General features: G+C 33.5%; 2 protein-coding genes and 2 long non-coding RNA genes across 5 annotated transcripts in view; all 4 read left to right on the top strand.

Moving 5' to 3' along the window:
- The window catches only part of LOC143084101 (uncharacterized), a 22,663-nt gene extending 10,418 nt beyond the window's left edge, over window positions 1–12,245 (top strand). The window contains exons 5-10 of the mRNA XM_076260508.1: window positions 8,363–8,533; window positions 8,958–9,141; window positions 9,804–9,935; window positions 10,774–10,933; window positions 11,658–11,948; window positions 12,223–12,245. Coding sequence (XP_076116623.1) covers window positions 8,363–8,533; window positions 8,958–9,141; window positions 9,804–9,935; window positions 10,774–10,933; window positions 11,658–11,948; window positions 12,223–12,245 — 961 coding nt within the window. The remainder of the gene's footprint in view (window positions 1–8,362; window positions 8,534–8,957; window positions 9,142–9,803; window positions 9,936–10,773; window positions 10,934–11,657; window positions 11,949–12,222) is intronic.
- Window positions 12,246–38,076: 25,831 nt separating this feature from the next.
- On the top strand, window positions 38,077–47,595 carry LOC143084371 (uncharacterized). Its single transcript, XR_012981034.1, has 3 exons — window positions 38,077–38,470; window positions 38,835–39,016; window positions 47,459–47,595. It is a non-coding gene; the product is annotated as an uncharacterized LOC143084371 (long non-coding RNA).
- LOC143082169 (uncharacterized) lies at window positions 39,673–44,103 on the top strand. The gene is made up of 3 exons (XM_076257731.1): window positions 39,673–39,942; window positions 41,183–41,420; window positions 43,243–44,103. Exons 1-3 carry the CDS (start codon window positions 39,729–39,731, stop codon window positions 43,424–43,426), a joined length of 636 nt encoding a protein of 211 aa, XP_076113846.1. The 5' UTR covers window positions 39,673–39,728; the 3' UTR covers window positions 43,427–44,103.
- Window positions 47,596–64,990: 17,395 nt separating the features above from the next.
- The window catches only part of LOC143084370 (uncharacterized), an 11,569-nt gene continuing 4,470 nt past the window's right edge, over window positions 64,991–72,089 (top strand). The window contains exons 1-3 of one of the 2 annotated variants that reach the window (XR_012981032.1): window positions 64,991–65,056; window positions 70,447–70,776; window positions 71,663–71,731. This is a non-coding gene — a long non-coding RNA (uncharacterized LOC143084370). Of the gene's footprint in view, window positions 65,057–70,446; window positions 70,819–71,662; window positions 71,732–72,089 lie in introns of both variants that reach the window. The other variant, XR_012981033.1, reaches the window with a different exon arrangement.

Below are 72,089 nucleotides of genomic sequence, written 5' to 3'. Positions count from 1 at the left end.
TATGACAGACTCGTTAAATGATATATTTGAAGATAATTTATCAGAAAAAATAACAGAATCAATGGAAGTTGATGTTTCTGATCCGATAGATACGTCTGCTACATCTACAGAGCTGAACGACAGTCCTATGAGTTTTCTAACAGCTTCTGACTTTGAAAGAATGTTGTCAGCTATAGTCTTAGATAAAAAAGTGAGTGCTATAAAGTGGCAAAGTTTGAAGGTTGAAGACTTTGCAAACTATTTTGAATTGCACGATGGAATAGGCAAGAAATTCACGAGGCATGAGTTACAAATTTGTGTGAGAACCATATCACAAAAACTGAAGACTGAAAGTATCCAATTTACCTTGTCATGGCCGAAAGCTAAATTGATAGAATTGCTTTTTCAATGTGTTTCTTCTCCATTGTCTCTCAAAAAAAAGTTGTTAGGAAAGAAAAAAGAAAAAAAGATGCTTTCACTAAAGAAGATGTGTATAATAGAAATCGACAAATTTCCAAAGCATATTCTAAACATTATTTATGCCGAACATATTTTTCCTGGTAGATTTACTGACTGGCAACAACACTCTCTATTTGCCAAGAAAACTCTTATTTCAGGAATTGAACAAGCCGTGACATGGTATTCAATGCCTGAATACATTCCAGAACGATACATGTATCAGTTCAATCTTCTTGACGGTCATCACTTGTTTGTGAATGCGAGAGTGAAGTGCTGTAGTACTGGAATAGACGCGTGTGGGATAAAAAAAGAAGCTTGGATCAAAGTTGCGAAAAATAGCAATGTCAATGGTTGTGGCCTTAGCCTAGCATTAGTCGAGGATTTAGTTGACAAACAGAGCAATGGATTCGCACAAAAAACTTTTTCTGAAGACGTAGAAAAAGCTTTGCATTCAAATGGGGATTTTAATGAAGCCCTTTTCTGTCGGCTGATAAGAGAGTGGTATGCGGCTGAAGATGACCCAGGAATTGATGTTATAGATAGAATTAAACGCAGACTCCGCTTTAGAGATTGGCTTTTGAAGGACATTAACTTCATGCAGTTTCCACCCCCTGGATTGCATGTGAAAGGAATACCACATATAATGTTTGAGGGTTTATTAACAAATATAGAACGCCGAATTCAGATCATTCCATTTGTTAAGTCGGGAAGTTATAACTCACGAGCATTGGGTAGTTTAGAAGCTGAGAACTTTTTTGGGGCGTTCCAAGACTTAGACCCTAAAGGTAGTGGTATTATTAGACCAGATGATGTACCAGCAGCAATAAGAACAGCATGTGACCTGATTGGTACAAGACTTGATCCCAATAGGTAAGTGTGTTTAGACACAAATAAAAACATATTTTCAACCTTTCAAAAATGGAAGGGATATATTTATAGGTTTATTTATTTTCAAATTTTAACTTCATATAAATAGGAAGATGTGGTATGAGTGCCAATCAGACAACTCTCCATACAAGTCACAATGTATTTAAAGTTAAAAATATAGGTCATAGTACTTCCTTCAACACGGAGTCTTACCTCACATCGAACATCAAGCTATAAAGGCCCCCAAAATGACCAGTTAAACACAATTGAAACAGGAAAAACTAACAGTCTCACATTTTTACAAAACAAAAAACGATTTGAAACGTGTAAAAGGGATGTGAACTTGAGTCAAACTGATTATTTTGTTTTTTTGATATAGGAAGATGTGGTGTGAGTGCCAATGAGACGAACTCTCCATCCAAATAACAATTTATAAAAGTAAACCATTATAGGTCATTGTACGGCCTTCAACACGGAGCCTTGGCTCACACCGAACAAAAAGCTAAAAGGGCACCAAAATTACTAGTGTAAAACCATTCAAACGAGAATACTAACGGTCATATATTTGCACAAATAACATTAAAACAAAGTACTTGCTTTTGTCTAATATATGTTATTTAAAAATCAATTTTAGGAAATTTGCCATGCACACCAGTCGAGCCAAGGTTTACCCTGTACATGAGTTAGAAAAGCAGCAAATCACAAGTTTGAATATACCTTACATAACACCAACATACGTAGAATCAATCGTTCCAAGGCAAGTTATTTAAACCTTTATACAGAAACGTATTGTTGCAACCACTTTCTTTTAATAACATGACTATCTCACAATAATGAGTTATCTCCTCTGCTTATTGTGAGATAACAAGTCACAGTTTTGAAAGAGTTCATAATAACGAATTGAAACCTCATAGTTTTATCTCATTACTATGTGATGATATCTCATATCTATTAAGTATTAGATGATATACATGTACCATAACTTTAATATGGTATCTCATATAAATACTAGATGTATTTGCATGGTTGTAAATTATCATGATTTTTTTTTCATGATTAAAAGAGTGCATTATATAATTAAGAGTTGTGACTATCTCACTATATGAGATAATATTTAACTTTATGAGATATCATCTCAGTAATATGACTTTTTTTTATCTCATTATTAATAAACTATGAGTTTTTGTTATGATGTCATAACTATGGATTTGTACTTTACAGACTATGTGGAAAGATAGAGATTTAACGATATATACAAGCCCTTACTCATCTTGAATACAGAAAGGTAACCAATCTATGCAACAAGCCTAATAAATAGCCACGACAAAATAATCCAGTTGATCAAAAATAAAACACATTTAAAACTTTATCTAAATATTCAACATGGTTGTGTGAGTACAGATTTTGATGTCAGCAAATGCCGTTTTGAAGGCCGTATAGAAGCCTATAATTGTTAACTTTATTTCCATTATGTCTTGGATGGAGAGAAGTCTGATTGGCACTCATTCCACATCTTCTTATTCATATTCAAAAAGAGACAACCACATGCCTGAACCAATTTTCTAACCTGACTGGGACAAACTAAAATAGGAAGGAATTAGACAAGTTTGGTTAAGTTCAAAATTTCCCACTAAGTATCGACGTATAAATAGCTGGTACGAACACGCAGTCACTTTGATATAAAAATAGATCATAAAAGATCTGTAATGAACAGCTAAGATATTCACCAATCATCTGTTTTATAATTTTGTTTTGTTTTATCAATTACAGAAATCACACATTTGATTCACCGGAAAGGGCAAAAAGATCCTATGGAAAGCGGAAAAGGGGAGAAATAAGTGACCCGTCCATGTCAAGTAGAGGTGCAAGACCAATAAGACAGCATCATCGTTGTGATGAGTCCAAAATATTACCTCATGTAAGAATGGGATTGGACATAACTGAAAATGAAATCACAACTTGAAGCACTATCAAATGCTTATATGACTATTTAGACGATTGAATGTAAAGCTAAGCGCCTAATAATTATGTGAATTACAATGCATACCTTTGTGTTTTTTTTTTATTGTTTTTGATGGTGTTGTTTATGGTGGCATATATCTGCCGCTACTTGTCACTTAGTTGCGTCGTCTTAATAAGCTAAATAAGTCGACTTGCCAGTTAATTAAGTTATTTGTCAAATAATAAAATGAAACTATTTTGTCGAAAATCAAAATTTCTTTAGTGTTTTTGCCCAATTATGACGACTTTTATATATCTGACAAGTGCACTTAATAAAGTGGCAAGTAGACTTAATTAAGCGTCAAGTAGACTTAATTAAGTTACAAGAAGACAAGTATTACCTGACAAGTCGATTTGTGTATCTACAAGTTTATTTGTCAATTAACAAATTCTGCTTGTAACTTTATATGGTCTACTTATCACTTAGTTAAGTATACTTGTCACTGAATTAGGTCTACTTGTCACTTACTTTAGTGTACTTGTTAGATATATAAGTATGTTTTACATGTCATTAGGACGACTAAACTAAGTGAAAAGTAGGGGCAAATATATGCCACCATCATGATCACATAGTGTTAAAGCAATATTTACAGAATATATCTATTTCATAGAATTTTGAAGTATGCCACTGAAAATAATTTGTATTACTAGAATATATGTTGTCCCCACTTTCAACCAGGTGTGATAATCATAATCTTGAATGAACTCTTAATAACACATCATTTTCCCAGTTGAACAGAAGCTCTAAACTTCTAATAAAAAAAATAAGTTTATCATGCGATGGTATGTTATCAGTTTCGTGAGTGTAAAGAAACACTAGCGTTGTTATTCCAAAAGTTTATTCCAAAACATCAAACACAACAAATGTAGACAAATTTAAATGCTGCCATATAATGTTTACAATTGTAATGTAAATAAAAAATAACAAATAGCCATGGTCAGTAAAGGACCTCAATGTGATAAATAAACAAGAACAAAGTATAAAAAATGATTTTAACAAAGCACATGTTCTTTGTGGTAAATTATTTAGGTGAGTGTAAAGAAACACTAGCGTTCTTATTCCAAAAGTTTATTCCAAAACATCAAATACAACAAATGTAGACAAATTTAAATGCTGCCATATAATGTTTACAATTGTAAATAAAAAATAACAAATAGCCATGGTCAGTAAAGGACCTCAATGTGATAAATAAACAAGAACAAAGTATAAAAAATGATTTTAACAAAGCACATGTTCTTTGTGGTAAATTATTTAGGTGAGTGTAAAGAAACACTAGCGTTCTTATTCCAAAAGTTTATTCCAAAACATCAAACACAACAAATGTAAACAAATTTAAATGCTGCCATATAATGTGTACAATTGTAAATAAAAAATAACAAATAGCCATGGTCAGTAAAGGACCTCAATGTGATAAATAAACAAGAACGAAGTGTAAAAAATCAATCTAACAATGCACATGTTCTTTGTGGTATCTTAAACTTGATCTCCACTTATACGATTTTCCACATAAATCACACTTGAGTTCTCTTCCACCATGTACTGCAAGGAAATGTTCCTTTAAAGATTTCTGTGAATTGCATGAAGCTCCGCATCCTTCTTTGCTACATATGATGATACTTGTCTCATTAGTGTGAACGGATGTGATATGTTGTTTCAATGTTTCTTTGTACGCAAAAGTCTTGTCACACACATCACATCGGTGTCTAAGCACTGGCTCATGTGTTGTTATATGCCCTCTATAGTTCCAGAGCGTGTTAAAGCCTCTGTCACACACTTTACACTTAAACCTAAACTCTTGAGTATGTTTACCCTTATAATGAAAATTTAGTCCACTAGCTGTCTTAAAAACCATGCCACATTGATCACACAAGTACATTGTAAAATGTTTAGTTTCTGCATTATTTGGAGCATGGGCATTTTGCGTGTGTCTTTTCACATTTTGTTTGTATTTACTGGAATAGCTACAAAAAGTGCAACAATGCATGAAAGATGGTTCTGTTTCCACTTCTTCTTCTTCTACTTCCAAGCTTTCATCTAACGCGTTTACAATAAAAGAGTCAACCATTTTCCTACAAGAAAGACAGTTTTGATTAAAAAAGAGAACACAAGTCATCGATTTAATTGGTTCGCATACACTAAAAACATTTTCTCTAATCAATTTTTTCTATACTTTGGATATACGTATGAACCGGCATGTACATGCGGACTTTGTAGCGTTATTACGTCGACTGCGCAAGCAGATGCGACATTTAGGGATCACTTTCCGTCGTATGTCTCGTCGTGTTAAAAAAAATCGTCCTAAAAACGTTGGACATAATTTGGATATTTGGTTTAATGGTTCAAAGCTTTACAACATTGTGTAGCAATTTTATAGTCGGGCTCATTAATGTATTGTTGAAAATTGTATTTTCGTGGATAGCTATTTCTCGACGAATTCAATGGAAGACCCACATCTAAGTTTACGGTTTTTCATTTCACATATTTCTTATTATTTATAAATCAAAAATGCATGTCTCTCATCTAGAGGTTTATCTCCCGTTATGTATTTTGCTATAAGGGAGCTACCATTTGATTTTTATGGGGGAGCTAAGAAGAAATTTGCAAAAAAGGCAGAACAGGATTTTGAGTTAAAAAAAAAGGCAGGATGAGTAACTTGGCCAAAAAAATAGGCAGGATGACATTTGTTGTAAAAAAGTCAGGATTAGCTAAGAAAAAAAGGCAGGACCGAATAGACTGAAAAATAAAAAGGCAGGATAGAGATTACAAATAAAAAAAAAAGCAGGACTCAATTTTTCATCCTAGCCCCCCCTCCCCTAGTTTTATTAATATACGGTAAGTTTAGGAAAGTTGCGTATAGTGAATGGGTACCACCCAATAAGGTAGTGGAAAAGCCCTTATCACGGAAGGAGAAAACAGTGAGTTTTCTAAAAAATGAAAATAAGAGGTGCACAATTGAATTAAATGATAAAGAATCTAAAAAAGATTCATAAAGTTAAGTGTCTGAAAGAATTTGTGGATATAAAATAGATACGCCCAATATAAAGCTATGGCAAAGTCCGTATTTGAGATATAAAAACATGAAAAATATTTTCACAAAAAAATAGAAATAGAAGGTGCATATTTGCATTAATTAATTAAAAATGGAGCAATTTCAGAACTTTAATAATTGGTTTAGGAGGTGGTGTTGGAAATACCTGATAGGTGCCCCATATAATGCATAGTCCGTATCTTATACAAAGAACCCCCATAAAAGATGTTTACTTAAATTCGAAATAGGGTGCACAATACAGTCATTGTAATTTATGATAAGGAATCCGGAGAGATTAATTAAGTCATATAAGTGACGGATAAAAAAAGGAGATCCGGAGGATTGAAACCCTTTTTAACTATCAATGCATTTGTATGGGAACATATATTTGGAATCCCCTTTTCTCCTGGATTGGACCCTCTCTCAATTTAAAAATGGCTGGAAACCCCATTGTATATTAAGTGGTAAATGAGGAGATGCACTTACAAAACCGGCCAAACATAGTATAACTGTCCAACGAACGAACGGAAAGACGGCCTTCATTATCATTATAAACCCCCGCAAAGTGTTGTACAATTGGGTGTCACCAGTGGCGGATTAAGGGGGGGGGGGGCAGGGGGCCCGGCCCCTTTTCGGGAAAAAATTTGTTTGCTTATATACGGAATCACTGAAGCGTGACTGGAGCGGGCCCCCTCTTAGGTCAGTCAGTGGGCCCCCACTTATGAAAAATCCTGGATCCGCCACTGGTCACAGAAATAGGTCTACTCCCAAAACAAAGTGAAGTACTTGTGATCAATTATAGGCTATAGTACAGCCTCGAATGTGTGTAAATACATGCATTTTTGTATTACAATTAAATCTGTGCGTTTGTACAATTTTAAGTACAACGGAGGACAATTGAAATATATTTGTGTTATTTCGAAAAATGACACCTTCTAAATGTATCGTAAATAACTTTGAAATCACTACTAGAATACAGTGAAATAAAGATTTTAACAACATTTAACATCCTTATACTGAATGTAGTAAGTCGAGTACACCCTATTAAGCTAAACATGTTTCATATAAGTTTTCAGGATGTGAATTTATTGAAATATATTTGTGTTATTTAGAAAAATGACACCTTCTAAATGTATCGTAAATAACTTTGAAATCACTACTAGAATACAGTGAAATAACGACTGATCATACAGTTTCAAAATATACAAGCGAGACTGATCGTACAGTGAGAAATTCAAACAAGTGTTATTTTCTTATTTCTGGCTTCAAAGATCTGGTTGAAACTTTTACCACCACTTGAAATATATTTCATTTAGTTAATTAAGTCTGGTATTTACGTTAATTTGTACACTAAGAGGGTAAAAAGATTATTTTTAGGTTCACAGACTGATTGTCCTTAGTGATGCACTTGAAAATCTATTGATTAAGACAGAGATACGAATAATGAATGTGCTAAATTTAATTCTAAACCATTTGAGAATATCTTTGTCAGCTGAATTAATCATTCAGCAATGTACAGATGATCCACTTACCGTTTAATTCAGTTTATCCATCAAATTTCACATGCTATCCAAAAAGTTCTCGCTTCGAAAATCGCGACTTCCGGATAGCGTACAGAATAGTATCTACACTGTGTAATTTATACCATGACATTGATCCCTGGCCTGATGAAGTGATCATTTAATGTTTCAATGCTGCAATAATTTTTTTACAAGTTCTTATTTCCTAGAGTTCAGTAAAGTATATGTATAATTAAAACAATTGTAGGGCTGTGTGAACTATTGTCATCATTATGTATTAATCATGTATCCATCTTTGTCTTGGCCCATCTGATAACTTTCAAAACTTCTTTCTTCTAAAAGTACAGTGTGGATTGAAAATAAACTTTAATGATAAGGATTTAATTTTTCACATCAGAACAAAAAAGATCATTAGACTGAATAACATTTTTAGAATTCTGCTATTAGTGTAGAAAAAAACCCAGTGGCAGTGCAATCTCATTTTCTGTTTGTTTATAAATATTACAGATTCAAACATTTACCAAATGGGAAAGCCCTGTCTGGAGACAAGCTGAGGGAAGAGCTGGACAAGTTGGCACAAAGTTATATTGAAAGAGCAGATAGGCTGTTAAATCTAGGGTCAACACAGTCAAACGAAAGTTTCAACAACAGTGTTGCTAGTTTTGCCCACAAAAACAGGTATGCCTTACATTACTTAAGAATTTCTTTTGATTATGGTCAAAATCTCTGCAACTGTTTAAAAAATGAAATAGAAGTCTTTGTTTGCACAAATTTTCCTTATCTTCAATGTTGTAATTTAAAATTTCAAAGTAAAACAATTCCCGTTTTAAACAGAACTTTTTGTAAGACACATACAAATTGTCAGTGACACACTCTCTGGTATTCCAATAATGTGTGGTAACTGTGATTTCAATGCAATCTGGGGTGTTTAATGTTTAACTTTGTCATTAAAAATGGAAAACATGAATATTTTTTTTGTAAAATCATGTCAATGTCATTGATGTTGAAGACTGTCATAGCTCTGAATTCAAGCTCATCTTAGTTCCTTTACCATTATATTCATATGCCCCACAGTCACGATCCACTAACTGTCATTTTCCAGGACTAGCTGCAACAGAGAGACATATTTATGTGTTTTACTTTTGTGGAGCATAAACTATTTTGTTTGTATGTTGAACATTTATTTATGGGATTTTTTCAGGTTTTATGGAGGGACTAAATCATTAAAAGCTAGGGTGTCTTCAGCTGTGATACAAAAGAATGAAGGCTATGGTTGGTTAAGCAAGGTAAATGTATTTAGGGGCTTTATTATGTATGCTTAGTTTAAAATTATTTTATTTGCTTAATTAAAGCAAAATGGATTAGACACAAGTAAATCATACTTATGAAGTCATCTCCATAATACAATATAAAAACACAATAATAGTATAAGATAATGGACATGCATATAAAGCAAACAGTTTAAAGAATATAATACTAGCTTTCATAATGGTAAAATGAGGAGAGAAAGTAAAAAGAGAAAAAGAAAGTTTGAAAAGTCGTATAATTCTGTGTATAAATGTTGTTATTTCACTCCCCTGACACCATACAACTGTAGGTTTTGTCATGATGTTGGATCAAAACAAATTGTGAAAGATATAGTTCCTTACATTTTCTACCTTATTTTCAGAAGAAAATGCCATTTGCCATTGTTATAAAAAGAGTAACTAATACAAAAATTCAATAGAGAAAAATATTTAATTCATGACCAAACAACACTGATAATTAACTCACACACTACATGTATACATTGGTGAATTGATGTGTAGTTATTCTATAATTATATTTTTTTTGAGATATTTTTTTTTCTTCAGATCTGTGCTTTTTTTTCTACATTCTAAATTTTATATCTTTAAAGTAAATGAATCATTCAAAATACATTACATGCAAATGTCTTCATTCTTTTCAGGTGAATAAGAAGTCTCTACTCTCTCCTGGACATTTGACCATACTTCATGGAATTCGAAAGGATCGAAGGCGTAAACTGATAAGGAAAACACAGTCAACTACTTATTTCAAAAGAAAAAGACTCACAATAAAGGTAGGCCTTTTTTAGCTTGACTGGTCTGAAGGGCCTAGTGAGCCTTTCTTTTCACTTTGCGTCATTCGTCTGTTGTCGTCTGTTAACTTTTACAAAAATCTTCTCCTCTGAAACTACTGGGTCAAATTTAACCAAACTTTGCCACAATCATCATTGGGGTATCTTGTTAAAAAATGTGTCTGGTGACCCTGCCAACCAACCAAGATGGCCGCCATTACTAATAATAGAACATAGGGGTAAAATGTAGATTTTGGCTTATATCTCTGAAACCAAAGCATCTAGAGCAAATCTGGTGTGGGCACATTGTTTATCAGGTCAACATCTATCTGCCCTGAATTTTTCAGATGAATTGGAGAACCTGTTGTTGGGTTGCTGCCACTAAATTGGTAATTTTAAGAAAATTTTGCAGTTTTTGGTTATTATTTTGAATATTATTATAGATAGAGATAAACTGTAAACATCATAATATTCAGCAAAGTATGATCTACAAAAAAGTTAGCATGACCAAAATGGTCAGTTGACCCCTTAAGGAGTTATTGACCTTTATAGTCGTTTTTTACCAATTTTTTGTAAATTTTTGTAACCTTCTACAAAAATCTTCTCCTCTGAAACTACTGGGCCAAATTTGATCAAACTTAGCCACAAGTCTTAAAGTTTATTCACATTTTAGTTGAAAACCCACCGATGGAGAATTCTCTGGCTCTTAATTTTGATTGGAAGGAGACATTAAATGTTTCAACATAAAATAGCAACTATTCTAAAGATCCCACTGTGCATTTGCATAGATCTGAATCACTTCTTCCATAATTGTTCTTAAATTTTTTTATATTGTTTCTAGTCCAAGAAATTGAAAGATAATCAGCGAGAATCAGTAAAAGAGGGAGACACCTATGGAGGAGAAATAGAAGTGCAAGAACATATTGACACAGAAACTATTCCATCGAAGATGAAGTTTGGAGGAGAAGAATCAGTAGTAGTTTTTGATTTAGAAACAACAGGTAAATGTAAACAAACAAATTGAATCACAGATATCAGGCTAAAATAATGGCACACAAGATACATGATTTGCCTACTTTCATGACTTTATTAGTGATTCTTTAATCAAATATTGATGCTTGGAATAAAGTTAAAACTTACATTGCTATTGTTAGTGAGTGAAATAAGCTTACAATGTAATTGTAATTCAGTGAAATAGATGAAAGTGACATAACATAAAGCGAAGTAAACCTCCATTGTATTGGGAATGCTTCAATGATTATCTTGGAATAAAGTGATATATTACTGATGTTTGTTGGGAGTTAAGTCCCTTAAGATTGACATGGATTACAGTTTAACAGCATACACTATAGGCTTTGATTTAAATTTACCTTTATTCATGAGGAACTTGACAAATAAGTTAGATGAAAATGAAATCGCAATATAATGTTCATGTGAAAATAGGGTGGACTGCTAAAATTAGAACCTGCTGAAATTGAAACAATTTTTCTTGTAATCAAGAAATTTGACTTCCATAAATTTGGATGCGCTTTTCAAGAAGCCATAAGTTTTTAAAAGAGTCCACCATTTAAAACTTGCTGCCGCTTAAATTAAAAAAATTAACATGACAAAAACAGTATTTAAAGCAGAATTTAACCAAACTTGATATATGGAACAAGTCATCTCACATTTCGGGATAGATACACTTTTAATTATTAATGCAATATTTGTTTATTTTTGTTCCAGGATTATCAAGGAAGTCTGATATAACTCAGCTGGCTGCTTTTGATGGAACCTCTGTTTTTAATGAGTATGTATCACCTAGGGAGGTTATTTCACCCAAATCATCAGAAATAACAGGATTGACTTTTGATTTTTCTTGTGATCAGATGTACCATCATGGTAAACCAGTTAAAAGCAGAGATATTCAGATTGTACTCCTGGAATTTATTGAGTTTATCAGCAAAAAGAAGAAACCAATTCTTTTCGGTCACAACATTGCTTCGTTTGACATTCCCATATTGATGAACATACTACGTCACCACAGTCTTCTTTCAGAATTTATGTTACATATTTATGGGTGCATTGATACAATAAAATTGGCAAGAAGGAAATTCAAAACCAAAGACATAGGAAATCATAAGCAACAAACATTGGTCACAAAATTACTTGGTGTAGAATATGATGCTCACAATGCATGTGCTGATGTCACAAGTCTATTTCAACTTCTTGCGCACTTTGAATATTCAAAAAAGGATGTTTTTCCATTCAATTCAGCTTTGCTAACAGATTCTTACATTCCCTTGATAAGGGACTCGCGCATCACCAAGCTAACAGCTAGAAGATTAGCACACAGTGGACTTTGTCTGAAACATCTACAGTTAGCATTTAACAGAGACAGTGAAAATGGCCTCAAATCTATTTTGTTAGAGCATGGCTTTAATGCCAAAACAGTCACATGTTTTACTAAATATTTTACATGTACTGAGGAATAACTTGTTATTGATGTAATACACATGTACCACAAAATCATAGAAAGTTACATCCAGTTGCGTAGGAAAATTTTATTGGTTAATATCCAGTGATGGTTAGTTTCTTACATGCAATGTATAATGTACAGTTTCATCTTTTTCTATAGTACTAGTGCTGGACCTTACTCATGCTAAATATGGGAAAAAAAGATGGGGTATTATTGCTAATGACACAACTTTCCACAAGAGAACAAAATGACACACAAAATTAACAACTATATGTCACTGTACTGCTTTCAACAATGAGCAAATCCCATACCACAAAGTCAGCTATAAAAAGGCCCCGAAATGTCAATGTAAAACATTTCAATGGGGAAAACTAACAGTCTAGTTTATGTACACAAAATGATTGAGAAACCAATATGTACATGTAACACATAAACAAACGTCAACCACTGAATTACAGGCTCCTGAGTTAGAACAGGCACATTAACACACAAAATGTGTCAAAGAAAGTATATTTTATTTGAAAAAAAAAAAATTCTGTACAATTCTTTGAAAAGTGCAAATTAAACAAGGACTGTTTAGGAAAATCAATGGTGGTATTACATCTATAGGTTACCAGATTGTATTGGCACAACCATTTTATGAACATAACATGGTATTCAGAATTGAGATTATGGCTAATCAGGTCCATATGAGTGCATGTTATTTTTTTATTATTAGAACTCACAGTTATTATGTACTTTGTGTTAGGAGTACCACAGATTTTCAACTGGAATTTGCTTTGTTTGTAATTATGTTTACATGTATTGCTTTATTGATATGCAAAGAAAATATTAAACTGTGGTTCTTTGTCCCAAACCTGTGTTTGTTCAGTTTATACTTCTAACTAAGAACCAGTTAACATATCCTGGGCCCTTTACTGATCTCTGATTAGTGTAAATCAGATGCTTCATTTGCACTGTATCTTTTCAGCGTTTGGTTAGGGCCCCAAAAGGAAAAGCATCTAAGTATTCGCAACATAGTCCCTATTTAGAATAAGGAGCAATATATAGGGAGGATTGATTCTGTATCTTGAAAAAAGGCAACCATTGTTGCCTTTGGAGAAATTAATTGTTTATTACATTCAATCTATAGAAGTAAGAACCAATAATCATGAGTTGTCTGTTGTAATGTTATCACTTTTTGGTCTGTCTGAAAACTACTTCCTAATTGCTGGTACTTGTAACATTTTAGGTCGAATATTTTTTCTTTCAGAAAATACTTGGCAGAATTAATGACTTCATTATTCGTAATTGGCCAATACAACACCCTGACAGTGATAAGTTGAAACGTGTAGTTACTTTTTGGGTCTGTCCAATACCTTCATCCTGTTATCAATACTTTGAATTTTACAAGTATGGGATAATCATAGCATTATCATGTGTGCAAAGTTTTTGTCACTTTAAGACCTGCAAACAAAAATTTGTTTATATGGAAATCATTTTCACCTTGAAGTCTTTGTTCAAGGTCAACAATACTATGGTCACTATGGTGCATGACACATCTTCATGAATTGATTTACATTCATACAAAATATCAAAAGCAGCAGTTAAGCCTACATCAAAAGACAAAAGTTACAGTTCTAGAAAAAAAAGAATCATTAAATTGACCTTGAGGTCAAAGTTCAAGGTCAAAAGTCACTTATCATGGTAGTAACACATCCTTTGGAGCTGAGCTACCCTTATACCATATATATCAATAGCCTACATAAAAAGACAAAAATGTTACAACCAGAACCTGATCTGAACAGATTGACTTACGGACAGACTGATACCCAAAGGGCATCTTCTTTTTTTTTGGCAGGTCCATGATAAAGTTTGTTTATTTAGAATGACTGATAGAACAAACTCCCACAGAAGTGCCAATTTTCATCAAAATGTGTTATTTTTACCCCGTTCACAGATTGTAACTGAAAGTAAAGCACACATCCAATTATTATTATATGAAACAAATGTATTTTTTATAATTATGTAGAAAAAAAATGTTTTAACTGTAAAAAATAAAACAAATAACATGAAATTAGTGTTTTTTTGGGAAATTGAGGAAATCATCATTAGGGGGGATAACTCATGGTGGGTTATTTACCAAGAAAGTGGTCATAATACTTTCATATTTTGCTGAGGACACCCTAATCTTGCAAAATGATAAATATTGTAGAAATCTATTGGAGGATTTTTTTTTAACAAAACATCCTTATCCACCTTAATTTATTTACTAATTCTACAATTTGTTCATCTTTTGGATCAATCTTTATTTCTACAATTTCGATCTCTTCTTCTTGTATGAATATTTGATTCTTCTTGTATGAATATTTGATTCTTCTTGTATGAATATTTGATTCTTCATGCATGTTGATTCATCAATTTCTTTAATGTCCTCACTTACTATCACCACATAAGGATTACTACTTTTTATACAAATGTGTTCTTTATTAACATGAGGTTTTTTAGGATCTTTTATGTGTCTTTGCCATTTAGTATTTGAAATGGTCTTGAAATTACATGTTTTGCATAAAAATGGAACTCTGTCATCTGAAGTATGTTTTATAATAAAATGTTGGATGGTATTTTTTGTATTTCCTCGGAAAGGACACTTGGAACATTGCAACAGTACCATAATTCTGTAAGAATAAAATTAATCAATACTTAATACTTTATAAAACCAACAAGTATAAAATATTATTTTTTAAAACAGGAATAAATACATGAAATAAATACATGTATACAATATTTAGGTTTACACTTAACATAACATTTATTCTAATTGGTTGAGTTTTCTATTAACCCAGTCTGGTATTTCACCTACGTACAGTATTAATTTATCAATATGAACAACTTCGGTTCTAGTTTTAAAACAGATTTCATAGACCACTGTGCTCAAAACTTTTGAAACTAAATAGGGACCAAGCCATGGGGATTTAAGTTTTTGTCTTATAGTTTTGTCAAATTTCTATACAAGATCCCCTTTCTTATATTTATATTTTGTTAGTCTAGTGTCATGATTCTTTTTAAGTCTTTCAGCATTTGTCGTAAGATGTTTCCTGGCAATCTGATACACGTCTTGTAATTTATCTTGAAGATGTTGAGTATATTCAGATTGCCCTCTATATTTATTGTCTGTAGTGGATATATCAGTTTGATAGGAATACTGATTTCTCGACCTAGCATTAGACAATTAGGTGAGAAGCCTGTAGCAGGATGTGGTGTACTACGATACGCTGCCAATAGTAGAATGATGTTTACATCCTAGTCTGTACCATTCTTGTTGTTGAAACTTTTTATCATCCCTGCTAGTGTTCGATTAAACCTCTCAATAAGTCCATTTGAGGCAGGATGGTAAGGTGTTGTCCGGGTCTTTGTGATTTCTAAAATGCTACAGACAGCCTTAAACAATTCACTCTGGAAATTACTGCCTTGGTCACTGTGCAGTTCTTGTGGTATTCCAAATCTTGTTATAAATTCCATTACAAGTTATGTGCCACAATATCAGCTTTTTGGTGTGGCAATGGATAAACTTCCATCCATCGGGTGAAATTATCTCCTATTACCAATAAATATTTATTTCTTCTCGGTGTTTGTGGTAAGGGTCTAATTACATCAATAATAACTCTGTCTAAAGGGTAACCCACTCTATAATCAACCAACCAAGCTTTTGATTTTCTACTTTTACTTTTAGTACAAATTACACAATTTTCTATGTGTACTCTGACGTCTTTTGTCATTTGATACCATGTAAAATAATTTTTCATTTTCTGGACTGATTTCTTAATACAAAAATGACCAGAATATGCAGTATCGTGACAGCTGATTATTATTTCTTTCTTTATAACAGCTGGCACCAGAAGTTGTAAATGATCTAGTTCACTTTTAACTTTTCTCCATTTTTGGTATATTACTCCACCAATACGGACAAGATTACTCCAATTCAGCCAATAATGTCTTACTGCTGGGCTGAAACTGGCACATTAATCTCTATCTGGTGTTTCTTCTGCATCCATCGATTTATGTAAAAAGCTGTAATCTGGGTCTTCTTTCTGGAATGTACTCATCTCTTTTTCTATGTATTTAGTTAACCAACTGGAACAATTACCATCACTTGACTGTGTTACAGTCCTTATCGTAGGTTTATCAGTTAAATTCTTTACATTATCAACCTTTTTTCTAAATTCTGACCATTCTTGTTTCCATTCAATGCATTCAGCGCAACTGGAATCAAGATTTCCCTCTTTCAAATGTATACAAAGATCATTTTCATTAGAATTTCTAGACATTGCATCAGCATTAGAATGTTTTGTTCCTGGACGGTGTTGAATGTCAAAGTTGTATTGACTAAGACTTGCAATCCATCGTGCTAACTGTCCATGAGGGTCTTTAAATGCAAATATCCATCGTAATGATCCATGGTCTGTTCTCAGCAAAAATTTTCTGCCAAGTAAATAGTGTAGAAATTGCTGTATGAATGTGACAACTGCAAGTAATTCTCGTCTTGTGACACTATACCTCTGTTGTACCCTGTCTAGTTTCTTTGATGCATACGATATAACCTTTTCTTTGTTTTCTTGGATTTGAGACAGCACAGCGCAAATACCTATATTAGATGCATCTGTGTCCAATATAAACATTCCTTCTGATTGTGGGTATGCCAATATTGGTGATGTTGTCAGTGCGATTTTTAATTTTTGAAAAGATTCTTGACAGGGCTGTGTCCATTCAAATGTGTCCATTGGTGCAGCTGACTGAGTGGAGCTGCAATGTCACTAAATTTGTATATATACTGCCTGTAATGATTACATAGAACAAGGAATTGTTGTATTTCTTTTGCTATTGATGGGACTTTCCAGCTATCTACAGACTGTACTATCTTTTGATTTGGCTTAATTTCCTCTTTACCTACAACATGCCCTAGGTATAGTATTTCTTGCATTTATAAGTCTTGAAAAAACTTCATCTAGTCTTTTACGATGTTCTTCTTCATCAGAACTAAAAATTATAATATCATCGAGATATATCAGGAGTGTTTGCCATTAAAGTCCTCTAAATATCAACTCCATACATCTCTGGAAAGTGCTACGGGCATTGCAGAGTTCAAAAGGCATCTTTGTATACTCATACAGACCATACTTGGTAATAAATGCTGTTTTTGGTTGATCTGATTCTTCTACCATCAACTGCCAATAACCACTTTGAAGATCGAAACATGAAAATATGGACGCTGACGCCAAACAATCAAGGCACATATCTATGCCTCTTAAGTTGATCTTGTAAGTTTTCCAATTCTTCATTCTCAAATCCTATTGGTGTCCTTCTAAGTGGCTGTCTTACTGGTGCTGCACCAGCTGTATCTATTCTATGTTTTATAAAGGAACATGTTCCAACATCAGTTTTAGAACCAGCAAATGCCTTGCTGTTCTTAAGGAGCATATCTGCAAGCTTTCGTTTGGTCTCTTCATTTGCTATGTTTTTGCTACTTCTTTCAAATAAATCCTTAAGATGATCTGGTAATGCAGGAATTTCGGCCTCATTTCTGCATTTATCATTCATCTCCCAGGAATTTTCTGCTTTACAGTTCCGAATGGTACTATTCCATTCATCAGAAATACGTACTGGTTCATCTGTAAAATTTATACTCATCTTCAAATTGTGCAACTTGCAGATATTCTTGGTATTATCATCCAAAGGTTTTGTACTGTTTTGGGTATCATCAAATTGTGTAATATTCGTAACTGGATGTAATTCACCTATTAAGTAATTTCTTTTTAACTGTACAGGGTGGTCCTCCATATTCACCAGTCTAAAGGGAATGACTTTTTCAAAAGGGTCAACAAGGATTTGTGCAAACATAATTTTCCGATTATCTTCAATCACTGGTTGTAGCATGGTATATCTGGTATCTATAGTATCACTATTATAACTCCCGACAATTAATATCATCTCAGAATTGGCTGGAACGGTTACATTTTCAGTTAAAACCACTCTTGCTACCATGTCATCCACCTTCCTCTCAGTGTAACACTCTATCCACTTGCCGTCCACCTGTATTCCCTTCTTAGAGTTTATTGTAATGTCAAGTTCATCTACAATATCACATCCCAGAAGAATACTATCACCAATAGGGGCAATATACATGTCCCAAGAAAATTCATGGTTCCCAAGTTTAACATTCATCATAGCTATTCCATGGGTCTCCATACTTTTCCCTGCCTCAGCTACTACTAAATTTCTGGTCGCTTTCTTTAATATTGGTCTCTTTTCCTCAGGAATCCCAAAATACAGACTGCTAACAATGACCACTGCCCTTTCCTCGATCTTGATATCTATATCACTAACGGAAAGCTGAATACTAAAATTTATGATAAAAGAGATGATTTTACATTTCCTATCGTTAATTATCCATTTTTAGATGGTGACGTTCCCTTGTCACCATCTTACGGTGTTTATATATCTCAACTTGTACGATTCGCTCGTGTATGTAACAATGTTTTAGATTTTAACGAGATAAATTTATGTATTACTGAAAAATTATTACACCAGGGTTTTCGATATCACAAACTAGTCAAAACATTTACTAAATTTTATCATCGGTATACGGACATCATTAGTAAATATAGCTAAACATGCAGACTTCTTATACGTTCAGGTATTTCACATCCAATTTTTTATGGAAATATTTTTTATAAAGCACAAAGGTGTCAGTATTCACCTCAAAAACTAACAAAACCTTTGAATAGACTTATACTGTTGTCAGGTCATTAAAGATTGCATATTTTGGCGTTAATATTGATTCACTTATAGGGTCTTTGCATCGGAACTAAACACATTTAAAAAAAAAACAAAAAAAAAACAGTGGTTGGCATGACACGGGTTATGTTCTTCTCATATATGTTATGATGGTATAATACTAAACCCATAACGGGAAGGATTGTGTCTGATGTTCATATGATGAAATCATAATCTTTCAGTCAGTTTAATTGAAGTCTGGAGCTGGCATGTTAGTTAACTGCTAGTAGTCTCTTGTTATTTATTGGTTATTGTCATTTTGTTTATTTTCATTGGTTACATCTTCTGACATCAGACTCGGACTTCTCTTGAACAGAATTTAAATGTGCGTATTGTTATGCGTTTACTTTTCTACATTGGCTAGAGGTATAGGGGGAGGGTTGAGATCTCACAAACATGTTTAACCCCGCCGCATTTTTGTGCCTGTCCCAAGTCAGGAGCCTCTGGCCTTTGTTAGTTTTGTATTATTTTAATTTTAGTTTCTTATGTACAATTTGGAAATTAGTATGGCGTTCATTATCACTGAACTAGTATATATTTGTTTAGGGGCCAGTTGAAGGACGCCTCCAGGTGAGGGAATTTATCGCTACATTGAAGACCTGTCGGTGACCTTCTGCTGTTGTTTTTTTCTATGGTCGGGTTGTTGTCTCTTTGGCACATTCCCCATTTCCATTCTCAATTTTATTGCTATTAAGAACCGTCACTTCCGCTCCAGTATCAAAAACAGCTTTGGTCACCTGCCCATTAATACTTATGGGAACTTTAATTGTTGCTGTCCTCACTCTGTCTATCTGGATAACACAACTAGATTGCCGTCTACTGTCCATCTTCTCCGTTTTTTAATCATAGGAGTCATTACAGCTGTCGAGGTACTTTGTTCTGACGTCAACTCAGACATTACCTCTACAATCTTTGTTTCTCGCACAGGTGACAAAGGACTTAAACCCTTTTCTTGTTCTTTATTTCCCTTCTGCATCTTGGATTCTTTGAAAAGTATATCAATATTCAAATCTGCTGACTCAGCATCTTCGTTTCTCATCTCTAAGGCTGACACTTGGCCGACAGTCCCAGCCTCTACTTGTTTAAAGAATTCTCTTCAGTGCTATTCTTATACTGTTGTTTACCATTTTTCTTATTTGGGCAGTCCCTGCTGTAATGCTCTGCTTGGTTGCATGAATATCATTTGGAGTTGGGTTTCTGTTGTTTTTCCCTAAGTGCTCTCTTCTCTGTGGTTTGATTAATCAACTTTTCCTCCACTATTTCTCTAACTGTCTTTGTTATATCTCTGGTCATAGACTCTTTCATGTCCCTACCAAACTGATTCAGTCTCTCCTCAGTTACGAATCTCTGGGGACCTGCTTTTCTGCAGTTGAGGTCTTTATAGTCATATTCTTCTTCTTCTTCCATTGTCTCCACTTGACGGATCTGAGTTTTGCCTTTCATGCCATTCTTATATGTTAGATGCCAAGTCACCAGGTGTATCGTTTCTTCCATGGTTTTTGGTCGCTTGGTCAGCACATCATATGCCAGACTCTGATCAGGTAATCCAGACAACATATATTCAATACTGATATTATTGAACAGCTGTTTGTCCATTCCAGGGTAAGCCTTTCTAAACATGCCTTCTATCCTAGCAGCATATTCATGGATGCTTTCTTTATATTGTTTCTTGATGGTCTGTAATTCACGTCTGTAGGTCTCTGGAAAATTGTTGTTTCCAAAACGTCTTTCCATTTCTGAGTTAAACAGCATAAAGGAAGTGCGAACTTCTGGAGCTAACTCTGTGGCAAAAGTAAGGGCCTCATCTTTAAGGACTAGAAGGATTTCTTCTGTTTGCTGTCGTGGACTCCAGTTATTACGTTCTGCAATTATCTGGAACTGTATCATAAAAGTTTTCCGGTCTCCTTTACCATTAAAAACTGGAAGTCTTGACTTATAGGAATCTTGACTTGCAAATGATTCTGTTCGATTTCGCATTGGATAGGCTATCTCACTAAATCTTGTGTCAGGGTAGTATGTGGAATTTTGTTGATTCCATCTATATGGTTGTTGTTCACCGTTACCATGGTTTCAGTAGTCATTGTTTGCCTTGTATTAAACTCTTTCTCTCTTTAAAGTTCTTGTATCCTTCGTCTAAGTTCCATCACCTCATCTGGTTGATGATTCACATGATATGTTGATTTGTTCAGATTGCTGTCACTCAGAGAAGATGTTCTGGGCCGTGATAGGTATGTCATGGTAATAGTCTGATTTGCTGTCATTGGTTGGGTCAAATTAGCATTACTATTCATTGGATTTGAATAAGAACTTACATTTATACTATTAGTACTAATATTTGTATGTAACCCCCAAGCAGGATATGACTGACTGTTTAACCTAGTACTAGGTGAACTTATAGTATTAAAGTTTGAAATGCTGGGACCAGCCATTGAACTATTAAAGTTATAAACACTTGTAATTGAACGGTAAGTACCAGAAATAATATCACTAGCCCCTGGTGCACTATTCGAAACAATTTGTGTCTCATTTTCTCTTGTTAAATTCGAAAAATTGGAATTAACACTACATAAGGGAGTTCTTGGGGACCCTCCCCCTCCATTATTTAAAAACATAGGAGGCGGTAGTTGTCTATGTCTTAAATTCATATTTAATATACCAGACTGAATTAATACTTAATTTCAGTTACCCTTATGTTATTAAAATATTTTAAGGAAAAATACACCTTGAGTTTCAATAACTCTAAGTGCTCAATTATTTTATATGGAAAACTTCACCTTGAGTTTCAATAACTCTTGGTGTTCAATGATTTATTTATAGAAAATACACCTTGAATTTCAATAACTCTTGGTGTTCAATAATTTATTTATGGAAAATACACCTTGAATTTCAATAACTCTTGGTGTTCAATAATTGATTTGGAAAAAATACACCTTGAATTTCAATAACTCTTGGTGCTCAATAATTTATATATGCTAAATAAACCTTGAATTTCAATGAGTCTTGGTGTTCAATAATTTATTTATGGAAAATAAACCTTGAATTTCAATAACTATTGGTGTTCAATAATTTATTTATTGAAAAATACACCTTGAATTTCAATAACTCTTGGTGCTCCATAATTTATTTATGGAAAATACACCTTGAATATCAATAACTCTTGGTGCTCAATACTTCATTTATGGAAAAATACACCTTGAATTTCAATAACTCTTGGTGCTCAATAATTTATATGTAAAAAATACACCTTGAATTTCAATAACTCTTAGTGTTCAATAATTTATTTATGGAAAATACACCTTGAATTTCAATAACTCTTTGTGTTCAATAATTTATTGATGGAAAATACACCTTGAATTTCAATAACTCTTGGTGTTCAATAATTTATATGGAAAAAATACACCTTGAATTGCAATAACTCTTGGTGCTCAATAATTTATATGGACAAAATACACCTTGAGTTTCAATAACTCTTGGTGTTCAATAATTTATTTATGGAAAAATACACCTTGAGTTTCAATAACTCTTGGTGCTCAATAATTTATTTATGGAAAAATACACCTTGAGTTTCAATAACTTTTGGTGCTCAATAATATCATATGTGAACCACAGTTTGAGTTTCAATATAAGCTGATTTGTATGTTGTTGTTTTTTGTTTTATGTATTACTTTTTTCCACTTTTTTCCATTCTTTTCCTTATTTTTTTAAATGTTCTTTTTACCGCTGCCACCAATTGAAGTGCCAACCTGTATTGTAAATGGTTGGCAGATATTTGTAATGTTTTGAAGTCCAAACTTTGAATAATCAAGAATAGGATTTGTTTGAATTAAATAAAAGCAGCTTTATTAAAAGCTAATATCATAAATAATAGTTATGAATCAATTACAATATATATAAATAGAATTGCAGTGTATGCTAAACGAATATTAAAATCTAGGTCACTTACTAAAAATCAGCTGTTCCGTCTGGGATCTAATTTGAAACTGACTATACTTTTCTCCAAACGTTTAAAAGATCAAGTTAATCAATACACCTAAAAATATTACGTGTGTACACAATATGAAAGTAACCAAAATGGCCATAAATTTGACAAGTTCGATTTGGGATAATTCTAACATTATAAAAGGATAAATATGGATTAAATAGGATGCATTAATAACTTCTGAATAAGTTAATTATGTTGTAACTATAGAAAATCATTCCACATAACAAGCAAGTGTACAGAAAGTGAAAACATGTATGACCTAGTTTCGCGGAAAATATACGCCGGGAAATACGAATGAATGAATGTTATTATTAAAAGAATATTGCAAATAATCGTGGCACAACACTTATATAGGGAATCACTGAAGCATGACCGGAGAGGGCCCCTTTCAGGCAGTCAACGGGCCCCCACTTATGAAAATTTCTGGATCCTCCACTGCCAAGTGCTTGTAGTTGTGGATACATATTTCTAAAATCAAGAAGAAGAGGATTTTCCACTACATGTACAGTACATATTTTACTATATGACAATTAATTGCATTTTTTTTCATTGTACTACATTCATTGGATAAAAGACATGTAACTGCACTAAACATTTACTTCAAAGAGTAGAAAATAGGTTCATTCTTTTCACTTAGATTCAACTCATTGAACTAATTTGTTAAAACTTTTCTTAAGGATTATTTCACTCCTACAAATATTGTTGAATTCTGGCCTTTCACTTTCAAAGATAAATTTCTTGGTTGTAGCAGTTGTCAATCTTTTATAAGACCTTCTTTCTTTAAATGTTAAAATACCACAAATAATTCACGCATTTAACAATAATATTTACCTTGTAGAATTAAGCTTCTTTTGATTTACCTCTTCAATTTTGTTATCTGAAAGTAAAATAACAGCTCACTACAAATTGCAATCATGGTGAAATATATGCCTAGCTTTCACAAACACTAGGTGTGTGTGCTTATGTTGATTTTATGTGTTTGGCCTAATGAATTGGTCAAACAAAAAAGGGTGTGTCATTTTATAAACTACAATGTAACTGTTATGATAAATTAAAGATTGATTGAAGAAATGATTGGTGTATGCATAAAGTCTAGTGTCAATTATGTCATTGGTGTTTAGGACAGCAAACTAGTTGTATTGGGAAAATTATACTCCTGCCATAACAATTTGGTGAACTGAAAGTTTATGTGACCTCAAAAAACATCCGAATAGCATGATCATATGTAGTCTTATTCCAGATTCCAGAAAGCATTGATTTTAATTTTTTACATAGCGTTAGGTAGAAAGAAAGGATTAAATAAGATATGATTCCGTTTGAGGTGGGAAAACCGGAAGTGACGTTTCTTTGGTAATTGTGGGAAATTATTTCCAAACAAAATAAATATTTGCTCACCTCAAACGGAATCGTATCTAAAACTTTCTGGTCAAAATTGGGTGTCGAAGTTCCCCCCTCCCCCCTCTAGAAGGTGTCCAAGAAAAAAATTTAAAATAGCCTTGCCAGACGTCATAATTATTTGGACTAATGCTAAACCTGAATCTACGGAGAAAACATTTCATGAACTTCTGTGTAACGTGGTGAACGTTCACGACTATCTTTATTCTCATTTTCTTTGACGAAACATACTCTTTGCCAGGATCGCGCCTTCACAGGTAGAACAGATCAACACATATCCGACATGATTTTACGCAGAAAGAATTTTAGATTTTGGAAAAGTATGGATCCCCCGGTTATTTTTTGAAATAACATTTATTTTTTACAAAAAACATAGAAAAATGTGGTTCTTATCAATAATTTCCTACCTTCTTCTACGCTTTTACACGAGATACTTACAAATTTGGATTCCTGGTGCATTTCTGCACTTGTGTGTGATTTCTCGTCGTCTGTTTACCATTTGTTTACCTTTCTATAAATAGCGCGACGAACGGAAAGGGTATGTATGTGTCTGTCTCGATAGCTGAAATTTGACGATGACGACAATTCTTATCAAAGTTCAACGTTTTGCTGCAAGCTTATATAGCATGTTAAATATAAGATTATTACTGACATTAAAAGCGCAGATACCTTAGTTTTTCAAGCTATTTTTATTTATTTTTAGTGAGGGAAAAGTTGTTTTATTTGCAGTTACAAAAACGTTGCAAATGCGTAAGATACATTGCGGCAGATATAGGTTTTTAACATGACGTTCCTACAGAGTCCCTAAGTCAATGTTATTGGGACCTTGTTAATAAATTACAGGGACAAACAGAAGAAGGTCGGGCTGCCCTAGAGACATCTATTGATTATACCACATGGGCAAATCCTCCGAAAATTTAAATTCCTTATCTGATACTAACAAATCAAAATGACATATTTGGAGTTATAGAAAAAAGATACATTGTTACATATATTATACAATAAAGTGACTAATCAGGAAATATTTTAGGCAATTATCAATTTAAAACATGGAAAGGCATGTTGTCTGCACCTGATGTATTGTATAATTATTAAAAGTTGATTTAAATACTCAACTTTTCAACTATTTCTATAAAAGATATATATTGACTGATTTCCCAAGCGGGCTCTTGAAGTAGGTTAGGAACAACATACCATATGTCTAAAAACATAAATAAATTAATTGCAAGGGAAGTAACTGTATGCTTGTTTTATTGATTTTAAAGTAAAATTTGATACTGTGGAACATCCAGATAATCATTAATATAAAAAAAATCGATAAAAAAGGTATATACCGTTTATTTCATTACTACCACCGGTATTATAATAATGCCTCAGCTGATAAACTGTCAGTTTCCGAGGGTATTACCATCCCAGTAGCCGGTACATCGATAATGGCATTTAATACGGATTTTTTAAGTTATTAAAATCTGCAGTTATAAAATTTGTGATTTTCTTTTGAATTAAGGAATGTGTTCCCTCATGCAAAACTCTGATTTCTTGCCCGGCTTTGACTTTCCTTTTTTGTCCTTTTGGTTTATAGCATTTTATCCTTGTAATAAGCTTTGGATTTTAAAATATTATATCCTCGATCATCACTGAAGTGACATTGATTGTCGAAATGCTCAAACGCAGAAACATTGAAACCTTTAAGGTTATTTCTACCACTGGGACGATGCCTCCGCTGGTGGACTGATAGTACCCGAAGTTATCACCATCCCAATGTTTAAGAGCCTAGGTGGTCGAGTGATCTAGCGCGTCGGGCATAGAAAAAAGCGATTTGGTGACACCATATCTCAGCAGCATGATTTCGAATCCAAATTTTCAGATCTACCATTATTGGGCTGATGTTTAGACGAAATATATATATCTCAACATTCTCTGGTCGCTCTGTAAAATATCCTTCATCAGTAGGGGTCACGATGTTAAATGAAACATATCAATCTAATCAAACTATAATAATCTTGATATCTACACAATTAAACAGTTTTACCCAAATATATTATTTTAGCGAGAGAAATTTATGTATTACTGAAAAATTATTACACCAGGGTTTTCGATATCACAAACTGGTCAAAACATTTACTAAATGTTATCCCCGGTATAAGGAAATAATTCGTAAATATAACTCAACATGCAGACATCTTATACGTTCAGGTATTTCACATCTAACCTTTTATGGTAATATTCTTTACAAAGCACAAAAATGTCAGTATTCACCTCAAAAGCTTACAAAACCTTTAAACAGACTTATTAAGAAGGGATATAGTTACGATACTGTTGTCAGGTCATTAAAGATTACATATTTTGGCTTTAATATTGATTCACTTATAGGGTCTTTGCATCGGAACTAAACACATTTAAAAAAAAAACAGTTGTTGGCATGACACGGGTTATGTTCTTTTCATATATTTTATGATAGTATGATACTTAACCCCTAACGGGAGGGATTGTGCCTGATATTCATATGATGAAGACATAATCTTTCAATCAGTTTAATTGAGGTCTGGAGCTGGCATGTCAGTTAACTGCTAGTAGTCTGTTGTTATTTATGTATTATTGTCATTTTATTTATTTTGTTTTGTTACATCTTTTGACATCGGACTCGGACTTCTCTTGAACTGAATTTTAATGTGCGTATTGTTATGCGTTTACTTTTCTACATTGGCTAGAGGTATAAGGGGACGGTTGAGATCTCATTAACATGTTTAACCCCGCCGCAATTTTGCGCCTGTCCCAAGTCAGGAGCCTCTGGCCTTTGTTAGTCTTGTATATTTTTTTTTCATTTTAGTTTCTTGTGTATAATTCGGAGTTTAGTATGACGTTCATTATCACTGTACTAGTATACATATTTTTAGGGGCCAGCTAGAGGACACCTACGGGTGTGGGAATTCTCGCTACATTGAAGATCCGTTGGTGGCCTTCGGCTGTTGTCTGCTCTATGGTCGGGTTGTTGTAGCTTTGACACATTCCCCATTTCCTTTCTCAATTTTATACATGTCTAAGAATATAACTTAAACACGCTAACAAATACATTAACAAGTTCTATTACATTTAAAATAGAAATACGCAATATGTCGATAAACAAATTAGCTTCATCAGGCGTTTGCATCTCTCAAGGTGAAATTGGATGCATGACAACAAATATCTTTGTAGCTTGAACTACACAAAATTTGAGTAAAAGTTTAACATATCTATTGATGTTCTATACAAAAATACGTTACAGTTGGAATAAAGGTTTGACACATTTATTGATGTTCGATAAAATGTATGAATTTCTATAGATTAATTTGTTCGTAACTGGTGCTCCCAAAATCTCCCTCTCTTTCGTCTTTCTTGTGTATCCCAATTTTGATTTTTCTCAATGATTTGAAATTTGACGTATTCAAAAACATGTCCTGCTCTTAAAAGGAATCTTGTGTTTGTGCAGTTTCTTTCTTTTGCATAAAATGACCGATGGTTATTAAGTCAAATGTTAAATGGTGTTTCTGTTGCACCAACACATTGCAATTTACAAGTTCCACACGTTAGAACATAAATACAATTTTGCGTTTTGCAATTTGATGTTATAAATATGTTTTGTTTCTTTGTGACCTGGCTGACGAATTGGGTTTCGGTGTTGGCGACTTTGCAGCACTGACAATTGTTCCTTCCACATGGTTTATAACCTCCGACAGTTGATATCTCTTGTTTAGATACTTTGGATGTTACTAGAATATCTTTGCGTTTTTGGGTCTGCGGTTAGCCATGACGAGATGAGATGGAAAAATTTCTTTTAAGGAAGGATCATTTTCAATAAGACGCCTGTGTGTGTGGATAATGGATTAAAGATTTGTCAGGTCAGGATGAAAGCTAACTTTTTAATGTATTTATTAGAGTGAATAAGTTATATTCTTAGACATCTATATAATCAGTTTATTTTCAGAGTGATCCACGCCTTAATAGATAGGATGTTGATTGTTGCTATTTTTATGAATACAAAGGTATCAAATGAAGTAACAAAGTATATATACAAGTCTAAATTGAAAACAACGTTCAAACCTATAATGCGTCGGATAAAAACCGCAATTTTTATACGTGTTCATGTAACAAATTTCCTTGTAGAAGGGTCTAATCACAGCGCTAACAACATTTTCCAAAATACCTTAAGAGTGAAAAGGTATATTTTACACAGTGTAGATACTATTCTGTACGCTTTCCGGAAGTCGCGATTTTCGAAGCGAGAACTTTTTGGATCACATTTTAAATTTGTCAGATATACTATATTAAACGGTAAGATGTTCATCTGTACATTGCTTAATGATTAATTCAGCTGACATCGATACTCACAAATGGTTTATAATTAAATTTAGCACATTCATTATTCGTATCTTTGCCTTAATTAAGAGATTTTCAAGTGCATCACTAAGGAAAATCAGTTGGTGAACCTAAAAACAATCTTTTTGCACTCTTACTGTACAAATTAACGTAAAATCCAGACTTAATTTACTAGATAAAGTGTATTTTAAGTGGTGGTAAAAGTTTCAGCCAGATCTTTGAAGCCAGAAATAAGAAAATTACACTTGTTTGAATTTCTCACTGTACGATCAGTCTCGCTTGTATATTTTGAAACTGTATGATCAGTCGTTATTTCTCTGTATTCTAGTAGTGATTTCAAAGTTATTTACGATACATTAGAAGATGGCATTTTTCTAAATAACACAAATATATTTTAATAAATTCACATCCTGTAAACTTTTCAAACATGTTTTAGCTCGATAGGGTGTACTCGACTTATTACATTAAGTATAAGGATGTTTGAATGTGGCTGAAATAAGAAAAAGGTTTGTTTGTTTATTGAAGTTTCAGAAATGTCCTCCGTTTTACTTAAAATTGTACAAACACACAGATTTAATAGTTACTATATAAAAATGCATGAATTTACAAACATTCGAGGCCGTACTGTAGCCTATAATTGATCACAGTTCCTTCACTTTGTTTTGGATGTAGATCTGTCTCTTTCACACTCAATTGTACACCACTTTGTGAGGCGATGGTTTATAGTGATAATGAAGTCCGTCTTTCCGTTTGTCCGTTGGACCGGTACAACATGTTTCGCCGGTTTTGCAAGCGCATCTCCACATACACCACTTAATATACATTGGTGTTTCCAGACATTTTTAAATGGAGAGGGGGTCCAATCCAGGAGAAAAGAGGATTCCAAATATATGTTCCCATACAAATGCATTGAAAGTTAAAAAAAAAGAGTTTCAAACCGCCGGATCCCAATTTTCTTGAATCCGACACTGGTATAACTATTAATTATTTTTTTCTCGGATTCCGTATCATAAATATAAAAAATATAAAAAAGAAGATGCGGTATGATTGCCAATGAGACAACCGTTCACAAGAGATCAAAATGACACAGATATTAACAAATGTAGGTCACCGTATGGCCTTCAACAATAAGCAAAGCCAATACCACAGAGTCGGCTATAAAAAGCCACGAAATGACAATGTAAAACAATTCAAACGAGAACATTGCATTATATGGGGGCACCCATCAGATATTTCCAACCGTGACCTCCAAAACCAATTGTTAAACTTTTCTAAAATTGCTCCATTTGTAATCTATTAATGTATGTATGGACCTTCTATTTCGCATATTTTGTAAAAATATTTTTGATGTTTCTCTATCGTAAATACGGACTTTGTCATAACCTTATATTGGGCGTACCTATTTTATATCCACAACTTCCTTCAGACACTTGTCATAACTTAATGAATCTTTTTTTTTCAGATTCCTTATCATTTAATTCAATTGTGTACCTCTTATTTTGGTTTTTCGAAAAATCATCAGTTTTTTATTTCCATGATATGGACTTTTCCATTACCTTATTGGGTGGTACCCGCTTACTATACGCAACTTTCAAAAACTTACCATATACTAGTATTAATAAAACTTTCTCATATTCGTTATTAAATGATGCCCCTGTGCAGCTATAATTTAGTTTTTCTGGTGGTTTATTTTTTTCCAAAACATGGACTATAGAAGTGGCGGGGTATAATTTCGTTAATTCTTTCCTCAATACCTAAAGTTTTTTAACAAAGCTTTCTCTATCTATTTTTTGTCATTTTAAAAGAGACAGGCTTGATGTATGTAATCACCAATTGATCAACGGTAGACGGTGTAAATAGTCTTTAAAAATGTAATAGTTAAACAGATAACTGCAAAGACACACTAATACAGTCCACAAGCGAATCATGTATTGCTTTTTAGGCGTTTGATTTTAAGTAAGACTGACGGAATAAAAATTAATTTGCCGTCTACAAAAATCATCAGAAATATATTTGTATTGTCTGATGAAAGAAATTACACGTTATAGTTCCATGGACACAATCATAATATCACATAGACACGTATATACCTTCAAATTGCCGTTGTTTTTCAGTCAAGGTCGTTAAAAACTTCCATTTGTTGTTGTTTTTTTCTTCAAAATCACGACTGGTCATACAGACAAAAAATCTGAAATCGCTACTAGAATACAGTCAGTTTTAGACTGATCGTACAGTAATTTATTTTGGGATCCTCAAGGAAAGCATATTTTTTTATTTGAAATACGAACATTCTACTTAAATACGATAGAATATTGAAACAGTATATATTTTACTGTAAACTGATGCAAATATTCGCAATAAAAGATTATCTGCTTTGTACTACGAGAGCAAAATTGTCAATCGATTTCACTTTTTTCTATGAAGTTGGTGTGATGCACGCGAATATTTTATATTCTACTGCATGTTTTTGTTACAGTTACTCATATTTATGATGTTATACATACATTTAAGATGTGCAAAGCACTTTATAGATATAGGAGTAAACAAATGATGAGAAAAAGCACCAAAACAAAACCGTTCTGTTAGCCAGTTTGAAATCCTCGCTTCGAAAATCGCGACTTCCGGATAGCGTACAGAATAGTATCTACACTGTGTTTTAAGAAAACGCATTTGACTAACAGGTCGAACAATTGATGTTCTTTAACCCTGCTGACTGCCATTGACAATTTGCATTTTCATAATTTTTTGATCTCAGTACAAAACTCTTATGTAAGAAATTGACGTAACAATTCAAGTAAATATTTATCTTTAGGGGTCATTAACAATGAAACTTTTTATTTGCAGCTAAAATTATTAAAATTGTGACAGTGCTCGTCAGCTTGTTCATACAAAAAACTCATCATAGATACCAGGATTAAATTTTGTATTTACGCCAGACGCACGTTTCATCTACAAAAGACTCATCAGTGACGCTCGAATCCCAAATAGTTAAAAAGGCCAAATAGACTACTTTCAATAATCACGAAAGTTGTCATACACCAGGGCCGTAACTACATTGAGGCAAATGAGGCAAATGCCTCATGTTACAAATTTCAAAAAAAAAATGAAACAAAACTGAAAAGATTGTCTTAATATCAAATCATTTTCACGGAAAGTGTCTAACAAGAAGCAAGTTCTCTTCACTCTCTGGTGTCGCCCCTGCATGTTTTTCGTGATCCATGTTTCTTTTGTACTTTTAGTTTTCAGAGTTGATGGTCTATTGTTTGTACTTCTGTGTCCCAGGTTTGCCTTTTGCTCATTTATTGTCTTACTTTATGACAATAGTCTGAGTGTTGATTTTCATTTGTAAACGTGTGGTTTTGCAATGTTGCATACCCACCGATGTCCAGATATTGTGCGAGAAAATATTTTAAGAATATACAAGACACAGAAAAAAATGGTCATTTCTGCATGGAGAATTGAATTTGATATCAATGAATTCACAACTGGCTTCTTTTGGTTGATAAAACCAGATAACATGGTTTAAATTAAAGTAAGGTCACCAATTTTCCGGTATCAAATAATTTGAAGAAAAAAAGCAATAATGTATTGCCATATGACCATTTCCATTGATGGGTTAAACTTGCATTAAGTCATGTTCAGACCCTTTTACAGAAAATAAAGGAATATGGAGTAAATGTGCACGAAACCTAATCGCACACAAAGTCAATGCATAAAAAATACTAATGATCAATCATTTGGTCAAAGTTGCTGGAGGGTCTTCAACAATAAAAGAATCATTAATACCGTAAAACAGGGTCAAGATGGTCCCTAGTGTCGACTTAAGCAGTACTAGTATTTAAAGCATAATACTGTACTGTCATTATATTTCAATCTAGTCATAAAAATATCACCAAAGTCTAAGCACAATACAAGACTAAAACAGACAGACAGATCCGGTATTAATTATTATGAGAATTACGAATTTTGCTTTGTCCTACATATCGACGGTCTTTTAATGTTGTTCATAAAACCTTTAAGTCTTAAATTACAATGAATCTATGTTTTTGCTTTCAGACCAGAATATTGCCGAAAAAAAGATAAAAATTAATTGCGTTTCAATGTCAGAAAGAGTCCGGGAAACGCTCAGAATGCACGATTTTACGTTATTTTTCTCAGAGCTTCTGGGGTCTTGAGCGGCCCCCAGTCCCCTCGCCAAAATTTTTTCGCCTCGCTCCGCTCGCCGATATATTTTGCCTCACTATTAAAAGAGGCTAGTTACGGCCCTGTACACCTGAGAGTTTCTTTAATAACATTAACGGTACCAATTTTCCTGCACCAGATGCGCATTTCAACAATACATACATGTCTCCTCAGTAATGCTCGTGGCCAAAATATTTTAAATCCAAAGCTTATATAAAAGTTGAAGAGCTATAATCATGATAATCCAAAGGGTCCAACATTCGTGAAAGGAATCAGAGTTTTGCATGAGGGAGATAAATTCATTAATTTATAATAATTTCTAACATTTTAAAAGAGAGACGAAAGATACCAAAGGGACAGTCAAACTCATAAATCTAAAATAAACTGACAAGGCCATGGCTAAAAATAAAAAAAGACAAACAGACAAACAATATATAGTACACATGACACAACATAGAAAACTAAAGAATAAACAACACGAACCCCACCAAAAACTAGGGGTGATCTCAGGTGCTCCGGAAGGGTAAGCAGATCCTGCTCCACATGTGGCACCCGTCGTGTTGCTTATGTGATAACAAATCTGGTAAACAGTCTAATTCGGTAGGTCACATTCATGAAAGGGAAGGGGATAAGGAACATATCCGATATCATTTGTGAAACGGTTATTCCGTAACGGTCAACCAACTCGTGATGGCGTCCGTAAAATTTACGAAGGGATGATTTCAACTTCACCATTTAGAACTCTTGGTTTAATAGCTTCCTTGTGAGCAGCAACCCTCTATCAAGAAAATCATGATAGGAAATGCAAGCACGGGCATATCGTATCAATTGAGAGATATATACCCCGTATGCAGGTGCTGCAGGAATGTTGCTACTTAGAAATGGAAAGTTCACAATTGGAAAGCTGAAATCATCTCTTTTGTCGTAAAGTTTTGTTTTGAACCGACCCTCATTGTCAATTTCTAGATGTAAGTCGGCAAGTAGAGGGGCACAGTTTGTTCCCATTGGAATTTATTTAAAATGCACACACACACCACTTTATCTATGTGAATGTATTATTTATGGATATGTTAATGCCTACTGAAGTTATTGTTTTTGCTTACACAGCTACTTTTGCATATGGACTATTTATGTACAAAAAACTGTGGAATGGAAATCTACTTTTAATATTCAGTACTATTTTGTTACTTAAGAATTATTGTAATATTTAGGTACCTGTATTTTACAGTACTTGATTTGTACTTGCAATTGAACACCGTATCAAAGCACTTGAATAACCATCCATTTGATTTCACGGAAAAATTTACCAAAGATTTATATGTAGATAACATTGTATCAAGCTTTGAATCAGAAGAAGAACTGTGAAATACTCAAAACAAGTTCGTAGTTTATTTGCAGATGGAGAATTTAACTTGCGCTCGTGGGCCTCAAACAGTCAACTATTACAAGTATTAGCAAGAATCGAAAACGTTGTGGACAAAGATCAACTAGTTAAAATCTTAGGATTACGATGGGATACAGCCAGCTGTGACACATTAGGATTCGTTACGCCTTATCTAGATACATCAGAAGTATAAACAAAACGCGAAGTAATAAGACAATCATCAAGGATTTATGACCCACTAGGAATACGAAGCCCCATAACCGTCCGCAGTAAACTGTTAATGCTAAACATATGGGAGAAAAACTTCAACTGGGACGAATTGATACCTGACTCAACGATCACAGAATGGGTAAATATCAGTAAGAATATACAAGAAGCCACAAAGACAGTTGTTCCCCGGCATTACTTTGATGAAAGTTCAGTCCCAAACAATGACAACGTTATATATGTATTCACGGACTCTAGTATGAAAGCCTACGGCGCATGCGCGTACATTGTCGCAAACAGAAATAGTTCTTTAATAATGGCAAAGAACAGAGAAGCACCTCTGAAACAACTGAAAATACCAAAATTAGAATTGATTGCTGCCGTAATTAGACGCAGACTTTTAGCACACATTAGGAACACTTTGCAGATAACCCGTGCAGTTTTATGGAGTGATAGCCAGATAGTTTTGAACTGGTTAAGTTCAAAGAAAACTTTAAAACCATTTATTTTAATCCGCGTTAAAGAAATTACAGAGCTAACAGATGAGTTGACTTGGCGACACTGTCCAAGTGAGTCAAATACGGCTGATTTACTGTCAAGAGGGATAACCATAGACAAATTCAAAGACAACCGCCTTTGGATGCATGGCCCAGATTGGCTCTCAGTAGAAATAATTGGCTAGCATGGCACACAGTTAAAACAATAATTTTATCCACTATTGCACAGCAAGAAGTCGTATTAGATACCGTACAAGCTACACAGAACAAATTTACTATACACATGATACAAGGAATCGGAAATGTCATCGATTTGAATAGATTCAACTCGTTCAAGAAACTTCTTCGAATTACCGCTTACGTGGGAAGATTTATTACAAACTATTTAAACCATTGTGGTGACGTCAGCCTATTCATTTACCGTGGATTCTTTTTCTAGAATCAACGCTTCCTAAATCCGTCGCTGAAATGGACTCACCAGATTATATTCTATTGTTTCCTTTGTGTGTCTAATTTCATTAAGGTTGAATTGACTAATTTACTGATTTCTGTTCACAAATGGAATTATTTTAAAAACCTTTAATTTTTGTAATTTTTGTATGCCTTCACTGGGAATCGAACCCGTCCATGAATTCTGTTAAATGTTACTGACTTCAACATATCGATGAAACCTCTGGGCTACCAATTGGTTACGATTTATATGTTTATTTTATATATATAAATGAATAAATGATATACATCGGTTCAACATACACACAAGGCTTGTACCTTTATATATTAATAATAGGCAAACGTACAATATAAGTTGGCTGTTACAATATACTTCCCACGTAAATCTACATGTATTGGAACCTATTTGCAGACCCTTTGCCGATTTTATTGATTTAAAAAGTGCAGTTAAAAAAGACAAAATAACTTTTATTCTTATTCGGATGCATAATAAAAAGAAGTAATAAACGAGAGCTCGGAGAAATTAACAAAATAAAAATAAAATAAAATTCCGCGAAAGACTTTTTTGACGCATTTTAGTCATTTCAAAACATGACGTCATACAAATGAAAACGCTACCGTTGAACGTTTTCTGATACGTCGAAATTCGCATAATATTGTAAGGTAGGTTTTGTTTTGGTTTCTATTCTACTCCTGATGTATATCGATAGGACAACACCACAAGTATTTCACATGCTGATTTATCCGTATTAGGGCTAATTTGCTGATTATATTCAATAGGTAAGAATATATAAAAGGTTTAAAAGGTCCAAAAGTATAACCAAGCTTCTTACTGCGGGAAGGACATATGTGGCCTCCCCTGGCTTACTGCGGGAAGGACATATGTGTCCTCCCCTGGCTTACTGCTGGAAGGACATATATGTCCTTTGTGTATTAAAATTCGGCTGTTTTTCAAAGAATGTGCTAAACTATATAACCCTTCCCTCATTTATTGTATAGATTAAAAATATTAGAATAATTAAAATATTTGTTTTTGTTTACTCTTCTTTTTCGTAAAACGTCATGATTACGTCATTACTTATATGACGTCACAAGACGTAGCATTCGAGTTGACCATTTTGACGGTAAAATAGAGCTAACAAAAATAGCAATGAGCGATTTTGAATCCATGGAATACGATTCAGAAATGTCAGAAATGAATATGGATACAGCGTCCGATTTAGAAGATGAAACGTTGAATCCTGGTCCATGGTTCCCCGTATTTGACACTAAAGAGTTTTACATGCCAGAAATGCAGGAATTTAGGGGAAATCGTCTGGGACCAGTTGTTGTTCGGCCGGATGATAAGCCTCATGAATTGTTCCTATCAATGGTGACGGACCCAGAAAATGTGGACAACAATGTGGTGGACCTTCTAGTAAAAGAAACCAACAGATACGCAGAAGATAAGAAAGCAGTGGGAAATTTGAAACCACGATCAAGGCTCCATATGTGGCGTCCAGTCAATAATGAAGAGATGAAAGCTTTTCTGGGACTCCTGCTGCTAATGGGGATAATACAGAAGCCAACATTAGCTTCGTATTGGGAAACACAAGACAAACTGTGGTTGAGACGAACGCCTTCTTTCCGTTCCGTGATGACAAGGGACCGATTTTTAGCCATTTTGTCTAATCTACACGTCAATAATAACCAGACAGCACTGCCAAGGGATCATCCACAGTATGATCCAATGCATAAAGTGAGACCAGCTATCGATGTATGCAACACGGCATTTAGGAAGAATTACAGGTACAGCATTAATGATTCTTTAATATGATCTCATTTTCATCCAATGTAAAAAATGTGTCACACGTTATAAATTTCCAGTGGCAAATATTACATACAAACTCGGACAGAAGTCAATTGCCAGTAAAGAATTACATAAACAAAAAAGTAAATAGATCGGTTAAATTACTACACGAACAAATAAAAAAACCAGTATATACACAAGTAAATTGATTACTAATTGACATTACCCCGTGTCACCAACATACATGTAGATGTTTTTCCATTCAGAAACGTTAAATTTTTAGAATACAAGAGGATAGTTTTATCCGATGTGTATTTTACTAAATGACAAATTTGCCATGGAATTAGGTTGATTCGGTCAATAAATATATTTTTGTCAAATACGCGTGTATATCATGTATATTAAAATACTATCCTCTTTTCGAATTCTTTGTTGTTTTATAAAGATTTTAATTAGACCACGACAACATATTTAAAAAAAAAAAAAAAACTCGATTGAAAAATAAAGTGATTTTCATTAAAAATCTTTTCTCCCTCAGGTTAGGAAGAGACATTTGTGTAGATGAAAGAATAGTCGGATTTAAAGGTAGACATAATATCGTCCAATACATTTAAAAAAAAAAAGTCCCATCAGTGGGGGGCCAAGGTATGGGTTCTAAGTGAATCTGATACAGGTTATACTGAGCAATTACAGTTGTACTTTGGAAGACGTAACCGTCAGCAGCCATATCCTCATGGAGTTGGCTATTCAGTTGTTACAGAGTTAGTGGAGCCACATTATAACAAATTTCACCATGTCACAACAGACAGCCTCTTTACCAGTCCTAAACATACACATGACTTGCTGGGTAATGGCACTTACTCCACTGGAACAGTCTTAGCAGGCAGAAAGGGAATGCCATTAAGTTTTAAAACGTTAAAAACCCCTAAAGGAACCGTTAATGCTAAGAAGCAGGGAAATATACTAGCAATTCATTGGTCTGATCGTCGACAGGTGCGATTTCTTACATCATCTGATCATTGCAGGTTTGTTATGTGCATTTAAGCTATATACAATGTATAATAGATAAGCAGCCTAAGAACCTTCATATTTTCATAATAATGAAGTTTAAATAATTTTGTAATTCAATGTTTAGAGTGTTCCGAAAATAGTAATATTAATTTTAATAAGAATAATATTTGTAATAACAGTAATAGTTATAGAAATAAAAATAATAGTAAACAACAACAACAACAACATCAACAACTATGATAATTGGCGATGATAACAATAGATAAAAATGGTGATGGATGATAATTTTCTGCTGAAGCAAATATAGGAAAATCTATAATATAAAAGTAGAGTTATATTCTATTAGAAATCTGATTTGATAGTTATTTTTATTGCAAGGTTGGAAACTGCATCAAATTCTAAGGGAAAGAAAAAGGTCGCTCCGGGAGTTGTCCATACTTACAATGAAAACATGGGAGGAGTAGATTTAGGAGATCAACTTTTATCAGTGTATGATCCAGACATACGTTCAGTGAAACTATGGAAAAAGATTCTTGTTAATCTTTTATTGACTGCTTGTGGTTAGTATTAAAGTAATTTTTAATACAATAATAAAATCATTTATTGTTCATATATATATATGTATATATATATATTTACAACTCGTCTAAACATCAACCCAACAATGTTAGATCTGTTAATTTGCTTTCGCAAATGTTTTGTTCTTCCCTCGCCGTGATTATATACGTATATAAATTGATTCAAATGATATAAAGATTACCAACGTCCGTCTTATTAGCAAACAATTCAACATGCATATGCTATTAAATTCGTTATCCTTATCATATTAAAGTAGTATCTTAATTAGCTGAGTTCAGGGCCCGGTTGTTCAAAAGTGTCGTTAGCCTTAACGATGATTAAGGATAACGAGTCGTTAAATCTTAACTAAGTCGTTAGCTAACATATGCGTTAAAATGTGTTGTTCAAAATTTTTTAACGACAATGTTAACTAACACTGCGTTAAGAGTTGTTAAATTTTTTGTCGTTAAAATGTTACCCATAATGCACAGAAAATCTTCACTTCCTGCTACCAAGATGGCTGAATTGTCTGCAAAAAAATTGCCTAGGGACAGAAAAGCCAATTTCACATCCATTGAGGCAAACCTTATCAGTTCAAGAGTTACACATGAGTTGGAGTTATTGAAAGGGGGATTTTCCCCAGAAGTTACTAATCAGAAGAAAAATGAGTTATGGAAAGTCATAACAGAGGAAGTCAATGCATTGGGTGTTTGCATGAGGAGTGAAACTGAAGTCAGAAACAAATACCGTAATATGTGTCGGGGTGCCAAAGAGAAGTTTACCAACAACAGAAAGGAAATGAGCAAAACTGGAGGTGGACCACCACCCACACAGCTGACTATTGCGGAAGAAAACATAGTTAATGCTATGAGGGATAGTGCCTCATTCATTGGAGTTGATGGTTTGGAGACAGAAATAACTTGCAATGGTATGTATTTTTTAAATTCAATTTAATTTTTACTCTAATTTCATTCTTTAATTTGACATAAAAACTTTGATTTTAACCAGTAGATATAGAAAATAATTTTACGCTAACGGTCGTCTGCTTTGACAGAAGGGTTTCCCATAGCATGGGATTTCCTCGCTTTAAATATATTTGACCTTGACATGTTCTAAAAATATATATGTCAATCTACTTTTAAATTTTCATACGTATGCGCAACTAGTGGTCACTTGTACATAACGGATTGCATTATTCACTTACACTTTTTGCATTTGGATATCCTTGAAACAGTAGTTAACCTTTATCAATCTTTATTTTGACTGCAAAACCTACTTTCACCATCGTGTTGATTTTTGTTTTGCCTATACCGCTTTTTGTCCCTTGTGACATTGAAAACATATTTTTTACGGAGATATGACTTCAAAAGAATCAAAAACTGTTTTAAAGTGATGAAACTGTTTTAATCAATTAAAACAATAACTTATTAAGTTTAAAATATATAATTTCATGTTCAGATAAGAACTTATTAGTTGCTTACACCATAGAAGAAAGACTATAGCCTGTTTCTTATATCTTATAAATGAATCATCTAGAGTTATTCCTCTTTGTACTTCTGTTTTCAAAATAAATTAAAAAAAATCAGTTTACTTACAAAGTGACCTTCTAAAACTGAAAAAAAAAACTATAAAAATAAAAACAAGGCTTCGGCTCAGGGGATTTAAACTCTATGCCGAGAGTGTCACAGTATATACCCTGACTAATATATAATTAGACACTATACGTATATTGTTTTTATACTGAAATCGATAACAAAATAAAAAAATAATAAAAATATGAAACAAATATTATTAAAAAAATGTGTTATATGTTTATGCTTTCACAATTGCTCTTAACCATTTCATAGGTCATTTGTAAAAAAATTAAAAAAATCAATATAATATACCTTGAAATAAAACCATTTTTCCCTCACATGTCGCCTATGAAAAATTCAGGTCATTGTCCGTATGTTAATATATATACTAAAAAAGAAGATGTGGTATAATTGCCAATGAGACAACTCTACACAAGAGACCAAAAAGATCACTGTACGACCTTAAACAATGAGCAAAGCCCATACAGCATAGTCAGCTATAAAAGGCTCTAAAATTATCTATTTGTATAGATTTGTTCTTACTAAGAATCTTTACAAGAATTTCTATTCCTATTTCTTTACTTGATATTTTAGAAGCAATTTCCACCACAAATGGAAGCCAGTCTCCATGCACTGCCACAGATACCCCCAGACCTACAGCAGAAGCATCTGTCTGGATGAGAGCCTTAGACAGACATCATGCAAACTTGCAGAACAATGAGCAGACCTGCCCTGTAGCTGATAATGCTGAAGGGACTGATAGAAATGCCACATCTCCAGGACCAAGTATTTCAGCATCTTCCCAGTCAAAAAGATCTTCAAGTTCATGCAGGTAATGTTACTACATATTTACAACAAGAAATTTCTTATTTCATGACAGCAGCAATTATATATACGTTCAACAGTTATATAAGTCTCAATTTGTGTTCGGTGCACAATTTGGAGATAGAATGATCTCATAAAGTTTATATTCGTCTAAGGGAATGGTCATTATTTCTCAGCTGAGGGGGTCGGTTCAAATTTTTGATATAAAATTTTATGTTGGGACCCCCCCCCCGTTATTTTATAAAACCATATAATGACCCCCCTAAGAACATAATTTCAAAAGTTTGACCCCCCCCCCCCAAAAAAAAACCAGAAATTCACAGTTGTGTTGAGGAGATGATGACCCGCTACATAGTAACCGGCTTTGGGAAACTATGAGTATAACAAAAAGTTTTTCTTCTTGTTTTTTTTTCTTCAAAAAGGAATATCTGACATGTGCATGTAGAAAAATAGAAAAAAATATACAGAAAATTGTATGTTCCAATTTATTAATTTATTTTACTGCAACCTATAATTCTACAAATTTTATCAGTATACTGGTAGATAAATTTTCAATACTGACTGTTATTTTAATCCTAATCGCAGTCCCTTGTATCTTAATTTTTTAACCTTTGAACCTTAAAATATCTAGTTATGAATGAGGTGTGGTGGGGGGGGGGGGGGGGGGGTGATTGTTGTTGTTGTTGTTGTTTCAGGATTCCAATGAATGTACAAATTATTTAGGAAGTGCAAATAAAATAACATCGATTAAATGGTTCTTGTTCTTTCTTGATTAAATATGTACATGATTTATTTGAGATAAAAAAATATACAACCAAGCCAGGAACCTCTAGCCTTTCTTTGTTTTGTACAGATGTATGTTTTAAGAGTTTAGTGTGTTATCAATTTTCTCTGAAACAAGTACACATTTTTGTTAAGGGGCCCCAGCTGAATATATTTGTTCTTTTTCTAAATCATATAGTGTACTGTTTAGTGTGTGTGAATGCTATGGTGCCCATCAAGTATCTTTTTTTTTTTTATTAAGGTCTGAAATCTGGATAGGAAAGAATAACGGAGAATGGGTAAAATTTACAGAAAAATGGACCAAAAAATTTAAAAAAAAGAACAGAGCACACTAGTGTTCAAATATAGTAAAAAAGGAGATGGGATATGATTGTCAATAGGACATCTATCGAGCAAAGTTAAAACAAAGTGGATATAAGCTATAAGGTAACTGTGCAGCCTTCGACAATGATAAAAACCCATACTGTATAAAATACCATGCAATGGATAAAAAAAAAGAATTTATGAAAAAACAAATACAAAGTGAATGAAAAACCACTGACCTACACAGACTACTGATAGAGTGGGTGAGCACTCAACCTTTTTTTAAGGGGGGGGGGGATGTTGAAAATTTTGTCCTGCCTTGGTTGTTGTTGTAATTTCTGTCTTGCCTTTTCATTTTTCAAACTTTTTGGTCCTGTCTTCTTTTCTCTTTAGATTACCCGGTGCGTGACTTTTACATAAATTGTCATCCTGCCTTTTTCTTGCAAAGTGTCTCATAATGACATTTTTTACTTCTTCTCAAAACTCCTGTCCTGTCTATGTTTTTCTAATTTCCTCGATACCCACTTCCCCAACCGAAATATTGATGCACACCTCATGGTACTAAAAACTTCAAATGGGCAGTCAAAAAAAGAAATAATTGTTCCATTATAATACAACTGATGAGACACTCTCTAGGAAAAAGGGACTGTAGAAAGTTGGCAAAACTTGATTATGCCGCAATCAACTTATAATGGTTATTTATACAGTAATTATTTTCAATGTGGTGTTTTTTTTTCTTGCAGCATACAACAGACACCCATCAAGAAGAAAAAGACAGCTGAAGATATGTATACATTACAATGTGCAGTTCTTGAAAAGGAACTAGAGAAGAATACACTACAAGTAGATCTGTTGAGAAAATTGCTAAGCAAATATGACAGTTTAGATTTTGATGCCTTGGAACTACTGTCAGTTTTAGGGCAGTGATTGTCAAAACATTAGAAAACTTTTCAAGTTGTTAAATATTTAAATGTTTTGAATCTATTTACTGAAATGATTGACTTGTTTTAATTGTTTTTTCCAAATTTCCATTTTTATTACAAAATCAATTTATTAAAATACTGCATATATTATATTGATTGATTTTCTATTAAACACATATTGTATGTATGAATTCTTTGTGATTGAAATTGATGATTATATAACTTATAAATGAATACTGTCAGCAATTTGGATTTTGTGTTGATTTTTTTTGGTCATCTTTGTAGCCTTATCAATGAAGATAAGATATCAATGTATTAACATTTTGATGTCAAATGTGATAATTTCAAGCTGGTAAGATGATAATCTCAATATTGAGTCTTATTTCACCAACAATGTTTCTGTATAAAGGAAATTGACTTTTTCAATGTTGATGGCTGTACAGTGTCATGTAAATGCTCATATCTATATCATTTGAAGTATATAAGATTTTATCTTATTGGCAAGCATACCAAATCTTCTATTTTCATTGTTGGTGCAAGATTTTGGCAATTGCCAAATATATTTTTTTTGTAACATTTAAAGCTAAATAATTTTATGAAATCGTAAATGATCCTGGTCCTTCAGTTTCTTGGATTACAATACGTAAAAATAAAGAAAGTGAAAGAAATTTTTTAAATTTAATGACGGTTAAAATAAGTTTCAGCAATGTGCTGCCTAATCCCTCTTCCATCCTGTTGTCCATTATAGTTGTTTCCATTTTCAACATCCTCATTAACAAGCTCTTCTGCTGCTACATCTGGTTCATTTAGCTGGATGCAGATGTTGTGGAGGATTCCACAAACCATAACTATTTTGGTTACCTTTTTGGGATCCATACGAATCTGCAAAATTAAAAAGAAATTACCATACAGGGTTACATATTCGATATAGTATTGAGAGTGAGAGGGGTGGGGGAGTGGAAAAGGGGGAGGGTGGTATTGTAATTTTCTTTAAAACAAAAAATATTTTGATTATAATTTGAAAGGAAAAATATACTTCAATCAATAAGAAATAGTAATAAAATCATCTAAATAATAACTCACTTCAGAATGCAATATATGGAACCTTCTCTTCCATCTGCCAAATGTTCTTTCTATAATGGATCTTGTGACTGCATGACATCTATTGAACCTTCTATGGTGTTGTTCATTGGGGTTCAGAAAAGGTGTCATTAAAAATGACCTGCAGGGATAGCCACTATCACCAAGTAAAATACCATTTTCCCAATTGCCATTTCTCTCCATGTGAGCACAAACCTGCATGAGCAAATACATGTATATCTATTTTAAGGAATACTATACAATACATAAATATAAATACAATACAAAAATAGATTTTAAAGAATATACATGCATATCAATTTAGTTTGCATTGTTAAAAAGATATGTCATTGGCAATCATACAACATTTTACCATTCTTATGATATCCAGACATTTTTTCATTCCATTTTTGCTGGCTGATATCAGGGATATATAATACAATATGTCTCTGATATGATATAAACCAGAAACATTGGACCTCTTTAAGAAAAGTGAAAATATTTTGCATCTACACTTAGGTTGTCTACATAAAACAGAAATATATATATATATATACCATCTGGGACATAGAATGATCAAGGGGGCCCTGCAGGGGCCGCCCCCCCCCTTTCGTGGGAAAAATTTGGTTGATTATATAGGGAATCATTGAAGCATGACTGGAGCGGCCCCCCTTTAGGTCAGTCAACGCCCCCCCCCCCCCCCCCCCCCTTAGGAAAAGTTCTGGATCCGCCACTGTGGGACTAATAGAATCAAATTTCTCAATGTTATGTATAATTATGATCTGTTTTTATACTACATTGTATTCTAATGACTAATGAAGCTGATTTAAAATTATTAATCAACCATTTACACTCACCTGTGACGTTCTGAAAACATGTGAATCATGACAACAACCTGGCCAGTTTGCATTTATGTTTGTAAATCTTCCTGAAAAAAATCAGTTAAAACATTATATAAAGCACTAATTTAACATGTTTAAGTTACTTTTTTTCAATTAATATTTTTTTCAAAAACTAGTAAACCTTAAGAGACATTTCACAAAAAGGGTGGGGTCAAAGACTTTAAAGCCTAAGTCTTATTAATCCAGCGTCTTTTTTAAGTAATTTGTTTATAGTACAAAATGGGGAAAAAAGGGGGGGGATTACTTATAAATAAGTTGTTCATCCTTTTTAGAAAACAACATTTTTTTAAGCTGGAAAACATTTTTTTTATGAGAGTTACTGTATGGATTTTTTTTTTTATCTAGGTCTGGAAGTAAAACTATTAATATCAATTTCAATAATATAAAAACTTCGTTATATGGAACAGACTATAGTGAGACTGGTTTCTGAAATTTAATTCAGGGGTAACAGCAGATTTGTTTACAATGTGGCGAGGGCAGTTCAAAATTATGTGAAGATGAAAACAGAAGAACATTACCCTTTGCATCACATACTGCTTAACATTCAGGCTTGGGTAGCCTTTTCTGTTGATAAATGAAGGTTCGTCATGATGTGGTCTCTTTATTCTTATATGAGTCCCATCAATAGCACCCAAAATGTTTGGAAACCCAGCAAACTCGTAAAATTCAGCTTTTGTTTGGTTAAGGTTAGTAGGCCACTGAATGAACTGGTTCCTTTTTTCACAAAGAGCGTCTAAAACAGAATCGACCACTCTTGAAACTGTGCTTTTGTCCAACCTACAAAGAAGAGATGCCCAACTTTAGGATAATGACTGGCCAATTACTTTGTAATCAAATATTGTACTGTAGTGCAGAGTATGGAAGAAACAATGCAACATTAAATGCATGTACACTATGAATTGCCACTTAAGATTTTGCTTAAAGTTCTCAAATTGAAATATTATATCATGAGAAAACATATGTAAACAGTTGAAGCATTTAAAAGTATATAGTCTTACCTAATGTATCACCTATGACCTGGAGGAAACTTCCACTGGCAAGAAATCTCAATGTCACCATTATCTGTTGTTCTACACTGAGGGCATGATTCCGGTTTGTCTGACGTGTCAACTTGTCCCTTACTAGATCAGATAAGAATAAAATGCCTTCCCTCCCAAATCTGTAGCGTGCTCTAAGTTCTGTGTCAGTGTAGTCTAGGGTAAGTTCTTCTTTGCTTCTAAAAGTTCTTTCTTTTCTTTGAATTGGTACATGAAACAAGGCTAAGTCTAAGGCGGCCATCTTTAACGCTGCGTTAGGGGTTTAATCGAGGTATGTGAAGTGATTAAGTTTAACACAGATTTAACGACTGCGTTAAGCGTTAAAAATTTTGAACAACACTTAACGATTATGTTAAATTTAACGACAGGGTAACGACACTTTAACGACTGCGTTAGCTTAACGACACTTTTGAACAACTGGGCCCAGGATGTCAAAAATATAGCGTAGCTGTATAATAAAAAAAAAATAAGGAGATATGGTATGATAACCAAAAAGACAACTAACCACAAAAGTTTAAATGAAGTGGATGTACTAAGCAATTATAAACAATCGTAATTCCTTCAACTATAAAGGAAAAAAACCTACCGTAAAGTCGGCTATAAAAGACCTCGACATGAATATATGAAACAATTCAATTGAGAAAAATATCGGCATAATTTATAACAAAACAGTTTACTAAAAACAAATTTGAAAAACATGAACCAACGACAACCACTGAACTACCGGCACTGGTTTGGGACAGGCACAGGAAGAATATGGCGGGGTTAAACAAGTTTTAGGGCGCGTTTTATGATATAAAAAAGATGACAACTGAGATACATTTCATGCACAAAAGTACAATGTTGTTCTGGCTCATAAAGTCCAATTGTCACTGTACAACAGCAACACGATGACGTAATCGCTGAAACGATCTTTAGACGTTTTTTCACAGTTAAAACTTAATTATGTAAAATATTTCCAAAGAATAAACTACTATGTATGTTACTATATATATATTATACTATTCCTGCTTACAGTGAATGCATATATTTGCCACAAGAGATCATTCCTCTTGGGTAGAAAGTTAACCCATCTTCAGTTTCAACAGGAAATTGTGACTGGCTTAGTTGGGGACCATACAATTCAGCGTAGAGATTTGGGTAGGAATGGAGAAGGTGCGACTAGTAGAACAATCTCAGAGCATTTCCTCTTTGAAATCCCTGGAAGAAAGAGAAGGAATTGTGTTTCCTGTCATAACCGGAAGGTTAGAACTTGGTGCCAACAGTGCAGAGAAGGTTTCTGTCTAGGAAAATGTTTCAAGGACTTCCACAAACAAAAGCAACGTCAAGACGTGCACGAAGAGTAAATTAACTTATAAAATTCATTACCACTGTGTACGTCGCTGTATTACTAGATGTATATATACGATTTGTAATGATTTGTGAGGTGAACTGTTTTTGAACAGAATTAAACATTTGGAAAGGAAATATGTATGTTTTATTTCTGTTTACCAAATAAAGATACAATTTAATGCCTCAAACTTAATGACATAAGAAAGACCAATTGTATAGGGTTCAAATAGTTCTTTTAACGATTTCGTTAGTTTTTTGTGGTTGTATTATGCTTCGGTGAAAAAAAACCTTTTTCTGTTTAGCATTGCAAAGTGCTTGACGTTATTTAATTGAAAAGCGCCAAACTTGCTGAAGACGTGACGTTCTAACCTTATGACGTTATGCAATGACATGAAAGTAACGTTATTTGTTGAAAAAAATAAACATGTTGACTTTATATCCTAGTAATTCCTCAATTATTTAAGTTAACATGCTTTTATTCAAGACTAAATAACAAATTAATATTTTTGGTATTTTTTACTGAATTGTCCCGTTTCTGGACAATGTTTTAAAATTTAGCCACGCACTAAGAGGGTTAACAGATATGACGCTACTTGTGTAAGGGTCCCGTCCCTTTTATGTAGTATTACGGCATAATAGTTATTTCGGGGCCTTTTATAGCTGATTATACGGAATGGGTTTTGCGCACTGTTGACGGCCATACGGTGATCTATAATTGTTAATTTCTGTGTCATTTGGTCTCATGTGGATAGCTTTTTCATCGGCAATCATACCACATCTTCTTTTTTTATAGTGACTTTACGTTACCATGTGTTACATACATTATCATCTATGATTATCACAAAGATGAAAAACCGTTTGATGAAAAAACGTAGAAAATGAAAGCACTTTAAGAGTATATATATTTATATAATAGGTAGCAATGTCCGGTTATAGGTCTATAAAAAAAGACCAACCAGCAAATTTAATACGTACCGATCTGTAATATGAATGAACAAAAAATATATAAGTCTAAAGATTTGCAGAACGGTACTTATAGAAGATAGTAATAAACGAAGATGATTTTATAAAATCGTGTTGACATATATATCGGCTTAACAAATAGCCTTCGTCATTGTAATAATTTTACCATTGTTAAGAGTACTCCGAAAGTTGAAGCTAATTGCAAATGAAAAACTGATGATAAGTTTCATACGATTACGTCAAACTCGAGGCAAGAGGACTGAACTGTGGTATGGTCTAAATTAACTCATCAAAGATACTAGGATTGATATTTTGTATTGCGCCAGCCGCGCGTTTTGTCTACATAAGACTCACAATTGACGCTCGAATAAAAAAAGAAACTAAAAAAGGCAAATAAAGTATGAAGTTGAAAGCATTGAATGCAACAAATTCCTAAATGTTTTGCCAAATACACATAAGGTAATCTTTTCCTGAAGTAGAAAAGCCTAGGCTTATTATATTACAAAAACTAAAGTGTTGTAAACGGTTAATTTTTAATTATGACCATATAAATGGTAATTAGTGTGAAGACAGAAGTGCTGACTACTGGGTTGGTGATACCCTCTATACATGAAGAATATGGCGGGGTTAAATATGTTCTCTTGCCGATTATAAATCTAAAATAAAACCGGCAAAATAGAAAAACTCTATATTACATTAATCGCTATTTTGCCGAAGCCTTTATAATTTGACAAAGATTTCTTAAAACTTATAAATCAATTCTAGCCGTAGAATTTATAAATCAATTATAGCCGTAGAATTTGAAATCAATTATAACCGTAGAACTGACCAAAAGTTTGGTCAGTTCTAGCTAGAACTGTCTAAAACTGTTCTAGGGTAGAACTGTCAGGATCAGTTCTAGGTAGAACTGTCCAAATCAGTTCTAGGTTAGAGGTGTCAGGCTGACAGTTCTGCGTACTGTCCTAGAAAAGTTCTCCTGACAGATTCTGAAAGATTGAATGAGAGTTTAGAAGTGATCTCCACAGTAGATGCAGGATTCACGTAATTTTGACCGTTTTGTGATAGAGATGCATGGTTAATACAATTAATTATATAAGTCTGAAAATTACAACAAACAGTGGTAGTGTTAGATTTTGTGCTGACAAATTTTCTGTCCGTCCCGTGAGCGGGATTGGAACTCACACCTTTGATACACTACAACACCAATCGCTTAGCCTCATGTCCAGCGCTCTAGACCACTCGACCACATTTGCTATATAACAATATAACTGCAATAGTCGTAGTGTTATCTTGTCACGGAAGGCGAATCTAGAGATAGACATAAGGCACGTGTTATTAAGCGTGTGTACATGGTTTATTATTATTTTATACACAATATACTTTTTTATTTGTCAGCAATCTAACTCAGCAATTTTAACATATCGAATGGGATCATGATTCAAATCATTATACAGACACAAGAAATAGTATACCATACAAACAAGTGTAACAAAGTGACAAACCATACAATATATGTTACCACTGGATTTCAGAGTGCTAGAGATGCATGGTTATTACAAGTAATTATATAAGTCGGAAGATTACACCACAAAGTGTTACAGTTAGATTTTCTGCTGACAAGTTTTTGTCCGTCCGTCAGCGGCATTCGAACTCACACCTTTGATACACATGATACACTGCATCATCAATCGCTTAGCCTCATGTCCATCGCTCGACCGCATCTGCTATATGAAAATATAACTTCAATAGTCGTAGTGTTACCTTGTGACGGGAGGCGAATCTAAAGACAGACAAAAGACATGTGTATATAGGGTTGTCACTGACTCAGACGTACTTATAATATAATTATTTTCTGGGACTGTATCTTACATTAATTTGTAGGATCCTTTACTATAGATAATTTAGCTGATCTGTAACAATAACATCTTCATGCCTTATATATCATGTACTGCAGTACGCCGCTAGATTAAAACTGACATGGAAAGGTAACACACGGCCAGCGAAAGCTCTATTTTTAAGATCCCAGGTGGTCGTGTGGTCTAGCGGGACGGCTACAGTGCAGGCGATTTGGTGTCACGATATCACAGTAGCATGGGTTCGAATCCCGGCGAGGGAAGAACCACAAATTTGCGAAAGCAAATTTACAGATCTAACATTGTTGGGTTGATGTTTAGACGAGTTGTATATACATTATGTACACAGCCATGTATCACCATCATTGATGGCGATCCGATGGATACATCTGTTGTAGGGTTGTCACTGACTCAGACGTACTTATAATATAATTATTTTCTGTGACTGTATCTTACATTAATTTGTAGGATCCTTTACTATAGATAATTTAGCTGATCTGTAACAATAACATCTTCATGCCTTATATATCATGTACTGCAGTACGCCGCTAGATTAAAACTGACGTGGAAAGGTAACACACGGCCAGCGAAAGCTCTATTTTAAGAGCCCAGGTGGTCGTGTGGTCTAGCGGGACGGCTGCAGTGCAGGCGATTTGGTGTCACGATATCACAGTAGCATGGGTTCGAATCCCGGCGAGGGAAGAACCAAAAATTTGCGAAAGCAAATTTACAGATCTAACATTGTTGGGTTGATGTTTAGACGAGTTGTATATACATTATGTACACAGCCATGTATCACCATCATTGATGGCGATCCGATGGATACATCTGTTGTAGGGTTGTCACTGACTCAGACGTACTTATAATATAATTATTTTCTGTGACTGTATCTTACATTAATTTGTAGGATCCTTTACTATAGATAATTTAGCTGATCTGTAACAATAACATCTTCATGCCTTATATATCATGTACTGCAGTACGCCGCTAGATTAAAACTGACGTGGAAAGGTAACACACGGCCAGCGAAAGCTCTATTTTTAAGAGCCCAGATGGTCGTGTGGTCTAGCGGGACGGCTGCAGTGCAGGCGATTTGGTGTCACGATATCACAGTAGCATGGGTTCGAATCCCGGCGAGGGAAGAACCACAAATTTGCGAAAGCAAATTTACAGATCTAACATTGTTGGGTTGATGTTTAGACGAGTTGTATATATATATATATATATTATATATATATATATATATATATATATATATATATATATATATATATATATATATATATATATATATTGGCAATAGATTAAAGCTGGAATGTAACGTAACTCGAAAGGGATCGTGACAGTTTTCCTTTTTATTAACTCTCCATTGCATGTAGCATAAAGCAGCGTATTCATTGACACTTATCTACCTATTGAATTGTTGATTTAAATGATCTTGTAATAATTACACAAATCCAAGTATACATTCTTATAGACGTTTATGACCAGGAAGCGGTATACACAAGTAATAAGATAGTTTGTTTTTGTTACACATGATCATATATTTTTACCTGTGAATGAATACCCGGTACAATATTACCAATAACATTAGTGATATATTTGGACGAATGCTGTTTTTTTATTGTAAGTACTTTGTGTAAACTACATTACAAAGCTTTTAGGATATACATTTATAAGTCTGTGAGTATTAACATTAAACTTAGACAAAATAAACATTTACCATATAACAGAAGTATCTCAAATACAATATCCTATCATCTAGGACAGACACGTGTTCTTACTATACTACTTAACGAATCTACATCAAATAATGCAAGCATTATACACAAAAGGTTTTAAACAAACAATATATTCCTTTAATGACACAGGGGTCTTCTTCACTTTCTACAGAAACAAAAAAATCTGTATGATTTTTTAAAAATAATTATTTAATCATTATATTGATGAAATTATTACGTAAATACAATTCTCTAATTCAAATTTAGTATATGAACTCAATAAATTCAGTCTTAATCGCATAGATTTTTTCTATATCTAATATTGAAAGCTTCTTTCTTATCAGTTTTTTTTTCTGTTATCACCGTTATCAATAGCATATTGAGCAAGATTGATTAAAAAGACTTGAAGACTAGTTTAAACTTGATTAGAATTATTACGTTTTACATATTATCGATCGTCTTTGATTGGGTTAATTTACCGTAAAACATTTAAATAACGCTTGTATACTATGTAAAATTGAGAATGGAAATGGGGAATGTGTCAGAGACAACAATCCGATCAAATAAAAAACAACAGCAGAGGGTCACCAACAGGCCTTCAATGTAGCGAGAAATTCCCGCACCCGGAGGCGTCCCTCAGCTGGCCCCTAAACAAATATATACTAGTCCAGTGATAATGAACGCCATACTAATTTCCAAATTGTACACAAGAAACTAAAATTAAAATAATACAAGACCAACAAAGGCCAGAGGCTCCTGACTTGGGACAGGCGCAACAATGCGGCGGGGTCAAACATGTTTGTGAGATCTCAACTCTCCCCCTATACCTCTAACCCATGTAGAAAAGTAAACGCATAACAATACGCACATTAAAATTCAGTTCAAGAGAAGTCCGAGTCTGATGTCAGAAGATGTAACCAAAGAAAATAAACAAAATGACAATAATACATAAATAACAACAGACTACTAGCAGTTAACTGACATGCCAGCTCCAGACTTCAATTAAACTGACTGAAAGATTATGATTTCATCATATGAACATCAGGCACAATCCTTCCCGTTAGGGGTTTAGTATCATACCATCATAACATATATGAGAAGAACATAACCCGTATCATGCCAACAACTGTTTTTAGAATAAATGTGTTTAGTTCCGATGCAAAGACCATACCAGTGACTCAATATTAACGCCAAAATATGCAATCTTTAATGACTTGACAACAGTATCGTAATTATATCCCTTCTTAATAAGTCTATTCAAAGGTTTTGTAAGTTTCTGAGGTGAATACTGACACCTTTGTGCTTTATATAGAATATTCCATAAAAAATTGGATGTGAAATACCTGAACGTATTAGAAGTCTGCATGTTGAGCTATATTTACGAATGATGTCTTTATACCGATGAAAAAATTTAGTAAATGTTTTGACTAGTTTGTGATATCGAAAACCCTGGTCTAATAATTTTTCAGTAATACATAAATTTCTCTCGTTAAAATCTAAAACATTGTTACATACACGAGCGAATCGTACAAGTTGAGATATATAAACACCGTAAGATGGTGACAAGGGAACGTCACCATCTAAAAACGGATAATTAACGATAGGAAATGAAAAATCATCCCTTTTATCATAAATTTTAGTATTCAGCTTTCCATTAGTGATATAGATATCAAGATCGAGAAAAGGGCAGTGGTCATTGTTAGTATTAGCTTTATTTAAAGTAAGTTCAACAGGATAAATTTCATTAATATACATACTGAAGTTGTCATTATTGAGAGCCAAAATATCATCCAAATATCTAAAAGTATTATTAAATTTATTTATCAGATGTTGTTTCGATGGGTCTTTGCTTATTTTTGTCATAAATTGTAACTCATAACAATACAAAAATAGGTCCGCAATAAGTGGTGCACAGTTAGTCCCCATTGGAATTCCGATAATCTGACGATATACGGAATCCCCAAAGCGAACAAAAATGTTATCTGGTAAAAATTCAAGGGCATATATAGTATCAAAGCATGTCCAATTAACATAGTTTTTTTGTTTATTGCTACTAAAAAATGACCTAAAAGAGTTTGAACATATATATTCACATTCTGATTTTTTGAATGCCCATTTAATTAGGTGTGTGAATTTTTTCTTAATGAGAATGTGAGGCAATGTGGTATACAGGGTAAAAAAATCAAAACTTTGAACAGATTCAAAATCACCAATATAAGCATGCAATTTATCAAGTACTTCCAACGAGTACTTGACACTCCAAAAGTAATTTATTCCACTATTTTCGAAGGCCTTATTTGAACAATTTATTATCAGGTTTTTAATTGTACCAAGTGTGCTGGTAAGAAGAATAGACAATTTAGTAGTTGAACAATGGCTTGAAGACGAAATAAATCTATATTTGTAAGGGGTTTTGTGTAGCTTCGGAAGCCAATACATAGTTGGGACTTCATTGTATTTGGCTCTGCTTGTAAAGCGGTGGCTAAAAGTTTATGTTTGTTACAGATTTCGTTTTCTGAAAATGGAGTCAGTTGGAATGTTGGTGAATTGGTGATTTCCTTTTTCAGAACCTCAATGTAAAATTTACGTCAAACAATAATAATATTATTAGCAGCTTTATCGGCCGGGACAAAAACAAATACCTTGACTAGTTCTTTTAGTTTATGTTTGATACGAGAAATAGGTGTATTGTGGTTATTGTTAATAGTAAAATGTTCTTTAAAATGTTGAATACGTATATCAACTATCTTCATTACTGAATTAAAAAAAGAGTCCAACGATTTTTTGTCAGCTTTTTCCCGTTTTATCCATTTCATACAGTAAGTATGGAGTGAGTCGTGGATGATATTACGACACTCATTCCAATTAATAATTGACGGGGGACGATATTTAGGTCCTTTACTGAGGAATGATTTTAACTCTCGGTCTTGAACGATGTTAAGATCTCCTGTTATAACATGGGAAATGGGTCCATAAATATATTCGGAATTACTGCAATTAAATGAAGTAGGTGTATTTTCACTGATATTGACATCTTTACACAATTGACTATAATTAAACACAAATTTCCGGGTAGATTTCGTGTAAATATAACAAATAAGAGGTAGCTCAGTATTGTTAAAATATCCAGGAATTTGTTCTTTAACAGAATGGTCGTTAAATGTACCGACAATATTTACAAAATTAAAGCCTTTATTGACATACTCAATTTTAATAAAATGTTTTTTATGATCTTCAGGGCGATCAATTTTATGAAATAATTTAGAATAACAATATTCCATAATAATTTGAACAATTTCATACTTAGGACTGCTATATGAAATTGTGTTGCAATCCTCCAAAATTTTATTTCACTTATTAACGGGTAACGAACAGAGTTTTGTTAACAGATAATGTCTGCCGTTGTTTTTTGAAATAGAAATTAGGTCCGAAATATTGGTATGATTTGCCCGAAATTTTCTTTGATTGCGATTTGTTCTACGACCGTGAGAACGTTTTTTACGAACAGTTTTAGAAACTATATCCAAAATGTTAACGGAATTGGTTCTAGATATATTACCAATTCCCATGATATCATCATTTAGACCGAGAGGGTAAACTGTCTGTAATTTTTAATCCAATTATTTTCCGTGATCGTACAAACTTCGAATGCGATTCACCAGGCTGCTTACTGATTTTGCCACTTTTGGCGATAAGTACCAGTATATATAAAGTGCGAATCCAGTCAGTTCATTTTCACTGTTTTATGCGAGTATGTTCATTGTAGAATAAAGCATCATGGGAAAACTTTATTCTTTTACGTTTTGAAAATACCAAAATATTTGATTTGAAACTAATGTTAACATATTTTTATTATGATGTGTCTCTTTAATGTAAAATAACAGTATTATAGTTCATATATGTGTTATAAAAGCAACATAATATAGAATACAAATTATTAAAAGCGATCCATTTTCACTATAGATGCGATAAATTATCACTGTATGGCATTCATTTCTGAGGTAGAATTTTCGAAGATGCGATTAATTTTCATTGTAGATTAATGTGATAATTAGACTTGTAACAAATGAAAAACTTATTTGATTACTTTAATATTTATTTCTTTTTATAACTTGTATATGTCTATAAAAACTGGCTGGCCATTTATACGTTTTCCCACAGTATTGACATGTGTGAACTGTATTGCCATGTGTCCCTGCTTTGTGATTTGCTAGGTCTTTTGAAGTTTCAAATTCTTGATTACACAAATCACACTGATACTTTTTGTTGTTTTCTTGGTGCATGTTGTTTCAAATTATGTTTGTGAAAAAATGACCTCTCGCATTTCTTAAATTTATAGGGCTTGTTGTTTAGGTGCTTGTTGACATGCCCACAAAGTGTTGTTTTTATACGAACTCATTTTTCTTTTCGTTTCGTATATTGCTATGATGTCGTCATCGTCTGCTTCGTCCGAAGACACATTTGGTTTCCGGACAACTTCAACTTTAGAGAATGGATCTATATAAATAAAAAAAGGTTCAATCCCACAAAAGGAATGTTGGGGTATATTTGGAAATGATGGCTCCAACCGTTTACGAAAAAGGGGCATAAAAGAAGCATTTTTTTTAAATTCAGGATAATTACTTATAAATATAGTTTTGTATAGGAATTTCGATTGATCTGATATTGTACCACAGTGTCTAATACCACAAGTAGAAGGTTATGATTCATTTTTGGGGTTATGGTACTAACAGTTTAGGAATGAAGGGACAAAACGGGACAACAAACAATCATGTTTACTTTGTAGTTTTGTGTGTTAGTTTTTGGATCTTTCTGGCATTGTACCACAAGGAACAATATCACACAGGGAAGACTGGGATTAGGTTCGGGGATAATTGCCCCAAACATACAGAAATTAGGGACAATGGAAATGGAAAAAAAAACATGTTTCTAGTTTCCAGACAATATCTTGTGTTTAAGTGTATGGATCTCTCAAAAATTGTACTACAAGGTTTATTTATAATACCACAAAGGAAAGACTGGGATTTCGTTTGATGGTTTAAACGGGTTCATATCTCTATTTTTTATTTTTTTTAATTGTAAATTTTTGAAAGTATTGCGCATAAGATTTGTAAGGACTTTGATCACATTTACCGGGTGTCAAAAACCTATATAACGTCTTAAATTTGAACATAATCCAAATTCAGATAGTATCAAGCTTTAATATTGTGTCCAAATTTGCCCCAACTGTTCAGGGTTCGACCTCTGCGGTCAGCGCAGCATTTTAATGTTTTACTACAAAACGAGCAGATGTGATTCTTTAGGTAAGCCATCGGCCACTGCCCAGTTCTGCTTTTGAAGTGTTTGGAACAATGAGTACAAATTAGACCTCCATGCTATCAGTTTTTATGTTCATTGAGAAGTCTTAAATCTTAATGCACACTGGTCACATTTGTGTAACTCATTAGTTTAGATCTACTTATGCCTGTGCAAACTAGCTACCCATTTTGTCTTGAAAGGGCAATAAGTGCATTGGTATGAAGACCCCTCCTTCTTAACTTTAGTTCTTTTTTCTGTGATTCATCTTCACTTGCCTCCCCTAATGCTTCATTATCCATATTCTAAAGGAAAAATAGTTTTTAGCTCGATTGTTGCTTGCATGTTCTTTACTGTAAAAAATGAAACGCTGATCAAAGCGTGAAATACAAGTCAAGTTGTGTAGGGCAAACTTTTTCTGTCAAAAATGTAAACTGATAAAGTTGCATAGGTACCGTACATGATGTACGTGTTGTAGAGCACCCTTGATACTACCGCAGAGGTCGAACCCTGAACAGTTTGGGGTAAGTATGTACACAACATTCAAGCTAGACTCTTTTTGATGAAATAAAAAAAAATGCTGAATGTCGGACCCCTTGTACCTCAATGTGGACCATTTCGATAACTTAAAATCCAAAATACCAAATCCCAAATTTAAAAACACAATGAGATTCAGCATGGCAAAGTACCCCAAATATTCAATTGATGTTGAAATCCAAAAGAATTTATTTCTTGACAGTTTGGACCCCACAAACTTGTTAAATGGGCCAAAAATTAAAAAAAATAATAATATACACAGTCATGTATGGATTTAGCCTACTAAATAACCTTAAGTTTTATTTTGGACCTTGTGGGCCAATTTAAAACCAGACCCAAAATCAAAAATATCTTCCCTACCTCATTGAAATTGGTCAAGAAGTGATTTATAAAAAAATATTAAAAAAGTATTGGTTTTTTTTATCCCTTTTTATTCCATTCTATTTCGATAGACATGCTAGATTCAGTGATGAAGTGTCATTGCATTGGATAAATATAACTACACTTTAAATAAAGATGCTGATGTCTATAACATGATTCTTCTGATTTGTAAATAGACCCATACTCGAAATCCAATGATAAAATATGTTTGCACTTGTGTATAATGACTACCGCAGAAACATGAATTTTATCAAATGGGCAGGCATTTTAAAATATATTTCATTAATATAAAACACTTTCAACTCTTAAAATCCACATGTTGTTATATTATGACTACAATGTGTTATATTTTAAATAAATATCCATTCTATTGAATTTATTGGAGTGTTCAATCATACTTTCCATCTCAAAGTCAGCACTATCAAATCCTTTTCTTACTTTAATTATTGTTTGAGCAAGTCGGCTGAATTAGGAACTTAATGCATAAATATGAATAAAATTCATACAGTGAAAATGCACCGCATATACAGTACTAATGAATCGCTCTACAGTGAAAATGAAGGTAAAGTATCATTATTCAACAGTAAACATGACTCGCATAAAGATAGCATCATTGTAGAATTCAATACAATATGGACAAACTGAATAACAAAAGCTGTTCTACGTTATACAACATTAATAATTGTGTTGAAATTAATATTCTTCTGCAACTATATCTTTCCTGCTAGTTTTAAATCACCTGCACGATTTGTTCGTAAAACGTCCTAAATATTCATCTATTTCTGTATATATTTCACGTATAGATGGCTCTCGGCGCGATACAAACCCGTTCCCATCTCTTACTTTGTCTAACTTGTATTAATTATTACTAAACATATACATTTGAACTATTTTTCTTCATTTTCTTCAAAAATCATAATTTTTTCGTCTGTTTATTTATCATTCTACATCAGAAATCCTTGGCATATACAGTGAAAATGGTATTTTAGGATCCGCACTTTACATACACTAAGTACATTACATTCAGATTATTTGGTGTCAGGTCGAATTATTTTTCAATAGCAACCATATCAAATCTACTTTCCTATATCTGAACATCTATAGTAAATAGTTGATCCCTTTTATTTGGCAAAACTTTTAGGAATTTTTGGTCCTCAATGCACTTCAACTTGTTACTGTAGTTGGGCCTTAAAACATTTTTCGATTCGAGCGTCACTGATGAGTCTTTTTGAGACGAAACGCGCGTCTGGCGTAATTATAAAATTTTAATCCTGGTATCTATGATGAGTTTATTTGCAACCACTGGGTCGATGCCACTGCTGGTTGATTTATTTCCCCGAGGGTATCAAAAGCCCAGTAGTCAGCACTTCTGTGTTGACTTGAGTTATCATTGATATGTTCATAAATATAAATTAACTGTTAAGAAAACTTTGAATTTTTGAAAAAAACTAAGGCTTTTCTACCTCAGGAATAGATTACCTTAGCAGTATATGGCAAAACTTTTAGGAATTTGTTGTCCTCAATGCTCTTCAACTTGTTACTGTATTTGGCCCTTTAAACATTTTTCGATTCGAGCGTCACTGATGAGTCTTTTTGAGACGAAACGCGCGTCTGACGTAAATATAAAAATTTAATCCTGGTATCTATGATGAGTTTATTTGCAACCACTGGGTCGATGCCACTGCTGGTTGATTTATTTCCCCGAGGGTATCAAAAGCCCAGTAGTCAGCACTTCTGTGTTGACTTGAGTTATCATTGATATGTTCATAAATATAAATTAACTGTTAAGAAAACTTTGAATTTTTGAAAAAAACTAAGGCTTTTCTACCTCAGGAATAGATTACCTTAGCAGTATATGGCAAAACTTTTAGGAATTTGTTGTCCTCAATGCTCTTCAACTTGTTACTGTATTTGGCCCTTTAAACATTTTTCGATTCGAGCGTCACTGATGAGTCTTTTTGAGACGAAACGCGCGTCTGACGTAAATATAAAAATTTAATCCTGGTATCTATGATGAGTTTATTAGTATAATTATTTTTTAATAATTCACCTACATATGAGCTTAAGATTACTTGTAAAGCGATATCAGTATTAGGATGTTTGCTGGAAATTCGGAATCCTCTGGTTTTTCCATGTAGTGCTATTACAAAATGTTGCCCACTAACCCCTAATTTTCCTTTCGTGATTTGATAACATTTTGTTAAATAAGCTGGAAGATCTTATAAAATCCTTGTTATTTTTGTTTAGTTGTTGATATAAAAAAAACTGTCATTGTAAAATGTATGAAAAAATCTAGAGAATCATTTCCATGCGAAATATTCAATGGCTTATATTAAAAAAAACCAAGCACCCGCCCCTTCATTTTTTCTGCTTTTTTAGTTCCTTTATTAAAAAACTTCAAATGTAGAACAGTCTTTTAAAAAACGTGCTTTTAAGAAACTGAGTAGCGGATATCCCTTATAAGATGCTGCTGTTTAAAAGTTGATAAAACGAACGATAGTAGTATTTAAAAATGATTTCTTATTATACCTACTATTATCGCTATTTTGTGCATTTTTCTTTTGATCTTTTTTTGTGATAATTTTCATATCATGCTTCTCGCTTGAGATGGAAAAATTATCGCTAGAAACTAAGGAGGCCACGTGGCGTTGCTAACGAAATTGACATGAAATTGACAACGTCCTTATAGGTAAAATAGCGATAAACAGATTATCATTGGTCATCTCAACTCGATTGCTTTTCTCACTTTCGCTGTACCAGCTCAAGCGAGAAAATCAATCTCGTTGAGATGACCAACGATAATCTATAAGTATTGATACATACTGGATTAAAAAATATAGATTCTACCAATGAATTAAGCATGATACGATATTTGGCCACTCGATATAGTTAAATTCTCAAACTGTCGAGAGTGGATACATATCGTACTACACAAGATTTTGTGACGGAATCTGTTTCTCTAATGATTTGAAAAAGAAATGCAGCCAAGTTTTTTCTCTGGCTGTTTATGACGTTTTTACACTAAATCCATTGGATGTTGAATGTGTACGGATTGATAGTTTAGTCTTAGATGCATGATTTTTTTACTAGTTGTTAGTGGCTTTGAAATAGCTGTCAGATAATATTGCGAGTACTCTCAGATCTGTTCATTGTGTCTTTTTGTGTCAGGCACGTTCACTTGTATTTTTGTCCATCTGATGAGTTAAGCCTTTTCCAACTGATTTGTATAGTTCGTTCTTATGTTGTTCTTTTATACCACTGCCCCAGGTGAGGTAAGGGGATGGTTGGGATCCCGCTAACATGTTTAACCCCGACATATTATTTATGTATGTGCCTGTCCCAAGTCAGGAGCCTATAATTTGGTATCTTGTGGACAGTTGTCTCATTGGCAATCATACCACATCTTCATTTTTTTTTTATAATTCAATCCTTTCTTTTGAAGATTCCTAAAAAGATGTGTGACGTCATCAGGCATTTTTCGTTTTTTTCGTGACGTCACAATAGAAAATTCAGAGAGAAGCAAAAAAAAAAAAAATTATTGACGTCATAATCGAATTTTGACCAATGAAAAACTGATATCAACCACCGCACGTTCATTAATTAGCAATTATGGACTTTTGTCGAGGTCCATATATAATTTTAACATTTTATCATGTTTATTGAAAATATCAATATTCTGTGAACAACTTTAAAGCTTGTTGCTTTATCTTCCTTGTATTTTTGCAAATTTTATTTTCGTCTGCTACAGCGCTTCCTTCATGGTTGCTATGTGTTACGTCATGACGTCATAAATATCAATTTAGCAAGATTTGTTTATATTGACCGTCAAAATACATGTTAATAGAAACAAAGCGTCAATATACTTAAAAATAGAAACAAGGCTTCGGATACGTATACATAACCTTCATAACTAATGAAAACTGTAGGATACTTCACCATATGTTATATATTAAAATAAGCAACGGATCAGGAAAAGGACAAATCGAATATGTTTTATAAATATATTAGTCTTCTAATTAATTATTTTCAACGTAAATAAAATACTTCGCATATGGGCTTTATCAGAACTAAAAGAATTGGCAATATACAAACATTTGTAATTTCGCCTTCCCTTTCACCACACATTGTCAACTATTTTTGCTTTATTAAATGCGATCTAATCACCATTATAGAAAGTTGATGAACAAGGCTAGCTTGTTTTCTTTATTTGCCAGAAAAGCTACAAGATGATTTTTACTATATATAAAAATAAATTTAAAGAAGACACGCAAGTTTTGTGTCTTGTTACGCTTACAAACGTAGCTATTTCTTTGTCTTAACATTGAATTTCTAGGGAAAATCGAGAATGTCTAATAGCGATAAAGTCATGATCATGAGTGCCTATTTCCAAACGACTTGTTCAGATAATAGAGCATTCGGGTGTCCATGTCTGATTTTGAATCAAACAACACACGTTTCTACATAATTGTATGGAAACAACAGCAGAATGACGTTTTTATAAAGTTCTTTCGAACGTTAATAAAAAGAAAATACCAATGAACTGTTAACCACCGTAGGTGACCAGTGGCAGTGGAGTTTAACTCTAATGAAATTGGGTATGAGGTCGGGATAATTTTGTAAATATAACCTAATTGATATCAGTAGTACATGTTACACTTTTTTTGTAGACATAAACTTAATTAGTATTGAGGTTAGTTTTGATCCATAGAAATTTTAAAATTCAGTAAAAATAGTGTAGAATATAATACAGAATACTGAGTGTTATGGCACCCCAATTCACTGTCAAGTTTATAATATGAAAGCATTAAGAGGCTGTATGCAGGTTATGCGGAAAAGATGAAAAAAAGCACACTTTTTTATTCAAACTTTTGCATATGAGGAAGAATTTTAACTGTCATACCCATCTGAGAATGTCTACAAGTGCTGCAATGTTTATTCAATAAACCAGCCAAATAACAAACAAACATAAACCGACCTTCAAGGAAACGTAAAAACGAAGAGTCCAGCACATTAGAAGAATGAAAAACTACTGACATACTCCCAACTTAGAACAGGCATGTCATTTTGTAGAGAAGGATGGGATTAAACCTTGTTATATAGCAAGCTTTAGGTCTCACTTGTATGCCATTCGCATAAATCTCCCAAATTATAACAACAATGTGTGATCAAAACAAACGTAATACTAGTAATTGAAAGTATTATTTGTTTTGGTATCTTCTAGTGAATATATTGAAAAAAAGACGAGAGTTTTTTTTACATACACTTGGTTTGTCAACTTTCTTCTCATAATAAAGTCTTAGGTAGCAGTATCGCTCTTGCATATCAAGTAAGTTGTGAAATGTTTATTACATATGCATGTGAAGTTTGTTTATTGATGTTAGGTTTAGAAAATTTAAGTTATAAGTTAAAATCGCCTCGTTTGTCATAGATTATTGTACTGAGATGACCGTTTGTTTCTGTAATTTCATAAAAGATAAGAAAGAACATCATCAATGTATCTGAATGTAAAAGTTAATAATATGGCTTCTTTGGTCTTCCTGTTTTTGACAAGTGTCTAAAGGAACTCCGACTCACATGAAAATAATAATAGGTCGGCAAGTTGAAGAGCACAGTAAGTTTCACAATAAAATAACGGGATTGTGTTGTTAATGTCTACCTCCACATTCAACAACTTGTTTATCGAGAGAAACCAAGACCTTCTTGAAAAATATTCCGTATCAACAATACAATAATACACAAGGGTTTTGAAGTATGAATTACAAAGGCTCTGATGTTATTTATTATCTTAATTACGTGTTTTAGTGTTCTGTTATATGTCCTGATAAATTATTACTTCAACTGTAAAGTCTCTTTTTCTGGTAATATCCGTATGACGTGGCTCGGTACTTATACTTACAGTTTGTTATTGTAATATGGTATTTCTATTTTTGTCATTCGGTTTTGCTAATTTTCCTTGTCTATGTGCCTTTTTATATTTCTTTTGTGACATATTTGTTTGTGTATTTGTTTGTTTTTATACTGATTAAGAATATAACATAATGTTGAATGATGTTTTTTTGTATTCATGTATCCGTGATCATAAAATAATGCTTCTATTGTTTTGGATAGCCAACTAAAATATGCTCACGACTGGCCTCAAAAGCCACTGCTACATATAAAACAAACTCAGCCTTATGTTTTATAACTTAAAATAACACAACTGTTAAGAATATTTTTTTTACCTCTCCTATTTAAACATAATATTATTTTTAGTATTAGTTAGCTGCACTGAAAAATGTAAGATTTGAGAAGTCGCACAGCTTGTTATTACTTTATAATTGTATAACATAGAAAAATAACTAATTCAAGTTTTTTACTCTTCTCTTGTTTATAAGATAATTTTACTCCTTGCATAATTTAAATTGATGCATAGATTAATATGCAATTAGGTCCGACTTCTACTAAATTATCGTGTTTTTAATTTTCAGTTTTTCACAGGATGTTACAAAGATTAATAGGAATGTTGTTTTTACTACATTTACATCAAGTATATGGTAAGTTAAATAAGAATTTATTCTGGAGAGCCGCTTGTAATAAAAAAAAACTTCATGTTGTAATTGGTCTCGTACAATCTATCGAAATGAGAAGAGAAAGATATAAGGGCCATTCAAACTCTTACTTCGAAAACAAACTGAAGAAGCTCGGTTGGATACAGTAAAACTTAGTGTAAGCGTAAAAAATCTAATAAAAAGTCTGTAGATAGTAATTTTAATAAAATAATGAGTATTATATAAGAGGGACGAAATATACCAGAGGGGCAGTCAAACTCACAAATCGAAAACAAACTGACAACGCCATGGCTAAAAATGAAAAAGACGAACAGAAAAAAAATAGTACACATGACACAACAAAGAAAGCTAAAGAATAAACAACCCGAACCCCACCAAAAACTAGGGGTGATCTCAGGTGCTCCAGAATGGTAAGCAGATCCTGCTCCACATGTGGCACCCGTCTTGTTGCTTATGTGATCACAAATCCGTTAAATAGTCTAATTCGGTAAGTCACATTCATGAAAGGGAACGGGGATTGTAGTTACGACGTAAGGAACATATCCGATATCATTTGTGAAACTGTTACTGAATAACGTCAACCAACTCGTGATGGCGTCCCTAAAATTTACGGAGTGATGATTTCAACTTCACTATTGGGAACTCTTGATTTAATAGCTTCTTTGTGAGCAACAACCCTTTATCAAGAAAATCGTGATAGGAAGTTCAAGCAAGGGAATATCGTATCAACAGGTGCTGCTGGAATGTTGCTACTTAGAAATGGAAAGTTCAAGATTGGAAAGCTGTAAATATTCCTTTATCTTATTTTGAAACAAAATGTGATAATTTTGATAAAAGGGTTCCTGATATACCCATTTCTAGAATACAAGATACACTCTATTCCTAGTGTCTTTTTGTTGTTGAGATGTACAAGTACCCGGTCATGTCCATTCACTTTTTTTCCATCTGATGAGTTAAGCCATTTTCAACTGGTTGTTATAGTTGGTTTTTATGTTGTACTGATATACCACTGTCCCAGGTAAGGTGGAGGGATCCCGCTAACATGTTTAACTCCGCCACATTATGTATGTATGTGCCTGTCCCTAGTCAGGACCTGTATTTCAGTTGATGTCGTTTATCTACATGTTACATATTTGTTTTTCATTCATTTGTTGTTGTTTTTTCTTTTTTTATTGTTTTTTTTATGTCCGTACAGTGACTTATAGTTCTTTATTGCGGTGTCATTTAGATCTCTTGTAGATAGTTGTCTCATTGGCAATCATACCACATCTTCTTTTTTTGTTTATATCTAAGCAATTTATGTTCGTTCCGACAGACAAATCAGCCGATATTATAGCTGTTGTATGACGCATATACTTCATAGAAGTTCTCGAACGAAATAATCAAATCGTCTACATTCAGGTCCGTACCCTTCATAGAGATTCAAATTGCACATTTCTACTACTACCCAGTGTAAGAGAATACGATACAGTTACAGGAAAGGTCATGGAGGGGCTGATGTTAAACTTCGACAAATCGAGAAAAGATGCATTTACGGTGGGTTATATATGCGTCATACAACCGCTATAATATCGGCTGATTTGTCTGTCGGATGTGGCATGTAGTATGTTGGCGAGACAGAGCAGCTATTCAACAAAGGCATTAATGGTCATCGAAGTGATTACACTTGCAAGACCGACCTACCCGTAAGCCGTCATTTGAGATCACCTGGGCACGCCCAAGTTGATCTCAAAAACCTTACCATCACAATCATAGACTACAACGAGGGTTGGTCGAAGGTCGACAGAGTCGTTCGGGAAAGATTTTGGATAAGAAAGTTAAGGACAGTTTCCACAGAGGACATCAACGAAAAAACATAGAAAGAGTCATTCATTTTCCTGTCATCACTTTTTTCCTCCTATCACTTGTTTCCAGAAACTCCGGCTTACGTTCTTGATTTACAGTTTGAAGATGTTTTAAATCATACCAGTTTAAATGACAGGGCTCCACTCATTTGGGATGGATGTACAAGTACGTAGCCGCGTTCAATTATTTTACCTTATTAAATAAAACTTATTTTTCTAATCATTAAACTGCTATTCGTTTGGGAGTTTAAATATGTAGTTTCTGTTGCAATTGCCCTACCGTTGTCTAATTTGAAATATTATACCAACTTGGATCGGTAAGGGCATTATTTGTTTTTTTATTTGGAGACTGCTATCCATGCAGTTGTAACATCCTAACTGTCACCACCTTTGGAAATTTAGAGTTGTGCCAGTTCACACTGCAAATAACTGTTTTTATTTTGGCATATCTTTGTAGTCTTTGCGCCGTGTTTGGAAATTTTAAAACTGTACCAGCGTCTGTGATGTTCGCTGAAATTGTATAAATTTAAACGATTTTGATAGTGTCTCAATTTTAATATATTGACATGATTCATTTGACATCGTGCTATTACCGAAGAAGGATATCTGTTATCCGAAATATCTTATATTTGTTCATTTTATAGTTATTTAATGGTGATGTTGTACCCTTTTTGACTTGTTATATATTATATGTTGTAGTGTACTGAATCATGATTATATAATCCATCGCCCTGTAAGATTACCCGTTGAATATTTATTCAGTCATTTATGTATTCATGTACTGTGTACGACGCTAGATTAAAACTGACGTGGAAAGGTACATACACCCACCCACCGAAAGTTTCATTTTTTATGAAGCCCAGGTGGTCGTGCGGTCTAGCGGGACGGCTACAGTGCAGGCGATTTGGTGTCACGATATCTCAGTAACATGGGTTTGAATCCCGGCGAGGGAAGAACAAACAATTTGCGAAAGCAGCAAATTTACAGATCTAACATCGTTGGGTTGATGTTTAGACGAGTTGTATTTTTTATACATAATGTACACAGCCATGTATCACCATCACTGCTGGTGGTCCGATGGGTAAATCTGTTGTAGAGTTGTCACAGGTTCAGACGTACTTATAAATATAATTAATTTCTGTGACTGTATCTTGCATTAATTTTTAGGATCCTTTACTATAGATAATTTAGCTGATCTGTAAGAATAACATCTTCATGCCTTAATATCATGTACTATAGTACGACGCTAGATTAAAACTGACGTGGAAAGGTAACAGCCGGCCACCGAAAGCTTCATTTTTTTATGAAGCCCAGGTGGTCTTGTGGTCTAGCGGGACGGCTACAGTACAGGCGATTTGGTGTCACGATATCTCAGTAGCATGGGTTCGAATCCCGGCGAGGGAAGAACAAAAAATTTGCGAAAGCAAATTTACAGATCTGATATTGTTGGGTTGATGTTTAGACGAGTTGTATATATATGCCATGTATCACCATCATTGCTGGTGATCAGTTGTAACAATCTGTTGTAGAGATGTCACTGACTTAGACGTACTTATAAATATAATTATTTTCTGTGACTGTATCTTACATTAAAATGTAGGATCCTTTACTATAGATAATTGATCTGTAACAATAACATCTCCATGCCTTATATATCATGTACTATGTACGACGCTAGATTAAAACTGACGAGGAAAGGTAACACACGGCCACCGAAAGCTTTATTTTTGAAGCCCAGGTGGTCGTCTGGTCTAGCGGGACGGCTGCATTGCAGGCGATTTGGTGTCACGATATCTCAGTAGCATGGGTTCGAATCCCGGCGAGGGAAGAAGCAAAAATTATATATATATACAACTCGTCTAAACATCAACCCAACAATGTTAGATCTGTAAATTTGCTTTCGCCGGGATTCGAATCTATGCTACTGTGATATCGTGACACCAAATCGCCTGCACTGCAGCCGTCCCGCTAGACCACACGACCACCTGGGCTGTATATATATATATATATATATATATAAGTCTGAAAATTACACCAAACAGTGTTAGAGTTAGATTTTATACTGACAAATTTTTGTCCGTCCCTCAGCGGGATTCGAACTCACACCTTTGATACACTACAGCACCATTCGCTTAGCCTCATGTCCAGCGCTCTAGACCACTCGACCACATCCGCTATATAAAAATATAACTTCAATAGTCGTAGTGTTACCTTGTCACGGAAGGTGAATCTAGAGATAGACATGAGACACGTGTTTTTAAGCGTGTGTAGATGTTATATTATTATTATATATATATGTATATATATATATATATAAAGTGCCTAGAAAATCAACCTAACGATGTTAGAGTAGATTTGATTCGTAACTTCCTCCCCGGCGCCGGGGCTGGAACCTGTACTTTTTATTTCTAACTTCTATACGACAACACCGCCTAGCATTGCGCAGAGACCTTATCCCCTCCTCTAACTCTAGCTTATAAAAATAAGCTTTCGTTTCGGGAGGTGTTACCTTGTCGTAGAAATTAAACAAGGATCTCTGATACAATACACGAAGTATTTTTAGTGTACAGAAATGATCATCTACTCATCACTTCAGTATAATTACAGGATGCTAATCTATTTTTAGAAGCATACAATCACTGTAAATTAATATGTGTATATCTCTGCCTATGTGTAGTGACAACTGCAAATTATACCTTGTCCATCGGATTTCTTATGATTAAGAAATACCAGGCGTTAGAATATGTATAAAGTGCCTAGAAAATCAACCTAACGATGTTAGAGTAGATCTGATTCGTAACTTCCTCCCCGGCGCCGGGGCTGGAACCTGTACTTTTTATTTCTAACTTCTATACGACAACACCACCTAGCATTGCGCAGAGACCTTATCCTCTCCTCTAACTCTAGCTTATAAAAATAAGCTTTCGTTTCGGGAGGTGTTACCTTGTCGTAGGAATTAAACAAGGATCTCTGATACAATACACGAAGTATTTTTAGTGTACAGAAATGATCATCTACTAATCTCTTCAGTATAATTACAGGATGCTAATCTATATATATATATTAAATGTTTTAAATTCGCAAACTACATTTCACATCAAATAATAACTGTTCGTTAAAATATTGTCACTAGCGCTTTCATGCCTTACAAAATCATCATGTTATCGAAACTGTATCGTATGCCCTTAAAGCCTTTTCCGAACATTTGAAAGTCCAGACTATTTATTAGTTACCTAAACTACAAAAAATAACCATTGAAGTTTGACTTATGTTAGTTCAAGTAAGTATTCTACATTTAATATATCAGTGCTTCTAACTACATTCCTCTCTAACCGTCGTGTTAACAAGCTATTAACTTGTGTATTTTCATGTTATTTGTTTTTTTTTATTTTTAAATTACAAAAATTTTGTTTTACTTTTCATGATTCCCCGCATTATTTGTTTATATCTACACTATTTATCAGTAAGTAAGATTGCTATTGATTTTTAGTCTAAACTGTTTGGTTATACATGTCATACTGTTTATTTTAGGAAGGGGATCATGTACGACCTACGTTTGTTTAAACTGGAAAGTTACTTTATATGAACTCAAACTAATATGTAAAGTAAACACACTTCATTTCAACGTACGGATTCTAGACCAGTATGGAACAGAGCAAGGTTACTGCATCACACCGACACCAACAAGTAAATGCGAACCATATTACAAAAATGGAACTTTATCACAAAATACAAAAACTAATGAAACAATATTCATCGTACACGGCAAAATTGACTACCGTATCAATGGAAACTGGACTTGTCGTCATGGTAGGCAACGCGACACAGCTCAAGTTGAGGTGACAGTATTAAAAATGAAAGGTACAGTTATTACACTACAAAAACAAGCAATATCTGTATTAAGTGAGTATTACTTCTTCTGTATATACTTACAACCTTACAACCAGTTCTGATATGTATGTATCTTGTTAGATAAGTTTTTCTGAAACATATAATATGATCGTCAATAAATAAAGGCAACAGTAGTATACCGCTGTTCAAAATAACACCCATCATTTCATTAAGATAGAAACTTTTTCCATTGGTTTTTGTTTGCAAAGCCAGTAATACCAGTTATTACATGACTAACACTTGTATAGAATAATGAATAAGGGTAGTCGAGAGGTTTGCATTTTATACTTTTCGAAGTAAACTTTTATTTAAACTCTCTTACTATTCAAATTTTGGAAGTATAATGTTAAGTATAAGTAAAAGGAATTGTTATCAAAGGTACCAGGATTATAATTTAATACGCAAGACTGGCGTTTCGTCTACATCTAAGACTCATCAGTGACGCTCAGATCAAAAAAGTTAGAAAGCAAGACAAGAACAAAGTTGAAGAGCACTGAGGACCGAAAAATCCAAAAAGTTGTGTCCAATACGGCTTAGGTAATATACTCCTGGGACAGATATAATGTTATCCTTAATTAATGGATTTTAGTCTTTTTGTTCAAGGGAACACTATTGTTTTTATTTAAAGCGTCTAATTCCCTTTACCAAATTTTACCTGAAGACGCTACTGTACAGATTTGAACAGACTGTAATTAACAATATTCATAACCATTACAACTATTCAATTTTCAGTTGTATTGCTATATTTAAATAGATTGATATTAAAACCACATTGTGTATCCAAGTTGAATGAGGCACTAAAACTCACAAATAATTAAATAATTATGATAATTATAATGAAAATATTTCTTTCAAGAAATGTACAATACCACTACGTTTACAAAAAACAGAAATAACAACCAAAGCTGCAAACCTATTGATCAAGGTAATATACATTGAATGATTACTATTCATCATCTGATACATTTTAAAAGGTATCTCTCCAATGCGTTTTAGCATTATAATCAGAGCGATGTCTGCCACTATTGCAACAAGAACTGTTTACTCATCAATCAATATTGGTCATCCACAGTATATTATTTGACTTATCCCTTTGTAACGGTGATCTCTATTCCTATTCCTATAACTTCTGAGAAATAAAATATTTAGATTGCACAAGGAACCTTTTACGCGACCAAACACCTGAAGAATGCTTACCATCGAACACTGCATTTATCTTGATGATATGTAGTAGCGACTCTTTGTGTAGTTTCTACATGATATTACAAGGAAACCATGTCTTC

This window comes from Mytilus galloprovincialis, chromosome 7 (genome assembly GCF_965363235.1).
Source record: "Mytilus galloprovincialis chromosome 7, xbMytGall1.hap1.1, whole genome shotgun sequence".
Lineage (NCBI taxonomy): Eukaryota > Metazoa > Mollusca > Bivalvia > Mytilida > Mytilidae > Mytilus > Mytilus galloprovincialis.
Note: the sequence above shows the minus strand (reverse complement) of the source record. Positions and strands in the feature narration are given on the sequence as shown.

Bases quoted from the DNA above. Each gene is read 5' to 3' on its own strand.
- LOC143082169 (XM_076257731.1), top strand. From the start codon at position 39,729: ATGAGGAGTGAAACTGAAGTCAGAAACAAATACCGTAATATGTGTCGG. The intron at 39,943-41,182 runs GTATGTATTTTT...TTGATATTTTAG, and splicing joins GACAGAAATAACTTGCAATG to AAGCAATTTCCACCACAAAT. The intron at 41,421-43,242 runs GTAATGTTACTA...TTTTTCTTGCAG, and splicing joins AGATCTTCAAGTTCATGCAG to CATACAACAGACACCCATCA.